General features: G+C 36.8%; 1 protein-coding gene across 3 annotated transcripts; it reads right to left on the bottom strand.

The window, feature by feature from the left end:
• Positions 1-36,286: 36,286 nt before the first annotated feature.
• Positions 36,287-57,246, bottom strand: LOC121992416 (probable ethylene response sensor 1). Of its 3 annotated transcripts, none has more exons than XM_042546770.1 (6): positions 57,136-57,246; positions 55,502-56,450; positions 37,690-38,058; positions 37,279-37,545; positions 36,846-36,973; positions 36,287-36,724 (listed from the first exon to the last, which is right to left on the bottom strand). In XM_042546770.1, exons 2-6 carry the CDS (start codon positions 56,408-56,410, stop codon positions 36,490-36,492), a joined length of 1,908 nt encoding a protein of 635 aa, XP_042402704.1. In that variant the 5' UTR covers positions 56,411-56,450; positions 57,136-57,246; the 3' UTR covers positions 36,287-36,489. The 3 variants fall into 3 exon arrangements, with proteins under 3 accessions (XP_042402704.1, XP_042402703.1, XP_042402702.1); XM_042546769.1 differs by having other exon boundaries at positions 57,081-57,232; XM_042546768.1 differs by having other exon boundaries at positions 56,993-57,205.
• Between the last annotated feature and the right edge of the window lie 14,843 nt (positions 57,247-72,089).

Consider the following 72,089-nt stretch of genomic DNA (forward strand, 5'->3'; position numbering starts at 1 on the left):
ATTAGAATGTTTGTGCTGAATTTGTGGGGCTGATCACTGTGGTATCGTTATTATTTTGTCCAGCAGTTGTTTACCTTGAATTTCAGTAGCCGGCAGTCCTATTCCAGCAGCAACAAACTGTGTGGGGATCAACAATCAAGGCTGTGGATTGAGGTAAGGTTTAGGGTTTTGAGCTTTGTGTAGATTGATTAGGTTTATGTTGGGAATTGGTAGATTGGATTAATTTTAGAGTTTTAATCTAATGTTATGATTAGGGTTAAAGAAAAATTAATCCTAGTTAATTGTTGGATTTAATTTAGGAAGGTCGAGATTATGGTTTAGGGTTTTTCCCTAAATTATTCTTAAGGATTTTTATTTAGCTATTCGTTTAATTTGTAGCTAAATAAAAATGTATGTTTGATATCACAGGACGTTGACGCGAGACGAGTATCTCGGAGTCAGGATTTGGACCATTTTATCGGAGGCGGGTACTTTTGACTTATGTCATTTGATATGCTTAGTAATTTAATTAACATGCTGCATTAATTGTGTTTCTTATCTGTTTCCGGTTAATCACTACCCAAATCTTACATGCTTGATTGATTGATTGGTTTTGCATCTCAGGTATATTTTTACCTGTTTATACATGCTTCTAGGGGTAGTGATATGCCATGCTTGACCATGTTCAGGACCTAGGTTTTTATACCTTCTGTGTACCTTGATTTGATATGATTCTTTGACCTAGGGTGCACATTTCTATATATATGGATTAGGTCAGGATGTTTATATGGTTATTGCCATGCATCATTTGCATGATTGCATGCTGTGCGATAGTCCGCTCCATTATTGCTGAGCACATCGCCAGTTACATGGATCTGCACACACCACCACTCATGGGTTAGTGGTCGATTCAGGCTGAGTGTGTTGCAGCAGGGACTCTGTTAGGCACCGTTGGTCCGCTCATGGGTAGTGTGACACAACGTGTTATCCGAAGGGATTCCTCCCGTCTTTGAGTACCGGGAGTTGAGAGCATTGCGCTCCCCATCTATGACTTGGGGTAGGAGGATAGGTACTCCGACAGCATCCCGTCCACTCGGTCACTCATCAGGAGTAGTGACGACAGAGTGCACGGTTGTCACAGCCCTACCCACTCGGCCTCACTTTTGTATGAGATGATCGACTGGCGTCAGGGGTGACCAGGACGCATCATTGACATCATATGCATGATGCATTTATTGCTTGTGTTTGTGGTTGCTGCATTTATATGCTGCATATTGTTTGGATGCCTATGTTTGACATGCATACAGGATTCCTATACCACTCGGACTGTTTGACCTTATACTCAGGACCTGGTTAGTACAGCATTCTCCTGTTTACTTCAGATGCATATTTATATCTTCCTTATATCAGGAGACTGTACGCATGATTAGTGTTAGGTGTTATTTCTTTACTTTGCATATCAATTGTACCTGCTGAGTGTTGGACTCACCCCGCCTCCATTGTTGATATTTTCAGGTTGATGCTGTCAGGAGAGAGTTCCAGTTGCTGGTCCCTGCAGACCTCGAGGATAGGATTTGGTTTTCGTTTTGGTTTCTTTTCTGTTATAGACTATTTAAAACTTGTTATGTTTTAGATTTATTCCACCTATGGACGTTGTATGGATTTTATGATGTCGATGAAATTGGATTTGGTTTTTATTCTACTACATGCCTGCCTGGACGACAGAAGAGGTAAGAAAAATCGGTTTTGAGCTTTACGAGTGTAGCTGAGTAGGGTGGTTTTTGAGTCAGAGTATTATTACTGCGTGGTTGTGTCAGCCAGAGGCTGAATATATATATAAACTGCGTGGTGATTTATTTTTATTATTGTTATGATTCCAGCCGCATGTGGCTGAGTATTTAGTGCTTGTAGAAATTTTTGATTGTCCGCCGTACAGGGGAGATGCTGCCGAAATTTTCTCGGACAGGGACTCCTCTGGGGCGTGACATACAGAGGCGAGGGAGCATATGGATCGGTCTGCCGACCGATCCAGAGAGTTGTTCCGTGCCAGTAACAAGCTGGATCGATCACGGGATCGATCCGACAGCCCAATCGATCTATGGATCGATTGAAGTGCCTGATTACAGTTAGCAGGCCATCCGAGGGGCATAGATTATCTTCCCTAACATGTGTACAACTCCTAGGTACATCCAGAACACTAAGTTACACTTTACAGCATTTAGTTCAGTAAAATTTTAAACTAGCCAGTTTTCATTCCGCATTAATAGACCAGCACAGCATAACTGTAGCGACCGGCCTCGCAGCCTAGCTAGTAGGAGGCGGGTCGTTACAATATTACAGAAGTTTATTAAATATTTATTTCAAGGATCGACTTCTAGGTCATAGGCGAGGCACTAGGGCTTCTTGGTTCTGAGATCATCCACCACTTCCTAGACAAAGCCTTTCAAAGAAATTGAACATTTAAACTTCTCGCAGTAATCTTAGGTTTAACTACAGAGACCTCAATCAAAGCACAAGATCGAAACACAAAATCGAAGCAAAAAAACGAAAACATGAAATCGTTAACCTCTTGTGTTGGTATTTCAAGATCTATACAAAGAAAACAAAACTAGTTACTCTCCGACCACCAAGAGAAGATGGGGCACCAGCCCTAGAGGGAAGAAAAAGGAAGAAGAAAAGAAGTGGGGCACCGGCCCTAGAAGAAAGAAAAGAAAGAATGGGGCACCAACCTTAAGGGAAAAGAGAGGGTTTTTAGTTATGGAGAAAAACTTATCAATTCTTAATTGAATTGTTGATTGTTATGGTACAACCTCCTCTCCTTTTATAACCCTTTACCCCAGATAAAAAAGGAGAAAAAGTAATGGATTTTTGTTTAGAAAAAATCTCTAGAAATGAATTAACATAATTCTTTTTAGAAAAATTTCTTAAGAAAGAATTAATATAATTCTTTTTAGAAAATTCCTAAGAAAGAATCAACATAATTCTTTTTATAAAAATCTCTAGGAAAGAATTAACATAATTTTTTTTAGAAAAATTTCTTTAAAAAGAATTAATATAATTCTTTTTAGAAAATTTCTAAGAAAGAATTAATGTAATTCTTTTTAGAAAAATCTCTAATTCTGTTGAGAAAAAATCTCCCCTTTTTTTTTCTTTTTCTTTTCTTTTCTTTTGGTTTGGCCGGCCCCTTGCTTGGGCACTAAGCAAGGCTTGGCCGGCCCCTTTCTTGGGTAGGAAGCAAGGCTTGGTTGGCCCCTTGCTTGGGCACCAAGCAAGGATGTGGCCGACCCCTTTCTTGGGTAGGAAGTAAAACCAAAACAGGTGAATGCAAGGCCTTATAGAAGCTACAACAGGGACCGAGAGAAAGAATTAGTTTTGGCCTCCTGTTGGACTTGAGTTTCCTATGTTTGACCTGAACACCCAACTCAAGTTCATCAATAATAACTCATACCACTAAAGAGTTATTATTGAACTACGCACCAATCCCATATTACAATATGGGCTCCCTCTTATCATGAGTGTGTTAGTCTCCCTGTGTTTAAGATACATTATGTCCGTTAATTAAATGAGTTACTGACAACTCACTTAATTAACATCTAGCTCTAAGAGTAGTACCACTCAATCTTATTATCATGTCGGACTAAGTCCACCTGCAGGATTTACATGATAATCCTTATAAGCTCCTCAAGGGGACATCATCAACCTATATTACTAGGACACAGTTTTCTTTTATAATCAACAACACACCATATAAATAATATTATTTTCCAACTTATTGGGTATATTGATTTAACTGAATAAATCTCACCCTTTGATAATTTAAAAAAATAAATACTAAGTGTATGTGTTTGTTATTATATCGGGATTAAGAGTACGCACATCTATAATAACAGGCATTTTATTCTTTTATGCAGTCAGTATAAAAAGAAACAACCTCAAATGGTCCTACTCAATACACACCTAGTGTACTAGTATAACTTTATAGTCAAGATAAACTAATACCAAATTACACTACAACCATTACAATAGTTTGTCCCAATCCATCTTGGTTATGAGCTACTATTTATAATTTATAAGGAACTAATAACATTATCTTCTATGTGACACCACACACCATGTTATCTACAATATAAATTAAATGGACAACTACATTTAACTAAATGCAGACATTTGACCAATGTGATTCTCATTTCAAAATAAATGTTCATACAAAAAGTTAGGCTTTTAGTATACATCCTAATAGTTAGAATCCCATATCTGGACATCAACCCATCGAGAATCGAACATCCTGACTAGGGTTAGTAAACCTTGCACACTCGGTAGCAAGGTTAGATAGCAACACGTCTAACTTTAACCTATTTGCCATTCATCAAAACTTTGGTTAAACCATTGATGCTGACTACACCAACATCCCCTACCCATAAAATGACATTTATGAGGGAAAAGATAGTCGAATCATGGTACCGAAGCGGTATCGCCTGTTGGTTAATCCAAGGAAAATGTACCAGTTCCACTGTACAAAAAATTTTGTACAAGTGTCGAACCTTTCCTTAAATAACCTATTGTGTTCTTTAGAAGTTAAATTAGGAATCGCAGACCGAACTTAACATCATTGATTCCAAATTTAACTTATATGTTCTTAATGGTTTAGATTTGAATCGCAAACAGAACTTAACACTATTGATTCAAATCTACCTAAGTTATTAATTTCATAAATATTAATTTCCAAAATTGGCTTCCAGGACTGCATGGCGAGGCACATGACCTTCTTGGATATGGGAGCAGCCACCACCGCCTAGGCAAAGCCTTTTAAGGAAAGCTAATATTTATTTTCTTAAATAACTCTAGGTTAACCAAAAAGAACAATCGAATCACAAATTCGAAAAAGAAGAAAACACAAAATTGAAACATAAATTCGATAAACTAGATCTAATTTCCTCTTGTATTTAGAATTCTTACAAAGAAAATAACTAGTATGATGCGGAAGAAAATTACTAGTTATACCTTCTCTTTGTAAGCTAATGACCTCGAGATCTTCTGCCGTATTCCTCGCCTCGCCTTGGACGTCTTGTGGGCGACGATCCTCCAAGATAAACACCACCCAAAAGAGTCCTTCCTCTTCCTCTAAAATTCGGCCACCACCACCACCAAGGAGAAGAGAGCAAAGGGAAAGGGAGAAGGGAGAGGGTCGGCCACCAAAAGACCTCCAAGCAATAGAATAAGAGTTGTGTCTCATGAAGCACCCTCACCCCTTCTTTTATATTACTTGCCCAAGGCAAATAAGGAAAAACTTTTTACAAAAAATAAAATCATCCAAGAGTTTTTCCTTTTCCCTTTTAATTTTTCCTTTTCTTTCCTCTTGATTGAATCAATCACCAATCTTAATTTGTGATGATTTTAATTAATTTTATGATGGTCGGCCACTTGCTTGGGCACCAAGCAAGGTGGCCGACCACCTCATCAAGAGAATAAAGGAAATATATTTTTAAAATTTTACAAGAAAAACTCTTATAAAATTTTACAAGCTCTCTTTCCTAAAGTAGGAGTTAAAAAAGGAAAGTTTCTAAAAATTAAAACTATGTTTTAAAATTTAAAAACTCTCTTATAAAATTTACTTTTTTAACGTGATGATAGAAAATTTTAATTTTAAAACTTATCTCCTTTTTTTCTTAAACCATGAGGATGGTTAAAAAAGGAATGTTTTAAAACCCTCTATTAAAACATGTGGCCAAATTCAAATAAGGAAAGTTTTTAAAATTAAAATCTCTCTTTTAAAACTTATAGTTTTCTACAAAGAGAATATTTTAAAAATTCAAAAAACAACCCTCCTTATTTGAATATTATGGTTGACCCCTTCATGCTTGGTCACCAAGCAAAGGGTCATCCCCTATAGGAGAGGATGTGGCTGGCCCTTGCTTGGTCACCAAGCATTGGACCGGCCCACTTCTTGGACACCAAGAAGAGCCTTACATTTGGATGGACTTGAGGCTATAATGAGGCTACGACAAGGACCTAGAGGAGAAATTGGTTTTGGCCTTCCGATGAGCTTGAGTATCCCGTGTTCGCCCCGAACACACAACTCATTCCACTAGAGAGTTATTACCGCACTACCGCACCAATCCCAAATTACATTATGGGCTCCTTCTTATCATGAGTGTGTTAGTCTCCCTGTGTTTAAGATTATGAATGTCCACTAATTAAGTAAGTTACTGACAACTCACTTAATTAATATCTAGCTCCAAGAGTAGTACCACTCAACTTTATCGTCATGTCGAACTAGGTCCACCTGCAGGGTTTAACATGGCAATCCTTGTGAGCTCCTCTTGGGGACATTCTCAACCTAGATAAATAGGACACAGATTCCTTCTATAATCAACAACACACACTATAAGTAATATCATTTCCCAACTTATCTGGCATATTGATTTATCGAGCTAAACCTCACCCTTTGATAAGTCAAAGAAATAAATATTAAATATATGTGCTTGTTATTATATTAGGATTAAGAGCACACGGTTCCATAATAACTAAGGTCTAGTTCTTTTACTAAGTCAATACAAAAAGAACTTACCTAAATGATCCTACTCAATACGCTTAAAGTGTATCAGTGTAATTTATTAGTCAAGATAAACTAATACTTAATTACACTACGACTATTCTGATGGTTTGTTCTTTTTCATCTTAGTCGCGAGCAACTGTTTATAATTTATAGAGAACCGACAACATGATCTTCTGAGTGTGACACCACACTCCATGTTGTCTACTATATAAATTAATTGAACAATTATATTTAATAAATAAATGCAGATATTGACCAATGTGATTTTTTTATTTCAACAAATAAATGTTTACAAAAGCTAGGCTTTTAGTTTACACTCTAACAATCTCCCACTTATACTAAAAGACTAAGCTTCCATATCTATTGTCTTACATCTGATTCTCATCCCCTCCACATGTCGATCAAAAGCTTTCGCCGGAAGGGCCTTTGTGAAAGGATCTGCTAGGTTATCTTCTGATGCAATCTTAGCGACGACAACTTCTCCTCGCTTGACGATGTCTCGTATCAGGTGGTACTTGCGCCCTATATGTTTACTTGCCTTATGAGCTCATGGTTCCTTCGAGTTTGCAACTGCACTGCTATTATCACAATAAATTGTGATGATCTTGGGTAAACCAGGAATCACATCTAAGTCCATTAGAAAGTTCCTGAGCCATACAGCTTCTTTGGCTGCCTCAGAGGTTGCCACATACTCATCTTCCATGGTTGAGTCCGAGACGCATTTCTGCTTAACACTCCTCCATGCAATGGCTCCACCTCCTAGAGTAAACACATACCCTAACGTAGACTTACTATTGTCCCTATCTGATTGGAAATCTGAATCTGTGTAACCCACAGGGAGCAAATCGTCTGCTTGGTAGACTTGCATATAATATCTAGTCCTTCTCAGGTACTTTAAAATATGCTTCACAGCAGTCCAATGTCCTTGTCCAGGGTTACTTTGATATCTGCTAACCATGCCCATGGCAAAACAGATATCAGGTCTCGTATACAACATTGCATACATAAGGTTTCCTACAGCCAAAGCATAAGGAACTGCCTTCATGTCCTCAATCTCCTTTGATGTCTTCGGGGACATCTCTTTAGATAAGGCTACTCCATGCCTAAAAGGTAAGAAACCTTTCTTGGAGTTTTGCATGCTAAAACAAGCAAGGATTGTATCTATATATAAGTCTTGGGATAGGCACAACATTCTTTTCTTGCGATCCCTTATAATTTTGATCCCAAGAATATATGCACATTCTCCTAAGTCCTTCATATCAAATTGTTTAGACAACCATACCCTTACGTCCGATAATACCTTGACATTGTTGCTAATTAACAAAATATCATCTACGTATAGTACAAGAAATACCACCACGTTTCTGTTACACTTCTTGTATACACAAGACTCATCCGGACACTGAATAAATCCATATGACTGGATTACTTCATTAAATCGGATGTTCCAAGATCTTGAAGCTTGCTTCAGTCCAAAAATGGACCGATTGAGCTTACACACTAGATGCTCTTTGCCCTTTTCAATGAACCCTTCTGGTTGCTTCATATGGATGTTTTCTTCAAGACTTCCATTAAGGAAAGTTGTCTTAACATTCATTTGCCAAATCTCATAATCCATATGAGTGGCAATGAATAAGAGTATTCAGATAGACTTAAGCATAGCTACCGGCGAAAAAGTCTCCTCATAATCGATTCCCTCTTTCTGAGTGTACCCTTTCGCAACAAGCCTTGCTTTGAAGGTTTCTACCTTCCCATCTATCCCTCTTTTCCTTTTATAGATCCACTTGCATCCAATGGCTTTTACACCATCAGGTGGTTCTACAAGCTCCCAGACCTTATTAAAATACATAGATTCTATTTCGGAATTCATTGCCTTTTGCCAAGATACTGCATCTATAACTTGGAGTGCTTCGTCATATGTCCGGGGATCAGGTTCATGTTTACCCGGGATCAAGTCCGAAGACTCTCCCAAAAGCATGAATCTCTCAGGCTGCCTTACAACCCTCCCACTACGATGAGGCACCGTCTGTGGTTGTGTATCATATATGACACGTGTTGCAGTCTCTTGTGGTACTTCATCTTGTACTGTTGGTACTGAAGTAGACGTGTCCTCTCTAAGTTCTTCTAGAACAATTTTGCTACTGGGCTTGTGGTCCATTATATAGTTTTCTTCTAAAAACTGGGCATTGGTGCTAACAATGACCTTCTGGTCTTTAGGATTATAAAATAAACCATCCTTCGTTCCTTTGGGATAACCTACAAACACACGAACTTCTGTACGAGATTCTAACTTATCAGCATCTGGTTTCAGCACATGTGCTGGACTACCCCAAATCCGAATATGTCTTGGACTAGGCTTTCGCTCATTCCACAATTCTGTGGGAGTAGAAGATACTGATTTAGAAGGTACTAAGTTCAGAATGTGCGCTGCTGTTTCCAGAGCGTATCCCCAAAACGAATTTGGTAATTCTGAATAACTCATCATCGATCTAACCATCTCTATAAGAGTCCTATTCCTTCGTTCTGCCACACCATTCTGTTGGGGTGTACCAGGTGCGGACAATTGGAATTGAATCCCGGCCTCTGATAAGTAATTCCTAAACTCTCCTAAGAGGTATTCGCCACCATGATCAGACCGTAGTGTCTTGATACTTTTACCTAGACGTTTCTCCACATCAGCCTTGTACTCTTTGAACTTATCAAAGCACTCAGACTTGCGGCGCATCAGGTAAATGTATCCATATCTTGAATAATCATCTATAAAAGAGAAAAAAATATTCAAAACCACCTCTAGCCTGGATAGACATAGGACCACACAAATCAGAATGAACAAATTCTAACGCTTCTTTGGCTCTATACCCCTTGGCCTTAAAAGGCCTCTTGGTCATTTTACCTTCCAAGCAGGATTCACATGTTGGAAAGTTTTCCAACTCTAATGGACCTAAGAGTCCATCTGCTACAAGCCTTTGAATCCTACTTAAGTTAATATGACCAAGCCTTAGATGCCAAAGATGCGTTTGGTTCATTTCCGAAGGTTCTTTTCTCTTATTAGAGTTAGAAGATATGTTATTAATTTCCATATTTTACTTTATGGGAGAAATTGGATTTAAATTATATAAATTGTCAACCAATGCACCAGAACAGATAATCACCTTATTTCTCTTTATAACCACATTATTACTAAAAGAAACTGAATATTCATCCAAATACAGTTTAGAAACTGAAATTAAATTCTTTCTAAAACTGGGTACATAAAGACAATTTCTTAAAACCAAATTTATATTCCTATTAAAAGATAAGTAGACGTCACCTACTACAACAGCCGCCACCTTAGTAGCATTGCCCATGTAGACGGTAATCTCTCCTTCAGTTAGTCATCGGGTTTCCTAGAACCCCTGCAAGGAATTGCAGACATGATCAGTGGCTCCCGTATCTACACACCAAGTGCTGGTAGATAACACCGCTAAACATGTTTCAACAACTAGAGTATGAGATATACCTTTATTGTTCTGATTCCTACGAGGACAGTCCGCCTTCCAATGCCCTGTCTGCTTGCAAATGAAACACTTGTCTTTCGGCTTCTTCATTCTAGCTTTTTATCTCTGAGGTTTATTCACTCTCTTCGCTGAAAAGACCTGTTTCTTCTTCTTCTTGCCTTTCGACTTAGAAGTAGAACCATTTTCAGCATAGTGAATCTGAGAACTTTGATGAAATATACCTTCTGCTGCCTGTAGTTCTGTCAGAAGTTTCGCCAACGTATACTCTCTTTTATTCATGTTATAGTTCAGGCGGAACTGCTCAAAACTTTTGGGTAGCGTTTGGAGAATTCTATCGACCTGGGTTTCCCCATCGATTTCTCCTCCAAGGACTTGTATTTCATTCAGATAAGCCATCATTTTGAGGATATGATCCCTTACGGGTGTCCCCTCAGACATGGTGGCTGTCATTAGCTTTCTCATTGCCTCTTGCCTAGTAGTCCGACTCTGGTGCCCAAAGAGTTCTTTGAGATTGTTCATTATATCATAAGCTGTTGGTAAATCTTGATGCTGATGTTGCAATACATTTGACATAGATGCCAAAATGTAACACCGAGTCATCTCATCAGTTTTTACCCATTTCATATGATACACAATCTCCTCTGGGGTAGAGTCACCGTCAGGTGCATCAGGGCAAGCCTCAGTGAGTACAAACTTATAGCTTTCTGCAGTAAGTACAATGTCTAGGTTTCTTTTCCAATCAATATAGTTGGGTCCAGTAAGTTTGTTCTCTTTCAGTATAATGGCCAGTGGGTTGAAAGTCATCCTAAGAATCACAAAATAACTTTGGTCAGGACTCTAAATTTAGAATAATATTGATTTCTCAAACAATACTATTTTAAATTAACCAACACCTCAAAACACCGTGAATTTTGTATGCCATGATAGTGTAGACGTATCCAAATTCATCATTTGTAAAAGGAGGGTGTAACCCATTAATTTTATTATCTTGTCAACCTAACTTTTTGATAAATAAAATTAATAGTTGGTTTCCTTCGGTCACACAAATAATAGCAGTGACTCCGATGGGGAGGATACTATTAGACGTGCCTAAGTGTATACCATTACTTGACACTAAGTCCATTAATAAGATTGTGCCCCTTCCGATGGGGAAGATCACACGCTCTTAATTAATTTCCTATAGTCATCCTAAATGGAAGTTTGATCTAGTGATCCGCAAACAAACTCATCCGATATGGAGGAAGGCACTCAGAGCCAACACGCAAGTTTGCTTGCATCACTTACAAACCAGTAATGGAGACCGTGGAATTTATTAAAATAAATCCCTCTCCCACTTAGTTATTTAAAATGAGGAATTTTAAACTATCCTAGCATACATCACATGCATATAAACATCACAGTAAATAAAAGCAATAAATTTGGAAATTAATTTTCCAACTATTATGGCATTTTCCATCATTGTCTTTAGTATGCTCCAACCCTAGCTGCTGCCATCTTTAGCCACCGCCATCGGGTCGAGTTATCGCATCCATCTTGCTTCTTATTCCGCTGCGCCTCTGGTGCTCCAAAAGTACCACGCCTCGCAAGAATCCGATCCGCAATAAAAATAGAATTTTACATATATCGATCCTATATTCCACGAGGGAATGTACATGTATTCTAGATCGAAAAAATAAAATTCTAAAAATAATATAGCTCCTGCTGTATTTTATACATACAATCATGCACACAAATAATGCCCTTGACATGTCCAAGGATCCAATCACACACAATATCAATAAGCCATAATAGTTGGAGCCTGCAACCAAAGAGTTAGCACAATCTACTATTTTCCTACCTAAATTATGTATGACATGTGCATAACCTATTTGAATTCTAAACACACAGAGGCAAACCCTAGCTCTGATACCAATTGTTGGTTAATCCTATGAAAACGTATCGGTTCTACTGTACAAAAAATTTTATACAAGTGTCGAACCTTTCCTTAAATAACCTATTGTGTTCTTTAGAAGTTAAATTAGGAATCGCAGACCGAACTTAACATCATTGATTCCAAATTTAACTTATCTGTTCTTAATGGTTTAGATTTGAATCGCAAGCAGAACTTAACACTATTGATTCAAATCTACCTAAGTTATTAATTCAATAAATATTAATTTCCAAAATTGGCTTCCAGGACTGCATGGCGAGGCACATGGCCTTCTTGGATATGGGAGCAACGACCACCGCCTAGGCAAAGCCTTTTAAGGAAAGCTAATATTTATTCCTTAAATAACTCTAGGTTAACCAAAAAGAACAATCGAATCACAAATTTGAAAAAGAAGAAAACACAAAGTTGAAAAATAAATTCGATAAACTAGATCTAATTACCTCTTGTATTTAGAATTCTTACAAAGAAAATAACTAGTATGATGCGGAAGAAAATTACTAGTTATACCTTCTCTTTGTAAGTTAATGACCTGGAGATCTTCTGCCGTATTCCTCGCCTCGCCTTGGACGTCGTGTGGGCGACGATCCTCCAAGATGAACACCACCCAAAAGAGTCCTTCCTCTTCCTCTAAGATTCGGCCACCACCACCACCAAGGAGAAGAGAGCAAAGGGAAAGGGAGAAGGGAGAGGGTCGGCCACCAAAAGACCTCCAAGCAATAGAATAAGAGTTGTGTCTCATGAAGCCCCCTCACCCCTTCTTTTATATTACTTGCCCAAGGCAAATATGGAAAAACTTTTTACAAAAAATAAAATCATCCAAGAGTTTTTCCTTTTCCCTTTTAATTTTTCCTTTTCTTTCCTCTTGATTGAATCAATCACCAATTTTAATTTGTGATGATTTTAATTAATTTTATGATGGTCGGCCACTTGCTTGGGCACCAAGCAAGGTGGCCGACCACCTCATCAAGAGAATAAAGGAAATATATTTTTAAAATTTTACAAGAAAAACTCTTATAAAATTTTACAAGCTCTCTTTCCTAAAGTAGGAGTTAAAAAAGGAAAGTTTCTAAAAATTAAAACCATGTTTTAAAATTTAAAAACTCTCTTATAAAATTTACTTTTTTAACGTGATGATAGAAAATTTTAATTTTAAAACTTATCTCCCTTTTTTCTTAAACCATGAGGATGGTTAAAAAAGGAAAGTTTTAAAACCCTCTATTAAAACATGTGGCCAAATTCAAATAAGGAAAGTTTTTAAAATTAAAATCTCTCTTTTAAAACTTATAGTTTTCTACAAAGAAAATATTTTAAAAATTCAAAAAACAACCCTCCTTATTTGAATATTGTAGCCGACCCCTTCATGCTTGGTCACCAAGAAAAGGGTCGTCCCCTATAGGAGAGGATGTGGCCGGCCCTTGCTTGGTCACCAAGCATTGGACCGGCCCACTTCTTGGACGCCAAGAAGAGCCTTACATTTGGATGGACTTGAGGCTATAATGAGGCTACGACAAGGACCTAGAGGAGAAATTGGTTTTGGCCTTCCGATGAGCTTGAGTATCCCGTGTTCGCCCCGAACACACAACTCAAGTTCATCGATAATAACTCATTCCACTAGAGAGTTATTACCGTACTACCGCACCAATCCCAAATTACATTATGGGCTCCTTCTTATCATGAGTGTGTTAGTCTCCCTGTGTTTAAGATTACGAATGTCCACTAATTAAGTAAGTTACTGACCACTCACTTAATTAATATCTAGCTCCAAGAGTAGTACCACTCAACTTTATTGTCATGTCGGACTAGGTCCACCTGCAGGGTTTAACATGGCAATCCTTATGAGCTCCTCTTTGGGACATTCTCAACCTAGATAACTAGGACACAGATTCCTTCTATAATCAACAACACACACTATAAGTAATATCATTTCCCAACTTATCGGGCATATTGATTTATCGAGCTAAACCTCAACCTTTGATAAGTCAAAGAAATAAATATTAAATATATGTGCTTGTTATTATATTAGGATTAAGAGCACACACTTCCATAATAACTAAGGTCTAGTTCTTTTACTAAGTTAGTACAAAAAGAACTTACCTAAATGATCCTACTCAATACACTTAAAGTATATCAGTGTAATTTATTAGTCAAGATAAACTAATACTTAATTACACTACGACTATTCTGATGGTTTGTTCCTTTCCATCTTAGTCGCGAGCAACTGTTTATAATTTATAGAGAATCGACAACATGATCTTCTGAGTGTGACACCACACTCCATGTTGTCTACTATATAAATTAATTGAACAATTATATTTAATAAATAAATGCAGATATTGACCAATGTGATTCTTTTATTTCAACAAATAAATGTTTACAAAAGCTAGGCTTTTAGTATACACTCTAACATCGCCCACACCTTACCTCAAGGACAGGCAAGTCAGTCAAGGAGAGGGTGAATAACTAGGGGGAAGCCACCAAAATTATCGCCCACATCTCCAAGCAAACAGTAATTGAACTCAAGTCTAGTCAGCATTTGACCAGCAGCCATTTCTTTGCCTGCACGCTTACCTGCCCAGCTTTTGCCCAACCCCAGAGGTCAGCGCTTCAACTCGACAATTAGAGGGGGTTTCCAAACTCTCGACATAGTGTGAGTTATAAGCGAGCAGAGTTCTCACGACCAGCGACCTCTCGGTTGAATTTCCAAACTCTCACCCTAGTGCAAGTTATAATCGAGCATGGTTCTCGCGACCAACAACCTCTCGATCGAGTTTCTAGACTCTCACCCTAGTGTGATTTATAAGCAAGCAGGGCTCTTACGACCAACAACCCCTCGGCCGGGTTTCCAAACTCTCACCCTGGTGTGAGTTATAAGTGAGCAAAGCTCTCGCAACCAACTGTTTGACAGTTGCAGCCGGCTTGAAGGGGGGGTTGGATAGCTTGCAAACACAAAAAACAAAAATCAACCCTTCTCAAACTCTCAATAGAATACTTGTATAAATAAATTAAACAAATAAACTAAAAGTAAGAGACAAAAGAGATCTACTTGGTTACAACCGGGGAGCTTGTTAATCCAATGAAGATGAAGCGCACTAGAATATCTCCTTCAGGCGGAGAAGCCTCTTATAGCGTTTAAGCACAGAAACAAAAGCTCAACTCTAAACTTAAAGCACACAAGCGTTGGAATTACAATTCTTGAGTTCGTTGAAAAGCTTCTGGACCAAGGCTATATTTATAGCCTTGGTCGGGGCGCCCTGAGGGTTCCGGGCACCTTGGGGGGGGATAAACTTTATCCCCCATGTTCAGATCGAGTCAAAACTCGATCCTGTGAAAAGTCAACTCCAAGTGCCCCGAAGGGAAAAGTCAACCTCATTGACTTTTTCCCGCCCGGGTCTTCTGCTCCGGCTCCGTTCACCTCAGACCGAGTCTTCCGCTTGCTTGGGTGATCTCTGCCATCCGGAATAGGGCTCACCCGAACCCAACTTCAGGTCTTCTCGAGCAGGCTTCCGCTCCGGCTTCTCGTCCCTCGGAATCGTCGCGTGCTTCCTCCTCGTCCGCTAGCGTACTCATTCGCAGTCTTCATCCCTCGGTTGCACCCCGTGCTAACCTTCTCACTAGTCGTGTCTCTTGCTCCTCGTGCATTCTTCCGCTTCGACTTCTCGTCCCTCGGAACCACCACACGCTTCCTTTTCGTTCGCCGGTGTACTCTTCGGCAGCGTCTCGTCCCTCGGACACACCACATGTCGTCCTTCTCGCTAGCTGCCTCTTCCGCTCGACTACTTGTGCTCCTAAGTTCCTGCACACTTAGACACAAGGTTAAAAACACACAAGACCTAACTTAACTTGTTGATCACACCAAAACAACCTTGAGGTTCCAACAATATCCCCCTTTTTGATGTGAGCAACCCAAGTTAAGGTAGGGTAAAAATAGACACAAAAATTAAACTAACTAATTTTTCAATTAATTGCAAATAGATAGAATTTTTTTTAAATTTTGGTCTACCTCCCCCTAGACTTATACTTTTTCTTCTCACCCTTTGATCACATAAAAAATTGGGGTTCCGAAAAAAAATCTAAGGGTTTTAAAACTTAGAAACTTCTGAAAATTATTTCAATGAACTTTTAGAAAAACATTTCTAAGTGAAAGGAAAATTTTTGAGTTAAACAAAATTCTAAGTTAGATATTTTGCAACAGAAAAATAAATTTAACTTAAGCAAAAATATCTTCTGAGAATTTTTTTTAAAAAAATTACAAAAGAGAATTTTTCTAAAAAATTTCCAACACATGTTTAAAAATAAAAAAACCCTCTTTTTTTATTTTTATTTAAACAAAATTAGTTCTCAAGTTATTGCCATTTCTTTAATATCATTATGATATCTAAATTTCCATTTTAGTCTATCACAATATCTCAAATCATAATTTTCCATATTTAAAACAAACAATATTAAGAATGCAGAAAATTCTTTCGACAACATAATTGGTAAAAAATCTTTCGACAGTGTTTCTAATTTGCAAGATTTGTTCGACAAAGTATTTTGTAACTCACAAGAATCTTTTGACAATGCTTCTAATTTGCTAAATTCTTTCAACAAAAGATTTTCTAATCCGAAAACTCTTTCGACGATTCAATTTCGAATTTGCAAAAATCTTTAGGCAACTTTTCAATTGATTTAACCAATTGTTCAAAAGGTAGAGACCATATATACCTGACTTACCTTGTCAGCTGTTGATTCTCCCCCTATTGTGTTGCTTTTTTCCGAAATCTCTCCCCTTTCATCGATGCTCATCTAGGATGAGCTTTCTGTGTCCTCGGGATGGAGTTCGGCTATCTTGGTAGTTTCCTGTAACGACCACCCTTCTTACTACTACTCTCTAAGGGCGATCGTTACTTATCTATTACTCTACTTACTAGTGTCACTTATGCTATTATTAGCAACACTTAGATTTATCACGACCCCAGAGGAATTCCTACCGAAAAATTTCGGCAGAGTCTCCCCTATACCGGTGACAAAATCAACAATACATGCAAAATAATACCATCAGCCACATGCGGCTGGTATATATGTATCTCACAACCACACAGTAATAAGACACAACAACTAAAAATAAAACTATTCTAGCAATAGCAACGAATAAAGCTCCAAGAATAGAAAACAACCAAACTAACAATGCGGAATACTCTCAACTAGCAACATAAGAAAAGGAAATGACTCTTTAACAATCTCAACTTCTCTAATAATAGTAAAGGACTCTAAACAACTTCTTAGACAGGTCCCGAGGCTTCCATAGTTCAACATTACACACCATTCATCATGCTTCCTCCTTGTCATCTTCCTCTTTATACTTTAGCTTTTCTTTTATCTACAGTAGGAGGAAAAATAAATCTATAAGCGAAACGCTTAGTAAGTACTAATCTATCTCACAAAAACTCGATAAGCATGTATATAACAAAAAGAAACATGCTAAAACTGAATGCTTAAGAAGAAAACTACTCATGCTCACCTATTAGCAATAAATCAAATTAACTGAAATGCTAACATGTAAAGCTACTCCTGCTATACAAGAATAAAGATGGAATCATCTAGAAATAAGACTAATCATGCTCAATAAACTCACAAGATAAGTAAATGAAAACTAATACTGTATGCTGCATTATAAGAGCTAAACTTTACTGGTTCTAAACATAAGTGATACTTGTTTCATTTACTTATAGCCTTATACTTGAAATTAATACTTAACTTTCTTCTTCTTTTTCTTACTTGGGTCCAGGCTTAGTACCATCTTATGCGCGCTCTCTAATAGTGACTGAAGTAGCGAGCCTCCAGTCCTATGAGGATAAAGACCTCGGTCTTACCAGGGCCAAAACCTCGGAATTGGTCACTTGGATTTGTTTAACGACAACCTCGGAAGTCGGGTACTAGCCTCTTACTTTTAATTTACTTGTTATCTTTTCTAACTAGACCTTGGTCTTTTTCTTACTTGTAGTTACCCATAATCCTCAAAAGGTTTAATAGGGCACATAATCATTCCACTAAAATACATGGCTATTCATCTTATTAAAATAGCAAAAACAACTAACTATATGTTTTAGATTAAAGAGCTATTAGAAGCTAACTAACACATATATGCATATGTATCAAAACAAGAAACTAGCAACTGAATTATAATTCAATACTGCTCATGTTATTCCAATAGCAAATGGGAAACTAGAAAGTCTGCCCAGGTATAACTAATAGCAAATGAAACCTAGTAATAAAGGGATCAATGCTGCACATACCCAATAGAATATCATGCTTACAAAATAATGAAGGGCTGAATTTAAAATGCTATTAAATAGGGCTGATCATATTTATTAAATAGCAAAGAAACTAACACTTTGTATCTAGGTTAAGGGCTGTTCGTGCCACTATACAGCACCAAAAACTAAAATTTTCACTTAGATAACCTATTGATCATGCCTACCAATCATCCAGGACTGCCTACACTTGAAATGCTAATGATCGAGGGTTGTTTGCGCCCATCTGCACGGCCCAAATGAAGGACAAGCTTGCTGGAATTTATGGGCAGCAGGTAGACATATAAGAATACACCATTCAAGTGCTAAAGGCATGCTTAAAGCATAACTACGTGCTAGAATTTGAGGCTGTTCAGATTATCACAATTGAAGCATATAAATCACAAAATTAAAAATTCTCATGCTAATCGAATAACAAGGAAACTAACACTGCATACTTGACTAAGGAGTTGTTCATGCTCATTAACTACACGGCTAAATCCCTAGCAACCACTCTGCACAGTGAAATCCAAAAAAAAGGAGCATGCTGTGGATGGTAAGAAAAACCCTAGCATGGCAATTCGGCACAGCAACTCAACCTTAGAAATTTGGCCAAATAAACAAAGCAAAGAAAGGAAAAGCTCTAGCATACAATACTACTCGGCACAGCAAAATCCGAAACAAAGGGAAACGGAAACCCTAAATTCGGAGCAACTCCTACCACAGGTGAGTAGTACTTACATCGTTCTTGGACTTACAAGCGAAGGAAGGGCTGCTAGGGTTCGGAGGGATGAAGATCTCGGCCCCTTCTTGTGCCCGTGCGCTCACCTTGCCGAGAGGAGCTCGGATATGTGAAGAACCTGCGGAGGAGGGAGCTCGCCGGCCGCCGGAGTGAAGCCCTAAACCTGCTTCTTCGTTTCCGCCGCGAGAGAAATCGCCGACACCGCGCACGCGTGAGGGAGAAGAGAGGAATTAGGGTTCTCGGGCCAAAAGGGAAAACCTAAGTTCCTTTCTTATAACTAGGGTATTTTGTTATTGCTTAAGAATATTTCTCTTCCCTTTTATTACAAAACATTCGTTGGAACACCCGGTCAGCCGCGTTTTGATCAAGTCAAAGGTCGCGAGTTCGATTTCTCAGCCGCGCCCTTTTTCTCTTTTTATTTTCTGTTTAAAATCATTGCTTAAATAAATCTCACTTCCTATTTTACCAGCATTGACCGCCAGCACACTTGGTTAGCTGGGTTTTGACCGAGTCAAAGGTTGCTGGTTCGAACCTCAGCTTGGACATTTTTTTGTCAAAACTTCCTTCGTTTAGTAAAAATAACAAACGACCTCCAAAAATTGCATAAAAATACTCTAAAAATTTTTAAAAATCTCTGGAATATTTCTAAAGTATTTCTAAATATTTTTAAGAACTTTAGAACTCCTAATGAGGAAAATTGGGTCGTTACATTTCCTCATTCTCGAACTGTTCTGATGGTGACTTGGTGTCCATCGAAGAGTTGGATTCGACTTCAGCTGGTTCTTCATAGATCTTTAAGAACTTTTCCCAAAGTTCTTTTGTGCTTTTGTATTATCCGACTCTGCCGATATCTTCATCTGGTATTACGCTTAGAAGATGAAATTCAGCTCGGGCGTTTGCCATCGATTCATCACGTTGCTTCTCGTTCCAGAGATATTTCTTGATTTCTTCTCCAGTCGTTGTCTTTGGTGCTTCATAACCAAATTTCATAATTAATGAAATACCAAAATCTGTGTTTAGATATACCTTCATGCGTTACTTCCATAAAGCAAACTCCCCCTCGAATGTTGGTGGGTAGATGCTAGCTTCGGTCATCATTTTGTTGCTTCAGTCGGTGGTTAGTCCTTCTGAGGTGCCTCGGCTCTTATACCACTTGTTTGACCATTGCAGCCGGCCTGAAGGGGGTTGGATACCCTGCAGACACAAAAAAAAAAAAAAAAAACAACCCTTCTCGAACTCTCAACAGAACACTTGCATAAATAAATTAAACAAATAAACTAAAAGTAACAGACAAAAGATATTTACTTGGTTACAACCGGGGAAGTTGCTAACCCAAGGAAGATGAAGCGCACTAAAATATCTCCTTCAGGCGGAGAAGTCTCTTACAATGTTTAAGCACAGAAACAGAAGCTCAACTCTAAACTTAAAGCACACAAGCGTTTGAATTACCAAGGCTATATTTATAACCTTGGTCGGGGCGCCCTGAGGGTTCCGGGCGCCCTGAGGGTTCCGGTCACCCTGGGAAAACTCGATCCTGTGAAAAAGTCAACTCCGATGCCCCGGAGTGGTTCGAGCGCCCCCGGAGTGGTCCAAGCGCCCCGGAAAACTCTAGGCGCCCCGGAGGGAAAAGTCAACCTCGTTGACTTTTTCCGTCTGGGTCTTCTGCTCCGGCTCCGTTCACCTCAGACCAAGTCTTCCGCTTGCTTGGGTGATCTCTGCCATCCGGAATAGGGCTCACCCGAACCCAACTTCCGGTCTTCTCGAACAGGCTTCTGCTCAAGCTTCTCGTCCCTCGGAATTGCCGCGTGCTTCCTTCTCGTCCGCCAGCGTACTCATCCACAGTCTTCATCCCTCGGTCGCACCCTGTGCCGACCTTCTCGCTAGCTGCATCTCTTGCTCCTCGAGCATTCTTCCGCTCAAGCTTCTCGTCCCTCGGAACCACTGCACACTTCCTTCTCGTCCACCGATGTACTCTTCCGCAGCGCCTCGTCCCTCGGACGCACCGCGTGCCGTCCTTCTCGCTAGTTGCGTCTTCCGCTCGACTACCTGTGCTCTTAAGTTCCTGCACATTATTCACAAGGTTAAAAATACACAGGACCTAACTTAACTTGTTGATCACACCAAAATAACCTTGGGGTTCCAACACCAATGACCTCTCGGTCAGGTTTCTAGACTATCGCCCCAATGTGAGTTATAAGTGAGTAGGGCTCTCGTGACCAACGACCTCTTGGTCGAGTTTCCAGACTCTCTCCCTAGTGCATGTTATAAGTGAGCAGGGCTCTTGCGACCAACGACCTCTCTATCAGGTTTCCAAACTTTTGTCTCAGTGTGAGTTATAAGAGAGCAGGGCTCTCATGACCTGTGACCTCTCGGTCGGATTTTCAGACTCTCACCCTAGTACGAGTTATAAGCGAGCAGGGTTCTCGCGACCAACGACCTCTTGATTTGATTTCCAAACTCTTGTCCCAGTGCGAGTTATAAGTGAGCAGGACTCTCGGAACTAGCGACCTCTCAATCAGGCTTCCAGACTCTCGCTCTAGTGTGAGTTATAAGCGAGCATGACTCTCACGACCAATGACCTCTCGGTCGAGTTTCCAAACTCTTATCTCAGTGCGAGTTATAATCGAGCAAGGCTCTCGCGACCAATGACCTCTCGATCAAATTTCCAAACTCTTGCCTAATGCGAGTTATAAACGAGCAGGGCTCTCACAACCAACAATCTCTCAGTCGGGTTTCTAGACTCTTTCGCTAATGCGAGTTATAAGTAAGTAGGGCTCTCACGACCAATGATCTCTCAGTTGGATTTTCAGACTCTTGTCCCAGTGTGAGTTATAAGTAAGCAGGGCTCTCATGACCAATGACCTCTTGGTTAGGTTTCTAGACTCTTGCCCCAATGTGAGTTATAAGCGAGCAAGGATTTTATGACCAACGACCTCTCGGTCAAGTTTCCAAACTCTCACCCTAGTATGAGTTATAAGCGAACAAGGTTCTCAGGACCAACGACCTCTTGGTCGGGCTTCCAGACGCCTCAGTACGAGTCCTGGGGGAGAGATTCCTGGGAAACTTAAGTCACACAGAATTGTGAAGGCATTAGGAAGGAGCAACATTCATGGTAATAGGGGAAGGTCACAAGAAGACTAGGGTCTAGTCAGCCGGACCTGAGTCTTCTTCGACTAGATTTGGAGGAGAAGCTTGTGATACGATGCATAATGGAGGGCCCCAGTAATGCTTGCAAGTTAATAGTCAAGGGGATGTGGACGTCAATGATCTAGGGGAGGTGGCAGTCGGGCCCTTTCACTTCCTAGCCAGGTTCAGAAAGGGGTACTCCTAGCTAACCATACGCCGGTCAAGTTATCAAGGCCCAGTCCCCTCATCTCTCCTGGGCACAACTCCTGGCTAACTTTAGGCCGACTCCGTGTCAGTTAGGTCAACAAAGGTCAGTCCCTTTCCATTTTTCCTGGACATCAATCTCAGTCTACTCCCGGTCGGCTAATACTAAGAGACAACACTGTCAGAGAATTGTAATCGCCTATCAGAGAATAATGGCTATTGGTCATGGAATATTCTGATGCTCTACCACGTGCCTAAAGTGAATCCTTCCTCTACTCAAGGGGAGTCCTCCGTACACTCTCCATCACCAAACATATACCCTAACACCCGACATTCTTTCATACGACATAGTTTCAGAGGTTATACAAAACAGTATAAAAAGGGAGGTCCTCTCCGGTGGCTAGGTACGTGCATATATGCATGCATCTAATATTGCCCATCTTCTTTCATGCATTGTTTTAGTGACGACTAACGTGTGCATCGAAGGGCCTACACCAAGGACTTTTTCCTTAGTTTTTGGGGCCCTAACACTCTAGGGGTGCTTGGTCTATGGGTGTGCAGGTTCGTGGTACCTTCAGCGACTACCCTCCTTTCTTATAGAGGCAGTTACCGCATGAACCTATGGTATTTTACAGTCCTTCCTCAATGAACATTCCATCCATTGTCATCAGCCTCCGTCTAACTCAGCTTCCAGACAAGATCAACGCATATTGATTTTAGAAAGGATATATTAATAGTGAAAATGAAATATAAAAGATATTTTTAAAAGTTGTTAAATCTTAAGGATTCTTTTGTTAATTTCTCTATTTAGATCTAGGGTAATAATAATAATAATAATAATAATAATAATAATAATCACTAGTTTTATGTAAAAACAATCTGTAAGATTTCTATGTAAATTATCTAGTTCTGTCTATGCAAGATTTCTAGTCTTTCCATTTATTTGCATCTTTTCTTACTTACCTCTAAGGTCTTCTTCAGTCCTTTTCCAAGTAACATGATGGTGAACGATAACTGTAAAAGATAAGTAGGCTGAGGTAAGACCTATGATGGCTTAGAAAGGATGACAACGAATAGCCACATTCCTACCTAGCCGAGGCATTGGCCTTCTTATAGATCTTTTACAAGTGAGGCTCACTAGAGGACATTAGAAAGAAGTAAGGAAGCAACAAGCCTTAGATAAAAAAAAAGTATAAATAGTACCTACTGTGGTCAGTACCCACCCACTACTATTTACTATTTCTGCTACTATTTCTACAACTTTATTTACTGTGTACTGTTACTTTTTACTACTGGTATTTACTGTGTACTGTTACTTTTTACTGTTGGTATTTACCATTGATAGTAGCGTCAAAAAAATACTTTTTATTGCTGGTATTTACTATTGATAGTACCGTCAAAAAACTTCTAAGAAGTATAACCACATAAATATTGGCATCAGAGCCTCAAGACCTTTTGAGGACCCAATTCGAATGAACAAAATACAATTCACAAATACGCATTATGAAGAAGCCCTAGATTTTTCTCAACAATTTTATAAAAACAAAGACATTAGCTATAGTAATTCTGCCTTAGTAAGCCAAGGAGATTAAATTTTGGTACAACAAAATAACACCATATTGGCTCTACTGACATCTTTACATTATAGACTTACTGTATTAGAAACTCAATTTCTCACTCTTGAAAACCACATCTATAAAATAACCAAACAAAAGATCTAGAAGAAACTCTAGAAAATCTAAACAAAGATCTAGCTAACCTCTCTTTAGGAAAAACCATTATTAGATAACCACCCACTACCTACAAATTTCTAAAGATCCAAGACATCCCTTCTGATGGCTCTATGAACAAAAACACAAACTGAAAGTTTTTCTGGATTATCACACACTTTAAGACAATCCAATAGAAACCTAGTTATGATACCTAGAAGGTCTACATCCAATATTACCACGTATCAATTAGAAGAACTCATAGATATTGAACAAAATTTAGACACATTTTCAAATAAATAATTTAATACACTACACCCAAAAAGAATATATAACTAAGGTTTATTATCCTTTTCTTACAGTACTTTATAGACATCATAGAACACAATCACTCCACCTACCGGACAAAGGAGAGGAAAGATTTGCACTTATGAATGAAGAATCCACAAATACATTATTACAACGTAAACATAATTACATCCACTTAGGATTAATTGTGTTCGAATTAAGAGGACTTACTAGAAAAAATATAGGAGCTAAAGTATTTTTAGTACTTTATGACTCCAGATTTTCTGATAATGATAAAGCAGTTATTGGACTCATTGAAGTTAATATGAATAGCAACTTAGGAATTACCTATTTCTACCCAAATTTTAACATGACTATTCCAAACTATATTAAACATATTAAAATCTTGGTTCAAGTCAGGGGATATGGTGATTTCAAAAACATAATATTCAGATAGATATTATTTTTCTAGACAAAACTATGACTAATATCAACAATAGTTTCAAAGTCCAAATCAATAATATTATTGAAACTCTTACCACAAAGGGAATTTATTTTATGAAACCTAAAGATTTCTCCTATAATCTACTTGCTGGACTAGATTGGAATCTTAATATAGACTTAAGCATAAAACCACAAACTTTACAATCAACTGAATCTATTATATATAAAGACAAACATGGTAAATCCTTAGTAAGATTCCATAATTGCAAACCTTCAACATCACAAAAAGAAGATCAAGAGGAAGCCCAACCTAGTATGAACTTAATGAATAAAGAATGTAGCAATCATTCCACAAACTTATATTTAGAACCTAACTATTTATTTTATGATGACTTAAATGAGTACGTGTACCTACCATTTGAAATAGCTACCTATTTTACTAACGAAGATCTTAAAGAATTAGAAACCTTTGATCTTTTACACCATAAGTTAGAAGCAGATTGATTATTATACTTTGATGAAGACCATAATATAATTGCTAAAAAGAACAAGTATTTCTCCAATGTCAATTTAATGAACCTTGCCGAATCTAATGGCACTAGTACATCCAGACCACAACCCTTATAGGTAAGGTACCCAGAAATTTCTATGCGAACTATGGACTATGGAGAAGAACATCCTCCAAGAACACAAATACATCCTTACACTAATAATAATCCCTTATTAAGAACCATAGGGAAAAGAAGACCGCCAGAAATAATATATTTTGAAAAAAAAAAACTCTGTTTTACTTAATATTGGGGATGTGATGATCCCCAAATGTATGATACCTATTTAGAACAATAATAGTCTATGTAAAAAGGGATTATCAAGCTAAGCATGAACTAGATATAGAATCAGGAGATGTCAAGATAAGAGTAGGAGGAAATTACTTAGGAGATGTTGCTAGAGCAGCACGGGAATCCTATAAAACTACCCATCCTGAAGAAGTAGCCAGAATTGCTTCCCAAGGAAATAACATACTTAATTTTTATTACACTATTCATAGACTATTTACAGCCCGGGATGCAAATACTGGTTTAGATATTAGGCAAAAAGATGTCATGAGAGATTTAGAACAATTACAACTCTTTAATTGGAACTGAATTAAACTCTTTTGTAATGATTTTTTAGCCCTAACAGCTATTTCAAGAAATTATTGTAATCCTAAATTAGGAGAACAATTATTTAGTAAACTTCTAGAAGACTTAGGAAAAGAGTGTTGGTTGATACTCGGAATATCATACCGGTTCTCCTGTACAAAAATTTTATACAAATCCTGAACCATTTCTAACAACCTATTGTGTTCTTTAGAAATTAAATTAGGAATCACAAGCGGAACTTAACATTATTGATTCCAAATTTAACTTATCTGTTCTTAGAGGTTTAGACTTAAATCGCAAACGATACTTAACATTATTGATCCAAATCCACCCATGTTACAAAATTAATTAAATATTAATTTTGGAAATTAGTTCCCGGGTCAAACATAGCGAGTCACTTGGCCTTCTTGGGTATGAGAACATCCACCACTGCCTTGACAAAACCTCTTAACGAAATTCAATATTTAATTTCCTTATAGTAACCCTAGGTTTAACCAAAAAGAACAATCAAATCACAAGATTGAAAAACAAAGAAACACAAATTCGAAACAAATCCGAAACCTAGAATCACTAGCCTCTTATGTTTGGTATTTCAAAATTCTTACAAAGGAAAAACTAGTATGATGCGGAAGAGAATTACTAGTTATACCTTTCTTTGTAAGCAACAACCTCTTGATCTTCTATCATATTCCTCTTCTTATCTCGGACGTTGTGTGGGCAACGATCTACCAAGATGAGAACCACCAAGACTCCTTCCTTCTTGCAAGTTTCAGCCACCAACCTTCAAGCTCCAAGGAATGCAAGAGCAAAGCCACCTTTCTCTCCTTCTTCTCCTAGCAAGAACCGGCCACCAACAAGAACTCCAAGAGAGGGATGCACCGACCACTAAAGAAGAAGAGAAGAGGAGAAGAATAGGGCCGGCCACACCAAGGAAGAGAGGAGGGGAATACTAGACGATATATTGTAAGGTGAGGCACCTCTACCCCCTCTTTTATATTTCTTGGTCTTTGCATATAAGGAAATTTAATTATAATTAAAATTCTCTTATTCTTCTTGCCATTGGTTAATAAGGAAAATTTAATTAAAAATTCCTTTTAACCCTTTACATGGCTGGCCACCTCAAGTGCTCCAAATAAGGCAAGTTTTAAACACAAAATTAAAACTTTCTTATTTATTTTCGAAAATTTTTAAAATAAAAATTTCTCTAATAATTTTTTCCTTCATGGTTAGTTATAAAAGGAAATTTTATAAATTAAAATCTCTCTATTAAAATATGTGGACAAAAAGGAAAGTTTTCTTTAAAATTAAAATCTTCCTTTCAATCTACAAATAAGGAAATACATCAAATCTTTTCTTAATCTTTTGTAGAAACTATAAAAGGAAAGATTTAATTTTAAAACTCTCTTTTAAATCATGAGGATGGTTACAAAAAAGAAAAGTTTTATCAAAAATTAAAATCTTCTTTTTAACTACAAATAAAGAAAGATATCAAACCTTTCACTTAATCTCTTGTAGAAAGCTATAAAAGGAAATATTTAAATTTTAAACTCTCTTTTAAAACCATGGCTTCCACATATGGAAAGATTTTAAATAAAATCCCTTTTATTCTTTACATGGCCGGCCATACCAAGTTTGGGCTCCAAGCTAGGGCCGGCCACCTTTACTTGGCTTAACCTATGCCTTGGCCAGCCCAAGCTTGGACTCCAAGCTTGCTTGGCTGACCACCTAAGGTTGGGTTGGAAGGTGGGTATAATACTTTATAAATAAGAGGCTACGATAGGGACCGAAAGAAGGGATTGGTTTTGGTCTCCTGATGAAATTAAGCTTCCCGTGTTCGCCCCGAACACCCAACTTAATTTTATCAATAATAATTCATACCACTAAAGAATTAGTATTGAACTACCGCACCAATCCCAAATTACATTTTGGGCTCCTTCTTATCATGAGTGTGTTAATCTCCCTGTGTTTAAGATGTCGAATGTCCACTAATTAAATGAGTTACTGACAACTCTCTTTAATTAATATCTTAGTCCAAGAGTAGTACCACTCAACCTTATCATCATGCCGGATTAAGTCCACCTGCAGGGTTTACATGACAATCCTTATGAGCTCCTCTTGGGGACATTATCAATCTAGATTACTAGGATATAGTTTCCTTCTATAATCAACAACACACACTATAAATAATATCATTTTCCAACTTATCGGACCTCTTGATTTATCGAGCTAAATCTCACCCAATGATAAGTTAAAGAAATAAATACTAAGTACACGTGTTTGTTATTATATCGGGATTAAGAGCATACACTTCCATAATAACAAAGGTCTTGTTCTTTTATTAAGTCAGTATAAAAAGAACTTACCTTAAATGGTCCTGCTCAATACATTCAGAGTGTACTAGTGTAATTTATCAGTCAAGATAAAATAATACCTAATTACACTATGACTATTCCAATGGTTTGTTCCTTTCCATCTTAGTCATGAGCAACTGTTTATAATTTATAAAGAACTGATAACATTATCTTCTGTGTGTGACACCACACACCATGTTATCTACAATATAAATTAATTGAACAACTACACTTAGCATAAATATAGACATTTGACCAATGTGATTCTTTTATTTCAAAATTAAATGTTTATAAAAAGTTAGGCTTTTAGTATACACTCTAACAAAGAGATACATAAGATCTGGATAGACATGAAGGTCGCACCACAGTATGATACACTTAGCGGTGCTCACTTGGCTACCATGATTCATAAACTCTACTACTTAGCCTGGAGGTCTAGAGTTCGAATCCTGGGGAAGGCAAAAATTCACTGCCAGGGGTAGAAAGTCCTAGTGAGTAACGGCATGACCAAAAGGGTCGTCGGTCGACGACATTAGAGATCGCCAAATGGGCCGACGACATAAGGGCCGCCAGTGGGCCGTCGCAAGGGCCGCCCAAGAGGCCAAAGGGCGGGGTCGTTACAATAAAAAGGCGCCTTTTTATTGTAACAACCCGGCCCTTTGGCCTTTTGGGCGACTCTTGTGGCGGCCCAATTGGCGGCCCTTATGTCATCGGCCCATTTGGCGACCTCTCATGTCGTCGACCGACGACCCTTTGGCCGTGTCCCAGGATTCGAACTCTAAACCTCCAGGCTTAAGTATTAGAGTTTATGAATCCTGGCGCTCACTTGGCTACCAAGATTCATAAACTCTAGTACTTAAGCCTGGAGGTCTAGAGTTCGAATCCTGGGGGAGGCAAAAATCCACTGGCCAGGGGTGGAAAGTCCTAGTGAGTAACGACACGGCCGACGGTCGACGGTCGACGACCCAAGGGTCGCCAAATAGGCCGCCAAATGGGTCGATTTGGCCTCTTGGGCGGCCCTTGTGGCGGCCCTTATGTCGTCGGCCCATTTGGCGACCTCTCATGTCGTCGACCGACGACTCTTGGCCATGCCATTACTCACTAGGACTTCCCACCCCTGGCCAGTGAATTTTTGCCTTCCCCAGGATTCGAACTCTAAACCTCCAGGCTTAAGTATTAGAGTTTATGAATCCTGGTAGCAAGTGAGTGGCGCTCACTTGGCTACCAGGATTCATAAACTCTAATACTTAAGCCTGGAGGTTTAGAGTTCGAATCCTAGGGAAGGAAAAAATCCACTGGCAAGGGGTGGGAAGTCCTAGTGAGTAACGGCACGGCCAAGAGTCGTCGGTCGACGACATGAGAGGTCGTCAAATGGGCCGACGACATAAGGGCCGCCAGTTGGGCCGCCACAAGGGCCGCACAAGAGGCCAAAGGGTCGGGTCGTTACATATGCTAACACTATTACATGTTTTGCTTACAATGAACCAAGACATTTATCTTCAGCTTACCCAAATAAGAAAATTTTATACACCAAATAGGCCAAATTAGTCACATGTACCAACCTAGATTTAGTAGAAATACAATCGAATGTTTCTGATACATCTTCTATTTACTCAATTATATCAATTGATGATGTGGAAGAAGTAGTATCATCCTCTTCCTACTATAGCCTAGTAAATTCTTTTCTACAGCCTATACAATATTATCATCTCGAGTATGATTTTTCTGAATATGTACATGATCAAGCATTCTGGGACGATAGTTCAGTCGACAAGAATCTAATGTTTTCACAATTTAATACTAAACTAAAAGAGTCCACCTATACACATGACTGGCTTTTAAAAACAGGAGCAGACAACATCCTTTGCTATCTTGTAGTTATTACCCATCCATTGATAAAAGGGGCACATGTACTTTATGTAGAAAACAAGCTTGTAATCTTTGTCTCCAAAAATATTTTACGATTACAATACCTATAACTCAGCCCACTAAAAACAATACTAGAAATATTCTCTTAGAAACCAGAGTATCTACATTAGAAACCAGATTAAATCAAATGGAAGCTCATTTCTACATGATTGATGCCTAAATCGAGAAACTATTACCATAGCCTCCTCCACAACCACCCAGTAAAGGTAAAGGTTTATAAATTACCATGAGTTCACTAGAAACAGACATGATTTTTATTAAGGCCTCCAGTATATTTAATACAGGAAAACCCTTTGATATTAGGGTTAAATGTCCAATTAATATACATGGCAATGAGTTCACTCTACATGTCTTTTTAGATAGCGAGACTACTAACTCCACCATTGATGAAGCTACACTTTTCTCAATATTACCAAAAGCTTTTATTAAGATAGCTTCTCAACTGTTAATTAGTACCCAATTTGACGGTCAGTAATTAGCTTGTACACAATTTGTGACAAACATACATTTAAAATTTTACAATAATTTTGGTACTTATAGTAATCCCCTAATGCTCTCCAAATTATGGGTTAAACCATTATTACATCCTAACATCCATCTTATTTTAGGACTTAATTTTCTTCTAGCACCAGATCGAGCTTTTCTCCTTACCAAAGATTATGCTCTTTTCTTTTCTACACCAATAATCTCACCTATTGTCTCATATTATCCCTCCATTGTTCATCCAATCACCATTCCACACACACCAAAAATTTGACTAGCAAATTTGCTGAAACTACTTGTCAGTGCTCCACAACAGGAGCCTATACCTTATTTCTCTTCAAACTTGCGTTCTAGCTTTTTCTGAATATTAGGAAAACTAGAAATACTTGGCTGGTCTAGCCCTACAAGTGATTATGTTTCTACATGGGATATTCCTCCTGACCTAATAATCCCAAAACAATTACTATAGATGATTAATACTTATCAACCTGATTTAGATTCTTTAATTTCTAGATTAGAAAAATTAGAAATTATTGGTGATAATCCAACCAAATATTGTGATAGGAATAAGGTATATTGTAAACTGGCAATCATTAACTAGACCTAGCAATTAAAGCCCAAAATTTAAAATATACAAATTGGGAAACTGAGGAATGCAAAATGCACATCCATCAATTATTACATTTAGATGACATACAAAGATCTACCTCCAGACATATAAGCCTAACTTTTATAGTCAACAAAGGAGCAGAACAAAAATATGGACAGTCACGAATGGTATTTAATTATAAAAGACTAAATAGTAACTACTAAGAAGATGGTTACAAAATCCTAGAAAAATATCAACTTTTGAATAAGATACAACATTCTAAATGGTACTCAAAATTCGATATGAAATTAGGTTTTTGACAGGTAAAAATGCATCTTGACTCTATTGAATGGATAGTCTTTTCCTGCCCAGACGACCATTTTGAATGGCTTGTTTTGCCTTTTGGCCTTAAAATAGCCTCCCAAATTTTCCAGGGAAAAATGGATGATATCTTTAGCGATGTTTCTATGTTTACCTGTGTTTATATTGATGATATTCTCGTCTTCTCAAAAACCAAACTGGAATATTATGTTTTAATTTATTTGAACAACATGGTCTTATCATTTCTAGGAAGAAAATAAAATTAGCAGAAACACATATAGAATTCCTAGGAGTCGAAATAGGGCAAGGACAAATAACATTACAACCTTATATCTCTATAAAAATCCTTGTTTTCCCTGATAAAATGGAAGATATTAAAACTTTACAAGCATTTTTAGGCCTCCTAAACTATGCAAGACCTTACCTTAAGGATATAGAAAAATTAGCAGACTATACAATAAAACATCTTGGATAGGATGACAAAGACATTTTAATCAGCAGGATATAACCTTAGTACAACAGATTAAATATTTGGTTAAAACAATTCCAAAACTAAACTTACCTCTTGATTCTGACTATTTAGTCATTGAAACAAATGGTTGTGAAACTAGTTGGGGAGGCATTCTCTATCGCAAAACATCTAAATATGAACCTAAAATAGTTGAAAAATTATGTCGATATGCCTCTAGAAAATACCAAGAAAAAGGACATTTAACATCACTCGATTATGAAATCCTGGCAGTAATCTATTGCTTAGAGGCTTTTAGGTTATTTATCTGTAACAAATAAAAAATAACTATCAGAACAGATTGTGAAGCTATTGTAAAATATAGTCAGCAGATAAAAAAATTAGGAAAAGCCTCGGTAATAAGCATTGGCTAAAATTACAGATACTATAATTAACAAAGGCTTAAGAATACAATGGGAGCATATAAAAGGAGTGAATAACTCTTTAACTGATACATTATTTAGACTACTGCATTAACTATTTGTGATTAACTTTGGTGAATTCTTATATGATTATGGATAGACCAAGAAAGGTTCATACTTTCTCTACCAAAACCATGCAGTTTTGTAACCAAGACTTACAACTATTTACACAACATGAAGATTAGTTTCGTTTCTCTACAAGATATAAACTATACCACATTCAAAATTATCTCCTTGACAACATTTGGCATATTCCCACTTTATCTGGAAGCTCCGAATACAAAATTGTTGTCATTAATGCTCTTTCCAACTATTTCCTTACTACTATATAAAAACCAGCCAGAAAGAAGTTCTCTTGTTACGTGGTTTTCTCAGGGCCCCATGCAAGGGGTCTACTCTACTTGGGAAGAAACCAACTTAGCTAAACAAGACTTGGAACATCCCTACTTTAAGGGTTTTTACTCTTTGGAAGAAGCTTTTACAGTTGCCAAGGCTCAACTTGGTCCACACTTCTTTATCAGTTCCTTACTTAAAACAATTCCATTACAAGTTACAGGCTCAGATAGTCATACTCTACCAACTTATGGTCAAATATTAGGCAGTGAGCTTGAAGATAGTCATGCTCACACGTCAGAAGGAGCTACAAAAATCCACAGGCCTGACTATTTGACTTTAGCCCAACTCAAAGAACAAAATAAGGTTACAACCTTACAAAGGGCCTTTAAAACACGTTTAACAGGTTTTCCAAATACTATTCTTGAAGACATTACCACATACGTACATAGTTTAGCTGAAAAATCAACTTTACAAACTTTTATGGAACTATGTGAAGCCCTGAAAACTTTTCACCAAACTCCTTCTAAAGGTATGATAATAGTCTATGAGGCTGAGTTCAGCCCCAAATTTAAATGTCAAAAGAAAGATCCACCTTGTATTGACTTTGACAAATATGGTTGTCAATGCCAACTTATTTACTCCTTGTGCAGAGCAAATATGGATTATGAAACTTATACTACGACTACTGCCTACAAAGGAAGGACTATTACTCCTTTCACTTTACTAGACTATAGTCTCCTACATAAATTATGAATCCATGATCCTGATTCCGTTAAAGACTTTCCCAACAAAATTGGGCACTGTTATTTCTATAGGATTAGAAGAAGAAGAAACATTTGTGGTCTATACATTTGATAGTACTCCACCTGAATGGTTGGAACTCAAAATCGAACCTGCTTGACATTTAGTCAAGATTGATCTTAATGAGGTTGGTGCTTATCAAGCAGAACTGGAAGACTATCTGTCTGACCCTGACTTTGATTGAGAAGCTCCTCCCTCTTTTGCTAATCAACTGAAACATTGGCGTGCCTCTGTCCAAGGAACACATTGGGGCAGGGACAAAATTGAAGATCCAGACACTTTTACTGAGAAAATTTACTGGCCAAAGGAAATGGGTACTAGATTCTTTCCTTTCAACTTCACTACCTAGCATACGACTCTATTTCATCATTATCAAAAGAAAACAAAAAGAATGAGTAACAAACGGCTAGCAAGTTCAGCACTTTCATCCAGAGCCTACCGGGCTGCCCTTGCCAGGCATAGAGCACCAACCCAAGCATCAAGCTCAAAGTACCATCTCTGGATTCCACAGGAGAACAAAATATAGATAACATGATCGACTCCTAAGACCGTCTACTCTACAATAGCTCCACTTACCTAAATAGTACATCCTATCCCATCCACCTTTCCTACCACCCATCTTCCATTTCTAAAAGCGTCCCTTATCACTAGCCCTTCTTTACGTCCTCCTTTTCTGCCACATGTCTTCCACCATCCCAAAATGCAGGCCCTCCTCCTGTCTGCCATTCCAGCATGCCATCTCTTTCAAGATATTTTCCTTCTCTTGTAAGAAAACCTTCCTTCTATCTAAAGTAACCTCTCATTTCTTTGGCTATAAAAAGCCCCTTTCTTTTGCTTCCCGAAGAAAGAGCCTTCACTTCCCTCCTTTGCTCAAGCTTTCTCCCAGAGATAGTTCTGTAAGTTTTTCATAACTACGTAAAATGTCACATATAAGATTTCTGTAAATTATTCTGTCTGTAAAACTTATCCTGTATATTACCTGTTATCCACCACTAGTTCTATTTAAAAATAGTCTGTAAGATCACTAGTTCAATGTAAAACTAGTCTGTAAGATTTCTGTGTAAATTATCTAGTTCTATCTATGTAAGATTTCCAATCTTTCCAGTTATTTGCATCTTTTCTTACTTATCTCTAACATCTTCTTCAATCCTTTTCCAAATAACATGTAATCACCCTTTTCATCACTCAAATATTAGAATCACTTGAACCTACAACACAAATATTGACGTGTGGCTGGCTAAATGATCTTTGGCCATTAACACTCTTTGTGATTTTAGATGGGATAAATATTGGACAATTTACCTTCAACCCTTTAAAATATAAATTTATGAAAAATGCACTTTATTTATTTATTACTTTTATGTTATTAAAATGCACTATATTTATTTATTTATTTATTTATTACTTTTACATAATATTTCTCTATTTTAAAATTATCTCCAACCAAATTGTTCACAATTGTTGATTTTGAAATTTACCTATTTGGATGATTGAAGTTACAATTTTTTTTACTTTTGCATTATATTCTCTTCAAAGAATTTTTTAAAGAATTTCAAACTAAATATGGACTTATTTCAAAAAATTTACTCTTAGTAGGAGTGTTACATAGTTAATTTATTTTTTATCTACCATTAGTTTTTTTACAATAATCATTATTATTGATCTTTGTATTATAAGAATAGATTCTACTTTTCATTAAAGCTAAACTTAAGATAAATAAACTCCTTGAATCGTTGCTTAATCTTGGCTCGACTTTTTTATAAAAAAATATATATTTTTTGTTTAAAAATATTTAAGCTTGACTTGATTATAATTCATTTAAATATTATCAAAATTTTAATTCCAACTTATCAATTATTCAAAACTTTCATATTTTTAAATTTATTTGATTAATTATTGAACTTAATATTACATGTTTTTTATTTATTTTTTATTTTTTAAATTTATTATTTAATGTTAATTTTTTTAAATTTATTTACAAATTCAATAAGAACTTTATTGAACAATATATTCATAAATTTTATTCATGGACATTATTCACAAATAATTCATAATCTTTATTTATGAACTTTAACAAATATATATATATTCAAAGTTGTTTATTTTTTTTTTTAATGATTTATTTAAACTTGTCCATCTAATTGGCCTTATGCACATTAAATAAAAATAAATAAATTCTTATTTTCAAACGTTTACTTCATTTATAACACTGACTTCATTTAGGTTAATAGAACATTTTTCCCAGTTGCTGCTTTGTTTGTTCTCCTTCAAGAAAGATGGGAAGCCTGGGGCTATTATTTGCATGCTGTTCCACCTATTTGTAACCTTTTTCTGTACTCATGATCTTCCAAGGCTACTGCATTTTGCTTCATGATCAGTAGTTATTCAAAATTTTGACCGAATTCTTGATTAGATCATCTTGCAATTTGCCTATTAAAGTTCGCGCAGAAAGGCAAAAGTAGTGGTGAAGACGAAGAAATTAAGACATTGATGTAGCGTGTAACCAACTTGATGCATATGATCACTGCAACAGTTTATAGCAGTTACTTTTCATAATGCTGACATTAAGTAGATGGCAGTTAGATTGAGTAGTTCAGTGTGCTATAAGTTCATTTATAGTTTCACAAGATTAAGGAATATGAAAGGTTCAGCTCAAATGAAGTACAAGCAACAATTTATTAGAATAATACTCATTAAGTTGTTGAACAATGAAGTCGGTGTGTCAGCAAAGATCGCTACTGGATGATATAATTTTTTCTCACAATGGTTTGATAAACAAAGAGGTGGATGGAAATACATTACATGAAGTATCAGATAGTTGCTGGGATCACTAAAATCTTGAGGACTTTAATCACAGAAATCATGCGCTTCTTTGATATCGCACCTTTACAGGAAATTGTTCCTTCCCGTCGCTGAAGGGAGGTCTTGAGCCAAAGAGATTTGGATCCTCATGAATTTGCCGTGCAGCCGGCACAATTTGTTTTAGGTTACTAGTTTGATCACAAAGCCCGAGTTTGATGATAAATATAGCAGTGCAACCTTTGCCTGTACCTTCACTTTCCAGCCAGATCTGTCCTTCCATAAGGCTGACAAACCTGATCATGAAATTATAAAATGTATCAAAAGCTACACAAAATAAGTATCAATCAGCAGAATAAATGAAACGATAAACTGTTTCTGTGCTAATTCAACAGCATTTCATGGGAGTAATACCACCTCTTGCAAATTGCAAGGCCAAGGCCACTGCCGCTATAGGGTTTATTTCCACCATTCTGATAGCGAGCAAATTTGGTGAAGAGCTGTGGCAAGTCTTGAGTATTAATTCCACAACCAGTATCCTTGACCTGCATCATGTAAGACCTAGAAGGTAATTGCAATGATCTACTATAAACAGGAAGCAACATGGTCATGACCAACTACTATTTGCTATGCAAATCAGCTACTGCATTTAAATTTTAAGGCAAATATGATACAAGCAACACTTCATCTAGTTGTGTATCGAGACAAAACAATAGCTAAATGAAAATATTGACTTCAAAGAAAAAATCTGTCTATCACTAATAGCTGCACTTGAATTATGAAATACCCTCCTTTGTACTCTAGCCATTACCCATTATGAAATGACTTCAAAGAAAAAATGTCAATGTACCTGCACTTGCAGATAGAAATGTCTATCACTAATAGCTGGAGAAAATTCAGGGGCCTGAGGGTCTCTGAATGAATCTGGTTTGGCAACAGATGCAATGATTGATATATGACCCTCCTTTGTAAACTTAACTGCATTGCCAGCAACATTCAGTATTGTTTGCAGGAGCCGTTTTTCATCGCCAACAACACACAAGGGCAAGTCTGATGCCAATGTCACGGAAACAGAGAGCTTCTTCACAGCGGCTATTGGTTTTATCAGATTAGTGACCTGCAATTTAATTGGCAAATCAATCAACTCAACATGAATGTTAGGTATTGGTTTTTATCAAATTAGTGACCTGTTATAATGTGGTAATTCAACTAAATATTGATAGCTAATAAACAGAGCTTAGACAAAATCACATGAATTGACCTCTTTGAAAACTGCATGAAGGTTGAAAACTGTAATCTCTAACTCGAAGCTCCCATCCTCAAGCTTAGAAAGATCCAAAACATCATTTATAAGTGTAGCTAGAAGATTGCTACTTTTTAGCACAGTTTCTACCATTAGCCGTTGTTCTGGAGTCAGCTCAGTTTCTAGAAGAAGAGATGAAAGAGCAATAATTGCATGCATCGGAGTCCGCATTTCATGGTTCATGACAGCTAGAAAATCATTGCGAGCACGAATTGCCATTTCTGCCTCCCTACGAGCTGAATCTAGAGCAACATTCTGTTCCATGAGCAGATCACGAGCCCGCATTGACTCTTCTAAGATGGCAGCATGTGAAAGTGCAACAGCCACCTGGAAGAAATCAAACCAAAAGAGAAAATTCAGGACACTGAAAACAATGATCATTCAACATAACAGAACTGAGAAAGCTCACAGAAAAAAATTCCTATTACTCAAGGAAATACCTACTAATTGATGGCAACTCACTAAGAATCATTTAAATGAGTGGAATGTGCCAATCCAGATAGGCCAAGCCAATCAAGTGGATTGAACTGATTGGATCAGATAGACGAGTGAATTGAATGCATTAGATGTATTGAATGGGACTAACAAAGTCAAACATGTGTAAGATTGATCAAACTGAGTGTGTCAAACAATTGAGGTTGGTTAAAAAAATTAGATGAACAAAAGGGCTGCATAGATTAAAGTATTCTAGTAGTTATATCATTCTATTATTACAACAAAACAAAAGCATAGAATGGATCATCTCCTTTTCATTTCATTCCAATCCCAATTTGAATCTCATTCATTTCCATTCCATTCATGTGTATCAACAGAAACCTAAAAGTCAAGGACAAATATTTGAATATGCAGAAGAGTGAGAATGGGAGAAAAGTAAATACAACTACTTGGAGATTGTAAAACCAGCTTAGTCTAAGTTTAACTCATAAAAATGGATAAAATGGAATCTATATGAAAAATGATAGTGATGTAGGTCTTAAAAGACTGAATAGAAAATGTTTGAAATGAAGTAATTAATAATATTAATAGACTGTGGACTTGGAGAACAAGACTAGAACAGTGATAAAGTCGATGCATGAGAAGTTTAGAAGGAAAGGTTTTACTTCAAGAGAGCTATATCATGAAGTACAAGAAACTATTAGTTAAAAGAACATGCTTTAAAATTGACAAAATCGTTATCTGAGATTTAAAAATCTCAGATAATGAAGAGCAGCTAAATGATAAAAGAGATTCTAATCAAAAAGAAAAAATATATATAGTGATAGGTCTAACTTAGGCACTAAAAAATTGGAAAACCATGTGTTATATTGCTGAAAAGATAAAGGGAAAGAATGAAGATGTTGGATCGAATTTAAGCTAGAGGGGAGTGAATAGCGATTTAAAAATTAATTTCAAAGAGATGCAGCGGAAAAAGAAAAGACACAGAGAATCAAGAACACCAAGATTTTACTTGGTTCGGAGCCTAGGTCGACTCCTACTCCAAGGCCCGCGGTCGCTAACCGCTTTCGGTGGGCAATCACTATCAATCCGTAAAATGGTTACAATTTGAAAGTACAAATATTAAATGAAGAACAAGTATACCGACAATACAAAGGGTGAAGAAAATTAGAAGTCGGATGTCGGAGTAGCAGAGCGCAGTTGAAGACTTTGAAACAGCGTATAGGAGCACACGATGTTCTGTTCGAATTGATTGAAGAGGCTGCACCCCGAGGCTCCCTTTTATAGCAACTGTGAGACTGATCCAGATCCTCGCTATCAGCTTTGACCCGAAGCGGATCGGTCGACCGATCAGATGATCTCCACCTCATCTGATCCGCTCGCTCCGCTCCGCTCTGGTCAAATCCTATCCAAGGTTCGGTCGACCGATAAACAAGTTCGGTCGACCGATCAGTCTTCTCTGACCCGATCATCTCGGTCCACTCCAGTCGATGATCATCCATGGTCCGGTCGACTGATCCCCTGGTTGAACCCGGTCCATCCACTGGAGCTTTGACCTGCCGCTGCTTGGGGGTTCGGTCGACCGATCCAGAGGTTCGGTCGACCGATCCCGGTCAGTTCTAACCCTGCATAAAAATGTTAGTTTCCTGCAAAACAAAGTTAGAATAGAAAAAAGAATAGTAATTAGATTCCGTCTCACCGAGACCGGAATCTAGTCAAGATCTCGACTTAGAGTTCCGAAATGGCTCTAAGTCGGATCGGCGCCTAAGTTCCCTTCCCGAGAACGTCAACTCCAGTGACTTACCTTCACCCACTTGCCAGACGTCCGGTCAGCCCTTCGACCCGTCTGGATTTCGCGCCAGCTATCCGGTCAACCCGTCAACCTAACTGGATTTCGTGCCAAACGTCCGGTCGGCCCGTCGACCCGTTTAGACTTCGTGCTAGCTATTCGGTCGGCCCGTTGACCTAGCTGGGCTTCGTACCAAACATCCGATTAGCCCGTCGACTTGTCTAGACTTCTCCTACACATTCAATCGAAGTGTTAGATAACACCAAAACTAACTTAACCTAATTTGTCATTCATCAAAATCTGAGTTAGACCGTTAGTGCTAACCGCACTAACAATCTCCCCTTTTTTGATGGAATGACAACCTGGTTAAGTTAGTGAAAAAATATGCAAGTAAAATAAACAATTATAGGGTTTTTAAGTTAGTTTGTATTTTCAATTTTGGTTTAGCTAACTTAACCACCTAACCCTCCCCCTTTGGCATTCATCAGATAGAAGCATGGATCAAGTAATCATAAATACAAAGGAAAATTAAAAGATACAGGAATAAGTCAGATTCACTTGGGAGAATTTGAATGATTAAAGATTGTTGCTTAAAGAAAACCTTTTCAAAATAGCGAAGTTTGAAACAGACTTGTTAAACATAAGTAAGATTTTCGAAACCATGTTGATAGTAATTTGAACAATTCAGATTTTCAAAACTAAGTAAAGTCTCATTTTCAACATCATAAGTGAGGTCAACTTTTAAGCTAGATTAAATTTTCAAAATTAAGGACAACGACTTTGAAAAACTTAGATTGTGAACTTAAGTTCTAATTTTTGTAAAATTTAACATTCAAGTTAAACTTAAGTAAAATCAAATTTTCAGAACTAGATTTTCAAATTTGATTTTCAAAACTAAGTTAAAATTAATTTTCAAAATCATTTTTCAAAGTAAAGCCTAGTTCTTGACTTAATTTTATAAGAGTTAGTTTCCAAAAATAGGTTTAAGAAATAAAGGAAAAATAAGTAAATTGATTTCTCTCCCTGAACCTGACATTAAAAATAAACAACTGTCTAACCAATTAGTTACCTACCAACTATCAGAAGATAGCAGCTTTCACTTGGTTAGTCAAGTTAAGTTCATTGTAATCGGTTAGTGTTTGACTAAGCTGAATAACTTAACTTGATTAATATCTGTTTAGTATTTAACGCCCAGACTTATAACGATGCACTGAAATAAGCATCTTAAGTCCAGGCAATTGGCCTATGCATCTCACCCCTTTCTAACTTTGTCAATCACAAACAAGGTAAGCCTAGGTGTTGGTGAGATGCTCAAGTACTAGTCCTATGGGTACATGCTTTCTATGGAATTTGAGCTAATCTAAGGCTAAAATTATTTTTGAAATTCTAAAAATAGGAAGGTTTTGAAAGCATTTTTATTCTAGAATTTAAAATAACCATTTTTTAAAACAATTTTAAAATTTTGAAAATCCTAGTCTATAAGCACATCCCTAATTTTCTACGTAGATTACTAAACTCACTTTCAGAAAGGGGTTTGGTGAATATGTCAGCTAAATTTGACTTGGATTCAATGTACTTGAGTTCAATGTCACCTTTAGTAACATGATCCCTAATAAAGTGATGCATAATTTCAATGTGTTTGGTTCTTGAATGATGCACAGGATTTTTTGTTAAGTTAATTGAACTAATATTATCAATTAAAACTTTTACATTTGTAAGATTTAAGTTAAAATCTTTTAGGATGTGCATCATCCATAATAGTTGTGCAACGCACTCTCCTATAGCTATATATTCTGACTCAGTTGTAGATAAAGCAACACAATGTTGCTTTCTACTAAACCAGCTGACAAGTGATGGACCAAGTAATTGACATCCTCCACTTGTGCTTTTGCGGTCTAATTTACAACCAGCGTAATCTGAGTTAGAATATCCTATTAAGTCGAAGTTGTTAGTTCTAGGATACCAAATTCCTACATTTGTTGTTCCTTTAAGGTATCTAAAGATTCTTTTGACTCGAGTCAAATGAGATTCTTTAGCACAGGTTTGGTATCTAGCACACATACTAACTGCAAATAGAATATCAGGTCGACTTGCAGTTAAGTACAGTAGGCTACCTATCGCCCTCCTATAGTATTTTAAATCAACTGGTTTACTATTGGGGTCATCATCTAGGATTGTGTTTACTGCCATGGGTGTTTTTATTTCTTTAGTATTTTCCATTCCGAATTTTCTAAGTAACTCTTGACTGTATTTTTGTTAATAAATATAGTTTCCTTCATTTGTTTGTCTAATTTGTAATCCTAAAAAGTAAGTCAATTTGCCTACTAAACTCATTTCAAACTCGTGTTCCATTAAACTTGTAAACTCATTTAAGAATTCTGAATTGGTTGACCCAAAGATTATATCATCTACATAGATTTGAGCTATAAAAATATCGTTTTTTATTAATTTAACGAATAAGGTTGGGTCAATTTGACCTTAGTTGAACCCTTTAGAGATTAGGTAAGAAGTTAGTCTTTCATACCATGCCCTAGGTGCTTGCTTAAGTCCATATAAAGTTTTCTTTAATTTAAATACATAGTCAGGGTGTTCTAGACTTTCAAACCCGGGTGGTTGTCCTACGTATACTTCTTCTTTTATTAGTCCATTTAAGAAGGCAGACTTAACGTCCATATGATACAATCTGAACCCTTTGTGAGTTGCATAACTAAGTAGCATCCTAATGGACTCTAATCTGACTACTGGGGCATAGGTTTCATCATAGTCAAGTCCTTCTACTTGACTAAATTCCTTAGCAACTAGCCTAGCTTTATTTCTAGTAATTTCCCCAGTTTCACTTAATTGGTTTCTGAATACCCATTTTGTTTCTATTATTTTCTTATTTTTGGGTGGTGGTACTAAGTCACAAACTTCATTACGCTCAAATTGAGCTAGTTCTTCTTGCATAGCTATGACCTAGTCTGGGTCAAGCAGGGATTCAGCTACGATTTTGGGTTCAATTTTAGAGATTAATGAAATTTGACTTAGGTTTCTAAAGAATGACCCAATCTAAACCCTTAGGTCTGGGTCACCAATTATTTGGCTAGTTTGATGATTTGGGTTGACTCTAATAGTTCTAGGAGATTGACTCTCTTGAGGTTCTTCTTCCTCTTCGTGATTTAGAGATTGATTGGTTCCTTCAAGATTGGTATTTTCTTGAACAAATTTAATTGGTTGAAGTTGGGTTTGGTCTTGGTTTTGTTTGGATTCTTCAAATTTGACATTAGTAGTTTCTTCAATTCTTAAGGTAACCTTATTATAAACTCTGTAGCCTCTACTGTTTAGGGAGTATTCTACAAAAATTCCATTTTCTACTTTAGATGTGAATTTTCCTAGGTGTTCTCTTGTATTTAAAATGAAGGTTGGGCACCCAAATACTTTAAAGTATTTTATATTAGGTTGTTTATTATAGTAGATTTCAAAGCAAGTTTTATTATGTGTTTTGTTTAGTGTTGTTCTATTTTGTACGTAGCAGGGTGTACTAACAGCTTCTGTCCAAAAGTACTTAGGTAGGTTGTATTCGTTCAGCATTGTTCTAGATGCTTCAAGTAGAGTTCTATTTTTCTTTTCTACAATTCCATTTTGTTGGGGAGTTTTAGGGCATAAGAATTCGTGATGATAGCCGTTTTCGAGACAAAATTTATTAAAGTTATGAGTTTTAAATTCTCCCCCATTATCACTTCTAATTCTTTTGATTTTAAGGTCTTTTTCATTTTCAACTTGTTTACAAAAGTTTGTAAATATTTCAAAAGTTTCATCTTTATTTTTTAAGAATTTGACCCAAGTGAACCTAGAGTAATCATCTATTATGACTAGACAATATAGACTTCTATTTATTGATTTGACTCCATAGGAGTCAAATAGATCTAGGTGTAGAAGTTCTAATATTGAGTTGGTTTGTGATTGATTAATTGGTTTGTGAGTAGATTTTGTCTGTTTGTTGACAAGCATTACATATGGTTGAGTCTAAGTTAGGTAACTTTGGTAAGTCTCTAACTAATCCATTAAATTTGCTTATATTTCTAAAATTTGTGTGTGACATTCTTCTATGCCATAACCAAGTTTCTTCTTTTTGTGTTAAATAACACTTAACTGAAGAAGTGGTTAAGTTAATTGCATAGATGTTGTCTTTTCTAAAGCCTTTTAGACTTATAGTAGGATTATCTAGATGTTTGATTAAGCATTCTGTAGATAAGAATTTAACCTTATACCTAGTGTCACATAATTGACTTATACTTAGGAGATTATATTTAAAATTTTCAACAAGTAAAATATTTGTAATAATAAAATCTATTTTTAATTCAATATTACCTAAACCAATTACCTTGAGTTTGTCATTTGTTTCCAAAGGCAACTGTTCCTAGACTCTTGTAAGTAAGTTGGGTGCCCACAGGGCGTAGCGCAGACGGTGTACCTGCATGAACCTCCCTCCATATCCGTGGGGTCGGCACTAGGGGGGCCGCTAAGGTAGCGGATCTATCTTTTTTGTAAGTAAGTTGGGTGAACTTGGTGTGATCTCCAGTCATATGCTTAGAGCAACCACTATCCAAAATCCACCTGATTTCCTACAATAGGTAGGAGTTAAAGTTAGTCTAATTTTATTCTTTTAAGATTATTTTCAAGGTTGGTCACTTTATGTGAAAATTTGAGTTAATTTTCAAACGAACATAATTAAAGTTTAATTTTAAAATAAATTTTTTTTTAAATTCAAAAGAATTAAGTTTAATTTTAAAATGAATTTTTTAGTTAAAAAAAATTAAGTTTAATTTTAAAATGAATTTTTAAGTTAAAAAGAAATTAAGTTTACATTTAAAATAAATTTTTAAGTTAAAGAAAATTAAGTTTAATTTTAAAATAAATTTTTAAGTTAAAAAAATTAAGTTTAAAAATAAATTTTTAAAAAAATTAAGTTTATTTTTAAAATAAATTTTTAAGTTAAAAAAATTAAGTTTAATTATAAAATAAATTTTTAAGTAAAATAAAATTAAGTTTAATTTTAAAATTAATTTTTTAGTTAAAAAAAATTAAGTTTAATTTTAAAATAAATTTTTAAGTTAAATAAAATTAAGTTTAATTTTAAAATTAATTTTTAAAATAATAAAATTAATTTACTGTAATTTAATTTTCTTTGACTCAATTTAATTTAATTTAATTTCGATTTAATTTAATTTAAATTTTAATTCTATTTAATTTAATTTGAATTTTAATTTGATTTAATTTAATTTAATTTAATTTGAATTTTAATTTGGTCCTTAGTCATCTCACCTGTTCTACGTTTTCAATCAGAGAATCCTATAATTTTGTTAGATGAATTAAGTTCAATTTTAGGGTTTTGTTTTTAATTTGTGTTAGATTCAGATTTAGTTTTTGGTTCAACAGATAGTCATTCTCTGGATAAACTTCTGGGCTATGGTGAGTCACTTGGACATCATTAGAATAACCATGCCTTCGAAGTTTTCCAAATAGACCTTGGTCTAACTGGTTAAGATCCATAAAGGGTAGCTTCGGTCAGTTCCACTTAGCCAAATGCATCAGGTCGAAGTCATATCTTCCTAGACATGCATAGACTAAGCGCATCAGGTCGAAGTCATATCTTCCTAGACATGCATAGACTAAGCTTTCCTAACGTACTATCATCCAAAACTTCATGAGTACCATTTTTCAAGTTAAACTTGAGTTCCCTTTCTAATTGGTCCTAAGTACCCTGCTGGGTAGATTAGTTTGAGTTACCCTTCCAGGTAGGTTAGTTTTGGAGGTGTCATATTCTGGAGCCTCCCCTGAATTATTGGTCTTTTAAATTAATTTTTAGTTTTAGGTTTATGTCTATTTCTTTTATAGTTATACTTTACTTGATGATAGTCTAAGTTTTAGTGAGTTTTAAAATATTTAGATTTTGAGTTTTTTTTGTTTAGGTTTGTATTTTGATTTTTGATTTGGTTTATTCGAATTTATATAATATATTTTTTCTTTAGGTATATAGTATTGGTTAAGTCTTACTTGCGTGATTAAACACACTTTCGGAACTCAGGCTTTACTCGTTGGTTTGTGTTGGGTTATTAATGATTTAAAAGTTTTATTTGAATTTGACTTATATCCAAGTCCGGTTTTGTTATAACATGCTTTTTGATTATTTAAAATTAGATCTAAGTTTTTTGATCTTGTTGTAAATTTTTCTAACATTTCTTTTAAATTATTAATTTCTGTTTTTAGTGATAGATTCTCCTTCTCAAGTGTTAGATCTTGAGTTGGATTATTATTTACAATTTGTTCCTTGAGGTTTTGATGCTCCTCAAGGAGTAACTTGTTTTCACTTTCTAATTTAACTAATTTACTATTTAAGCAAGAAATAATTTTAAAAAACTTTCGATTTAAAGTTAGGTATACCTCTTCAGAACCTTCGGAAACGAGTACGGACTCGTGGCTCGATTCGGGTTCGGACCCGTCTTCCGATTCGTCTTCCGACTCTGCTTCGCGGACCATCAGCGCGAGGTGACTCTGGTGCTTCTAATCTTCGGCCTCCGATTCGTCCGAGGAGGAGGAGTTCCACGTCACTATGAGGGCCTTTTTGGTCGACTTTATTTTGTCGATCTTCAATCTCGGACACTCGTTCTTGTAGTGTCCCTTCATGTTGCATCCGAAGCATGTCACGTACTTTAATTCTCCTTCTTGCTGAAGCTTCTCTTCCTCCTGGTGAACATCTTCCTTACCAGATTCACCAGGTGCTCTTCATCTTCAGAGTTCTGGTCAGAGTCTTCTTCAGGTTTAGGCTTGTTCTTCTTTTCCTTGGAGGAACCTGCAAACAAAGCTATACCTTTCTCGGATCTAGCATTGGTTTGTTCATGTAACTCTAATTCACAAAATAATTCATCTAATTTAAGTTTAGATAAATTCTTAGAAATTTTGTAGGCATCCACGATAGATGCCCACAAATTGTTGCGTGGAAACGCGTTTAATGCATACTTGATTAGATCTCTGTTTTCCATCTGGTGGCCTATCACGTGAAGCCCGTTGAGGATATCCTTGATCCTCGCGTGCAGCTGACTCGCCGTTTCTCCTTCCTTAGCGTCGCTAGTTCCTTCGTGCAGCTCGATCAATTTATCCCATAGCTCTTTCGCGTTTTGATGTGGTCCGATCCGATTCAGCTCTTCCCTTGTCAATCCGCATTGTAACGTGTTGATCGCCTTGTTTTCCATCGACACTTTCTTCTACAAGTCCGAAGTCCACTGTTCCGGGTCTAGTGGAATTCCGGAGTTGTCAACGGGTGTTTTGTAGGCTTTTGTGACGCTGAGCCACTGGTCGAAATCCGTCTTGAGATACACCTCCATCCGCTTCTTCCAGTACGGGAAATCATCCCCGTTGGACAGGGGAGGTTGCACCGTGCTGAAGCCCTCAAGTTGCGACATTTTAATCTGCACACAGGAAAACAAACAAGAGAGGTTCGCAAGTCTTGGATTAGTAGTGCGGGAAGAAATAAAAAAAAATAACTTAAATTGGTGTTGCACCAATTTAAATTTAATTACAACGGAAAGAAATTTCCAAAAAGATAATAATACCAGTTTGGAATTATACGAAAAACTGAAAGCCGAAAGAAGAAAAAAAAAAATTTAAAACATATCACCCCCTTGTCTGATTGGTGGTTGCACTAAATCAGAGCAGTACCTGCTTTGATACCACTTGTTGGATCGAATTTAAGTTAGAGGGGGGTGAATAGCGATTTAAAAATTAATTTCAAAGAGATGCGGCGGAAAAAGAAAAGACACGGAGAATCAAGAACACCAAGATTTTACTTCGTTCGGAGCCTAGGTCGACTCCCACTCCAAGCCCCGCAGTCGCTGACCGCTTTCGGTGGGCAATCACTATCAATCCATAAAATGGTTACAATTTGAAAGTACAAATATTAAATGAAGAACAAGTATACCGACAATACAAAGGGTGAAGAAAATTAGAAGTCGAATGTCGGAGTAGTAGAGCGCAGTTGAAGACTTTGAAGCAGCGTATAGGAGCACACGATGTTCTATTCGAATTGATTGAAGAGGCTGCACCCCGAAGCTCCCTTTTATATCAACTATGAGACTGATCCAGATCCTCGATCCTCGCGATCAGCTTTGACCCGAAGCGGATCGGTCGACCGATCCCCGGTTCAGTCGACCGATCAGATGATCTCCACCTCATCTGATCCGCTCGCTCCACTCCGCTCTGGTCAAATCCTATCTAAGGTTCGGTCGACCGATAAACAGGTTCGGTCGACCGATCAGTCTTCTCTGATCCGATCATCTCGGTCCACTCCAGTCGATGATCATCCTTGGTTCGGTCGACCGATACCAAGGTCCGGTCGACCGATCCCCTGGTCGAACCCGGTCCATCCGCTGGAGCTTTGACCTGCCGCTGCTTGGGGGTTCGGTCGACCAATCCAGAGGTTCGGTCGACCGATCCCGGTCAGTTCTAACCCTGCATAAAAATGTTAGTTTCCTGCAAAACAGAGTTAGAACAGAAAAAAGAATAGTAATTAGATTCCATCTCACCGAGACCGGAATCTAATCAAGATCTCGACTTAGAGTTCCGAAATGGCTCTAAGTCGGATCGGCGCCTAAATTCCCTTCCCGGGAACGCGTCCTCACAGTCACTCAACTCCAGTGACTTACCTCCACCCACCTGCCAGACGTCCGGTCAGCCCTTCGACCAGTCTGGACTTCGCGCCAGCTATCCGGTCAGCTCGTCAACCTAGCTGGACTTCGTGTCAAACGTTCGGTCGGCCCATCGACTCGTTTGGACTTCGTGCCAGCTATCCGGTCAGCCCGTTGACCTAGCTGGGCTTCGTACCAGACATCCGGTCAGCCCATCGACCTGTCTGAACTTCTCCTGCACACTCAATCAAAGTGTTAGACAACACCAAAACTAACTTAACCTAATTTGTCATTTATCAAAATCTGAGTTAGACCGTTAGTGCTAACTGCACTAACAGAAGAGACTTTGGTTATTGGACCACTAGGCTCTTGTTAACGATTGTGCAGAGATTAAAGAAAAGACCAACACCGTATTTCTACGAATTATTAGAAGAATACTCCAAGGGAATAAAAAGAAAAATATAAAAAATTTAGCTTAGGGATTCCCATAATAGTAAAATAGGGGAATCGGTGTAACATTAACATTTTGAGTAATAGATTTTAACTTTCATTTTGTAAAAGTTGAGAGGGAAAATATCACTATATTAAAAATAAAACTATTATACCATATATACGAAACTCAAACATAAAATGCTAATGTCAATCTCAAGCTTGGATGACAAAGGTTGATGGTAGCATTTGGTCTAGATATCCAATGCTAAAATTGTCTAAACTCCAAACCTATAAACATGAATCCTATTTTTCATATTTTCATAAAGCTAGACCATCATTCCTTGTAGTGCCTAAAATCCGGTTCACGTAAATTTGATTAAATCGAGTTTTTTTATGCTATTTAATTGATTTTAATGTATCATAAATATATTTATACTAAAGAGTCTGAGTAATTAATATGCTAAGGGACCCGGCCCCAGCAAAGGAAATTGAGAAAGAACTTTGGCGGATCATTTAATATCGTTTCCCCTACGTCTCGCTAGGTATCTTTTAACACGCAAAACACTAAGGCAAGATTTCAAACCTTATTTTCTGCACTATATGGATTGTAGTACATATGTTTGATATTTGATGTTTGATGCATGTTATATTGTTAATGATTTCGTTGTTGTTTTGTTGTTTGCAGTTGTTCGTTTTACTGCGTAAATCTTCGTCGATCTTCTCGTTCTCATGTTTTGTTCGTTTTATCTCTGGAGCATGGTAGCTATGAATCGAATGTGTAGCCTTTGGGGTAGACCTGACGACGGTTCGGAACCGACGGTTCGACGGTTCGGAACCGCCGGTTCGACGGTTCCAGGCAGGTCGACCCTTAACCTTAACCGCCCAAGACGGTTACGGTTCACGGTTCAGAACCGCCGGTTCACGGTTCGGTTCACGGTTCGTCACGGTTCGCTACGGTTCAAGATTAATATGTTAAAAAAAATTAAAAATTAAAAATTAAAAATTAAAAATTAAACATTAAACATTAAAAATTAGAAATTAAAATTTATTGAAAAAAGGGCTTGCACTTATTTAAGTTGTCTACGTATCCCTTTAGGGAAATCAAAGCCCACGTAGTTCTTTTACATTTTTATCCTTTTACATTATGAAGTGACGTTGTCATTCACTTTCATTTCCCGTTCCCATAGTATTTGTTCATTCGGTATTAAAATCTTCGGCATTAAATTCTTCGGCTTCGTCATTTAAAAGTTACATTCCTTGGATTTTTTTCCCGTCTCTGGTCTCATCGTCAAGTAATGTTTAGGCTTCCAATGAGTCGAGAGACAAAGTCAATTGCCGTTCATCCAATATGTCACACACTTAAACAAGCTAAAATTTCTTTGGCGATCTTGGATAGGACGGGAAAACTCCGTGACCATCACTCTAGGACATCGAAATCTACTTCGCTATTTACTTCATTAAATTAAAAGAAGCCATAAAATAATTCTCAAATTCTATTAAACTTGAGGATCCTTGTGAACGTTTCGTCCATTCTTTTAATAAAAGTTGTGCTTTTGTAAATTTTAAATTACTAGTAGTAGTTTGTTGTATTTCAGAAATATTAATTTGTGTTCCATATTTTGGATAGTATTGATTATAAATATCTTATAAATAAATTCTAACATTATATATAATATTAACTGGATCAAGAGAAGAATGAATCTTTAATTGGAATTAAAGCGTCATAATATAAAGTTAATATTTTTTATAAAACTTCTAATTTAAATCTAGGATATAAAGCAAATGCAATTAAATAAATTTCAGGAATAAAATAAAAATATTTTTCCCATTTAGTTTTCATAGCTAAGATGCAAGGAGATAAAGATTCATTATTAATATGTTCATTTAAAACTAATAATATATTAGAAAAATTTTCTAAAACTAATTGAGCAGTGGAATAATAAACACCGGAAAGTTGTTCGGTTGCATCATTAAATACTTTTAAAATTTCACAAATACTACTACAAATATTCCATTGTTGTGAAAATAAATATATATTAGTATTAGTGTTTTGTGCAAAAAATAAACATAATAATTCTTTATATTGAAATAAATCTTATAATAATTAGTATGTTGAATTCCAACGTGTTGGTACATCACGTGGAAATTTTTTAGGTCTCATTCCATTAATTTTACAAAACCTACCACATTGTTTCATTATAGATGGATGATACCATAAATAAGAAATTACAATTCTAATTGGTTTAATATAACTTTCTAAAATTTTTAAACCATCTTGAACACATAAATTTAAAACATGGCATACACAACGAATATGAAAAAATAAACCTCCAATAATAGGTTGACAAACAAATTTTAGATCATCTATACAAGCGGTATTGGAACTAGCATTATCTAATGATATTAAAAAAATATTTTATGAGTTAAACCATATTGTTCTAAAATTAAACATAATAATTGTGTGATATTATGAGCATTATGTGATTCATCAAAAAATCTATAAGCTAATAATCTTTTTTTGAAGGTTCCAAGAGTTATCGATCCAATGGCAAGTCACACACATATACGAATGTGTTTGCCAATTATCACTTCAAATATCGGAATATAAAGAAACTTTATTATCTAATTTACTAAATTCATCAATTAAATTCTTTTTTCCTTGTTTTACTAATTTTTTAATTGTACGAGTAAGTGTAGTCCTAGGAACACGTTTAGCACATGGATTAAGAGATTCTTTACAAAAATCTTCAAATGTGCATTTAGATCCAAAACTAAAAGAAAGATGTTCTACGGAAACAAATTTAGCTAATGATTCTCTTAATTTATTATCCGAATATAAAAATAAACCGAAATCGGTACTACCGCTAGTTGAAGAAAATCTTAATAATTGTGTTTGAGAACGGTCGAGTCCATATTCCGTCGGATGCTTCGTTTTTACATGTCGTTTCAACGACCCAAAGCCGCCGCCGGCTTGGAATTTGTAGGAAGCATTGCAGTGCTTATATTTTGTACGCATTTCTCCCGACGGAAGAGTGACCTTCTCAAAATGTTTAGTGAAAATAGAAGACTTTAGAGGAGAAAGTTCCCGAACCTTAGAAGTAATTGCATCGGTATTTCCTTGTGTTTCGGGTGTCGGATTCGGAAGATGCTCGATCTCATCATCGGTGAATTGAATGTTGGGGTCCTCCTCCCGCGGATTTATTATTTGCTTTCCCTTCCGAGCTCGAGATGCCATTGTAATTGAAAATTGGAAACGAAAGCGTGTAGAGATTAGAGAATACGAAAATGAGATTAAGAGTAGAGAAGATGTGTGTGAAAAATGATGAAATGAGCTCTCTATTTATAGAGTTTTGATAGTAACGGACACTAAATCATAGTCATTGATCAAGCCGTTTAAAAAAAAAAAAAAAAAAATTTGCGGCTGAACCGCCGATTCAACCCACCGGTTAACCGGCGGTTCGCCGGTTTTACAGCCAATGAACCGGAACCGACCCAGCAACTTGCCGGGCCGATTCCGATTCGACTTGGCGAACCGGGTCAACGGGCAACCGGCCCATTGACCCGGTTACGGACCCGGGCCCGGGCCGGGTCCGGGCCAGACCCGGCCCGGGGTCGGGTCTACTTTGGGGCTGACGTCCATTAGACTATAACACTACTGTATTGGATTTAGCAAGCTGCTATGCAATCCCTTACTTGGTTTTGGTTCTTTCTTATTTTATATTGCCTTTTCTGTTTTAGCTTTCCAGTTGCACGTTTGTATGACTTGTTGCTAAAGTCATGAAGTATTGAAAATTGATTCAAATAAATATAAGCTCACACTTGTTGTACCGTTAGTTGTTAGCAAATTCTTATTTCCTTGCTTAATATTTCCTATGCTAACATTACTAAGTTTTTCAATCTGCCTTGTATTTCTTTGATGATACCATGCAATCTAATGAAGGATGGTGTGATTTGTTTGTGGCAATTCATGAATGGGCAAGGAGTACGGCTTAGAGGATACCGGAATTCTTACCAAAATAGAGGAAAAAGGGGTTGTGCAATTCGGCTTAAAGGATACCGGTGAACACTACCCAACCTAATACTAGGGTAAACGTTTGGCCAAACGAATAGAGGTGAAGGAAAAAGGAGCCACATTCAATGCTATGAACTCGCTAAAATGTTTTGATGATGAAAGACAATGTTTGATGTTATCTTATTAAAGTTTGATGGTCCATGAGACTAAATGTGCAAGGTTTAAATAAATTTTAATGTTCAAGGTATTTTCTTTTATATATATATATATATATATATATATATAAAAGCATGTGAATGTATATTTATTTTGTTATAAAAAGTTTTGAACTTGCCGAGTCTTTAGACTCACTAAATCCATATGGTGCAGGTAATGAGAAGACGGAGGGTCTTGATGGATGAGCTACCTCGTACCAGGCATTGCACACCCGACAATTGTGTCCTTTTCTTTTCAATTTAAGTTATTCTCTGCATTGGGATATTGAGTTTTTTTTTTCTTTCCTAAGTCGATGATGTAATGGTTGGTCAGATGTCTTAGATTTTCTTTGGTTTGGGTTGGTTGCACTTTCGAGTCTTTAGGTATTAATTCATACGGTTGATTCTTTTCATATTTATTTATTTATTCGGTTGTGTTCGGAAGAAGGATTTGTACGACTTGTTTTAAAAGCTATAAGGGGATAAAGTTTTAGGTCGTTTCATTCCTAGTGATATACAACTTGCATAGAGCTTAATAAAAAGAAAGAAAATTCATGAAACCAACTCCAAATAATTCAGACAAACATAATTAGATGTAACCAACTGCAAATAATTTGGACAAGCAACTCCATGGTCATAAGAACAGAAATAGCACCTAATTACTAAATACCTAATTTAGGACTAAACCTACAACAATAATTATAAAAAGTGATAACTCGTACCACTCCCCTTTAAATTGGAATCTATATTATCTATGTTTGGCTTATCACAAAAGTAGAGCACCCTATAAATACAAAAAGAAAATATAAAAAACACTGGACAAACCATTACTAGGACACACTGGACAAAAATACCATTACTGGAACAATTGAGACACTACTATGAAATGCTTGACGTTTGCAATTGGCAAAGACACAAGTTGATAAAATCTTCAAATAGATAACATATCTTCTTCCTTAACTCTTCTCAAATTGAAAACATCATGGATTTCTTAAATTCAGAAAATAAATTGACAACTTGTGATGGATTATCAGGAAAAAAGATTAGAGTTTGAATACTTATTTGAAAAATCAATATTGGGAGAGAGACCGAGTAAATTATGAAATTTCTTTGAGAGATGAGAAGATGTTAAACAGGAACTGAGTAATATTCTAGCATCTACTCTAAAGAAATTGGAGAAGATATCAAGAGAGGGGAAAATGTTGGAAGAGATAGACAATTACAAATCTCATCTCAAATCCTAGACACTATTGAAATATGGATGAAAGATTATGAGATAAGGAATCTATCATTACACAACTAGAGGAAAAGAACAGGAAAGAAGATGATGAAAATAAATGTTTCAATCTATTTGCTTTGGCATTACACTTAGGAAAGAAGAGAGAATAATAATTGAGATGAAGATGACCAAAATAAATGTCTTAGCTCTATCACCTTTTTGAAGATCTATAGTAAAGTTTATTTTTTCAAATCTAGCCCTTTTCTTAGAGAGGATCCCCATAAGAGAGTTATAAAGCCTCTCCTGTAATTTATCTGATGCCTAAAACTAACTCAACACTCAAATTGGGTTATTTCTTTTGACCTAAGAACCAGAATAACCTGATTTTTCAGGTTGAGTCAAATTGGTTCAGGTATCAACAAAATCAAGATTCCTTCCCCCCACCCAACCACACACCATCCCTTAGAATAATTCTCTTATAATATAACATAATAATTTTTCTCTCAGATTGATATTAGAGCAAGATCTTTTCTACAATTAGGAATTCTTTTCTCAACCATGTTAGAAGGTCATGAATATGATTGGATGGTGCAATCTTCCTTTTACCACATGCTTGCACTTTATCATAAACCATATATCCTACAATGAAACCCACATTATCTCCTAAACATTGCCTCCATGTAAGGAACTTCCATGTGATCAATCCTTATTAAATAACACAATAGTGGCACAGTATCTAGAAAATGGCAAAGATTTTCATGGACAGAATTCTAAGAAAGTTATGATTTTAGGCTTTTTAGCATCCAATGAAGTGTTGTAGAAATCATGCGTTCATTGATTGAAGCAGGATGTTTATGTTCTAATATATTTAAATCAGCATTCATTTCATGTAAAATGTAAAGTTCTTGAGAAATAAAACCTACTAAATATTACGTTGTTTCATTTAAGAAAAATATTTAAAGAAATAGCCTTGTACTCAATGATGAAAGATAAAACTGATAATTGATGCAAGAAACATGGGATTACCTGATCAGCAACCACCTCAACAAGCTCTAATTCATGTACATGCCATTTTCTTACACTGTCTGAAGGGAGCATTAGAACCATAATAGCATAACTTTTTGCAGAAAGCTCAGGCCAATCATTGATTTGGAAATTTGAGAGATGTAAGAGTGGTACTCGGATGGCAACAACTTCTGGTGGCACATATCTCCCAGTCAATGGCCTTATCCTTGTTAGTGGGCATGTATGTGGAATTCTCATTGCTCGGTTACTACTAAAGACTTGATTGACAATGGGGAGGTTAATGGAAACAACAGACCCAAGTGGTATTTGGTGATGCAAAGTGTGTGAAAGCTGGAGATTAAGGCCACTTCTTGATGGCATCCAAAGTGCACATTCTGCCAGATCCAAAGTCCTACCTAGTTCCACAAATGTCGTCTTCAATATTGTATGTCTGTCAAGTGTGCTTCTTATTTCATGAGTAAGCATCCTAACATGTCTCCCTGTTTCCTCTTGTGTCCGTATGATGCCCATCTCTCTATCAAGTTCCTCAGCCTTGTTCTTTAGAAACAACTCCCTTGTCTTCACACTTAACAAGTCCGGAATTATGTGAACAAGCATCAAAGCTGTTGCACATGATACAACAGCCGTCGAGATTTTTGCAACAGTCATTACTATTGCCACAGTTCGTGTGTGCATGTTGAAAGTCCACAGATTTATCAAATGTGTTGCTCCACAAAGAACAATGAAGGCACCAAACTGTATCAACACCCATCTGTACGGGAAGAAGGAGGACTTCTTCACAAAATAAATGAGTTCGAGCGGAATGGAGAAATAGGCAAGGGCTATAAAGAAATCCGATATATACTGGTACTTCACTAGAAGCTCATCAGCCGGCCACTGTGGCTCAATGCAGTCACAACCCTCCATCATCTCGGGGTAACTGCAGGGGCCAGATAACTACTACTACATTCTGCAACAGCAAAAAATGGCATACATTAAAAAGGTGGATAATGCGAAGGTAGATTCTAATTTCAAAGTGAAAGGTAGCAAATTTCTTCATAACTATTGTGTTCGAATAGTAAGACATGCTAAACAGAAAGAGATAAAAAAAAAAATCCGATTGGAAGTGATCGAATTGTGTAAGAATAAGAGTTTTCCAGAACTCTGAAACCGTGTTAAAAGCAAGCTTCCCTCTAAACTTAGATATCAAAATAGGCTCTCTTTTTTTACAACAAAGAACTCCTAAAACCCTAAGATCCAAACAACTTCTCCCTAGCAAAAAGTCCAACCTCAAATATACATTCCAAAGTCAAATTAAAGAATGAAATCATCAAATACAACAATTAAGCAGATCCAACCCTAGAGCTGAGGCAACCAAAAAAAAAAAACCCTGCCCCATGACTTAAATTAAAACGCCAGAGTCGAACAAAACCAAACGCATAATACAGCAAAACGGCAGCTGAAAAGGGGATGTAAAGCGCAAATAAACAACACAGGCGATTGACCCGAAACCTTTCAGTAGGAAATGAGTCGAGCAGCTGCTATACTTCGATCAGAATCGATTTGGGGAGGCAACGAGGCAACAAAATTAGAAATTTACGTAAGATTCTAGGCTCTGGAGAAGGCGAGAGGGATCGAAAGAAGAGAGCTTTAACTAATTTTGTATTCCTCTTCGCTCTTCAGATGCAGCTGTTCGGCTGTTCCTTTGCCTCTTCTACGAGGTCAGACGCCGAGTCTTCCACTGTCAATTGATTGGAGCTGGCACCGGATAGTTTAGGTAGCGCCGCAGATGTATTATACTATCGCCGTCGGATTTGTAGAACACGAATCTTGAAACACAGACACTCTTCCAACAATAACATATCGCGGCAACTTATAACTAATCGTGATTTAAAACAAAAAAAAAAAACAATTGGTTGAATGTTTTTATTGCTAACATGTTTTGGTCATCATGCTTGATAATATATTTTGTAACATAGTTGTATAAACATACGCATATCAAGGTGATAAATGTTTAAGTTTTAACTGAGTAAACCTTCCACAATAAGAAAACAAATGGTTACCTCAAAGGTAACTCCAATCTTAGTAATTAAAGACCCAACATTCAGATTGGAGAAGTCTAGTCAACGAGAGACTTTTTCCAATCCACCGGAGACAATCAACTTATGAACATTAGAGACTATATTTAAGTTCTTGGAGAACTTGTAGACACTTACACTACATGAAAATCTTTCTTAGTCTTTTGTGCTAAAGTTTTTACAGAACTTTTGGACATTTAGAATGCATGAAAATCTTTCTTATAGACTGATGCATAAGTTCTTGACGAACTTTTGGACACTCAGAATATACGAAAATCTTTCTCAGTCTCCTTTACTAAGTGATAAATACAAGTGTTTGGAATCCAAGAGCTTAAACTAAAGTGAAAGCATCAACATCTCAAACTTTTGTTAATTTACTCTTCTTCCTTTTGCTTTTTATTTACATCTAGGGAGAGGTGAGTTTATTTTTATTGAGTGATCTTGATTAGGGTAAAGCTTGTGGAGAGCTTGTGAAATTCCAACAATTTGTGGCCTAGACGACTACACCACTTGGTAACATGCCAATTGGAGAAGTATTAGGTAGAATGATAAAGAAAACATATCAGAGGAGTCAAAATCTAGAGAAGATATTCCCATAGGGGATCTTCTCATGGCCTGGATGACAGGCTAAGGATGTTCCCTGACAGAGATGTAAATACCCCGTGTTGATTTTAATGTGATCAACCACATCATGTTAGGCTCTGTGTTATTTGATGTCTTACGTCTGAGTAGCAATGCAAGAAGTCGAGCGGAAGAAGCGGCGGACGAGAAGGATAGCACAGGAATCGAGTTGACGGACTCGGCGCATCCGAGGAACGAGAAGCTGCAGAAGAGTACGTCGATGAAGCGAAAAAGACGCGCACGGTGCTTCCGAGGGACTAGAAGTTGGAGCAGAATCCTACTCGAAGAGAATGCCAGAGTTAGGTTCGAGTGAGCTCAACTTTGGAAGGCCAGAACATTACCCAAGCGATCAGAGCAAAAGGCCGGACAAAGAGTCAACTCTGAAGTTGACACTTGTTCGAGCGCTTGGACCATGTCCATGCGCCTGGAGTCCGAGCACCCAAAGTTGGTCCGGGCGCCTGGACCAGTTTGGTGCCGAAAGGGTGCCTTGACGTAGTGGATCAACTTTGGGTTTGTGTCAGTAGAGGTCCAGGCGCCCGGAGCAGGTCTGAATGCCCGAGGAAAGAATAAATTCTTATCACTTTGTCATTGCGTGGAGATAGAATTTGTCACGCTGGGAGCGCCCGAAAAGGGTCCGGGAGCCCAGACCGCACCACGTCAACAAACGGTCACTTCGACCAGTGAGCCTATAAAAGGAGCTTTGGTTCTCTTCATTTCAACAATACTTTCTATATTCGAGTTATTTCACTCTGTTCTTCATAGTCTGTACGTTTAACGTTTTGTACGAGACTTCTCCACCTCCGACTTGTGTCGAAGAAGGAGTTGATTAGTTGAGCTTCATTTGTCTTGGATTAGTAACCTCCTCGTTGCAAACCAAGTAAATTGTTTGTGTCTTATACTTATTTTTATGCATTTCACTTTCGTTTATTAAAGTATTTTTTTAATCTAAAGTCGAAAGTTTCAGAAAGGGTATACTTGTCTTTTCAGGGTAATTCACCCTCCTCTTGTCGGTCGCACCGAACCAAGCATCTACTCGCCTAAATTAGAGGAGGAGTTCGCGACTTGGAAAAAGAAGATGGAGGTATTCTTGAAAACTTATTTCGAATTAATTTTAATTATGAAATATGTCTTTGTAGCACCTAAGGGTCAACAAGGAGTGGAAAAAGAAGAATATCAGTTTACAAAGAAGGAGCAAACCGACTTCGTGGCAAACAACAAGGCAGAATTCCATCTATTGAGCGTTTTACCACCACAAGAAGTCAACCAGATCGGAGCCTACAAGTCAACCAAAGAGCTCTAGAAAAAATTCCTGAACTACACGAAGGGACCTCGGAGACAAAACTCACAAGACAAGATCTGCTTCGGAACCATATCAGCAATCTCTAAATAGAAGAAGGTGAAACAGTTACACATCTACACTCAAGGATCAAAGAACTAATCGTTAGACTCACAAATCTCAAAGAAAAGGTAACAAACTGAGATTCATTAAGGTATGCTTTAAATGCATTTTTGAGAACACCCGAGTGGACATCGATAGTCAACTTGTTCTACATCTCTAAGGATCTTGAGGTGAATACCTTATAAAATTTGTTTTTCTACGTTTGAACTTCATAAATTGAGATGTGCAGGTTCAAAGAATAAAGTAGAAAAGACGGCTCATAACCTAGCACTGAAGGCTAACCAGAAGTTGAACCAGATTCAGACACGTCACTTGATGAAGACAAAATTGCATTTATGGTAAGAAAATTCAGCAAATTTTTTAAATCTAACAAGTTTAATAAGTCACAAGCCAAGAAAATTTCATGAAGCAAACGAAAGTTATGATGCTATAACTTCCAAGAAGAAGGGGACATCAAGGACAACTGCCCAAAACTGAAGGACAAAGACAAGGATAAAAGATCGACTCAGAAAAAGCACAAGATCCTAAAAGCGACATAGGATGAAACGTCGTCATCAGAATCGGAGATTGAAGCTTACGCCAGACTTGCGTTGATGTCAAGTCACCAAGAAGACGTTGAAGCAAGCTTATTCGAAATGAGCATCGAGAGTATTGATGAAAGAGAAGCAATGTCATAGGGCAGTAGCAATATAGGGGGGTATCACATAATGAGATCGATAAGGTAAATCAGGTATGATCTCTACCTCCTGACAAATTATACAAATTCATTAAAATATTATCTAATAACTCCTGTCAATTAGAAACTAAAAATGAAAAAATATTAAAATAAAATGTAAAATTAAAAATAACTTTAGCAAAATTTTGTCGATTAGAAGATTCCGACAAAATAAAAATAAAAAATAAAAAATTAAGGAATGAAATAGAAAAACTTGAAAATAGTCAATTTTAAAACTCTAGAAACTATCAAGGGCTAAATTGGTATTTCAAATATCACAAGGGCCAAATTAAAAAAGCATAAGAAAATTTATTCATAAAAATTATATGATTAATCCAATAGATAGAAACCTATGTTAGGTTCCAAAATCATGCTTATGTTAAATTTTCATGTATGTGTTAATTTTAAAATGCCTTAATAGTTTATTTGCATGCTTAAAATTGTCTAACTCTTTTAAATAAATTTTTTCGATTTCTTTCTCTTTGAAATTAATTAAATCTTAATTTTTTGTGAAAAATAATTTTATTACTTATATGTAGAAAATAATTTAAAATTTTTTGACCACTATATTATTTTTTATGAATTTTTCAACAAATATTATATCTTTAAATTTAAAACTATTTTAAAGAGTAATTTTTGAAAATTTTATTTATTTTTAATAAAATATCATGTTCTATATCAAAATAAATATTTTCATATTTGTTTGACCATTATTAAATTTTCTACAAATGTTTTATGAAAATATTAATTTTTAAAATTAAAAATTATCAAATATTCAAATTTTGAAAATTTATTTTTTCTATATGTATACTTCTTATTTTACATTCTTAGAAAATTTTTTAAAATTTGTTGAGCTCAAAATATATTTTTAAACATTTATTTAAAAAATATATCTCTTTGTATAAATAACTAATTACTACTTATTTTAATTTTATTTATTCATAAAAATTCTATCACTATTTTGGATGATTATGTTTAACCGTTTCAAATATTTTCATAATTTTAAAATAAATAAAAATAATTTTAAAATTATTTCTTCTAAAATTATTTTTTAAATCATAAAAATTTAATTTTTAAAAAAATAATTCTCAGTGTTAGTCACTATTTGTGTAAGTCTTAAAATTATTTTACTCCTATTTTTAATGTGATCAAAAGGGAAGAATATTAGATTAAGTTTAGAAGGAGGCACATTCATTTTTGGCATATTAATTGTTTTAATATTGTATATTGATTAATTGCATTACATGTTTATTACAATTATTTTACTATTCTTTTTACCCCTAACTTAACTTGGGTTGATCACATCAAAAAGGGAGAAATTATAAGTACCCCATATTGGTTTTGATATGATCAACCAAATCAAGTTAGACTTTGCGTTATTTGATGTTTTACGTCTGAGTGTGCAGGAACCTGGGAATGTAAGAACTCAAGCGAAAGATGCGGCGAACGAGGAGGATGACACAGGAATCGAGTCGACGGGCTCAGTGCATTCGATGGATGAGAAGCTATGGAAGAGTACGTCGATAGAGTGAGAAGATATTACATTCCTTGACACCAAAGTTTGATTATGTTGTGTGTTCTATTGAAGAATCCAAAGACATAGATGCATTTTCTTTTGATGAACTATAAAGCTCCTTACTGGTCCATGAACAGAAGATGAACCGAAGTTCAACTTCAGAGGAGCAAGATTTAAAGATTTCTATCTCTACTCATTTCTCAAACTCTAGAGGAAGGGGTAGAGGTAGAGGTAGAGGAAGGGGAGATCGAGGTAACAGCAAGTATTTCGAAGCCAATGATGGTCATTTTCGACGAGATCAACATTTTGACAAATCAAAGGTAGAGTGTTTTAGATGTCATAAATTTAGATATTATCGTTCTGAATGTTATACTAAGCTAACCTGAAGACAACAAAAAAGAAGCGCAATTGAATTTTGCCGAAAAGCAAGAAGTGGAAACTTTATTAATGGTTGTTCAAGCTAATCAGGAACCTAAGTCTCATGTTTAGTATGCGGATACGGGTTGTTGTAACTGTTGGACCATTGGCAACCGACTAGAAGGGGAATTGGTTGGATAGCCTGTAAAATCAAAACTGAACGCAATCTTTCTCGAACTCTTAAACTAACACTTGCATAATAAATAAGCAGATATATAAAACAGAAAGAAAGAGGCACAAGATATTTACTTGGTTACAACCGGAGAGGTTGTTAATCTAAGGAAGTTGAAGCACTAAAAACTCCTTCAGGCAGAGATGCCTCTTACAATGTTGAAGCGCAGAGACAGAAGCTCAACTCTAAACTAAAGCACACAAGCATTGGAATTACAATTCTTGAGTTCGTTCTAATTGTTGAAAAGCTTCTGGACCAAGGCTATATTTATAGCCTTGGTCGGGGCGCCCTGAAGGGTTCCGGGCCCCTGGGGGGATAAAGTTTATCTTCCAACATTCAAATCGAGTCAAAACTCGATCCTGTGAAAAAGTCAACTCCGGGCGCCCGGAAGGGTTCCCGGTGCCCCGGAGGGGTCCGGGCGCCCCGGTTGGGAAAGTCAACCCCGTTGACTTTTTCCAGCCCCGGTCTTCTGCTCCGGCTCCGTTCGCCTCAGACCGAGTCTTCCGCTCGCTTGGGTGATCTCTGCCATCCAGAATAGGGCTCATCCGAACCCAACTTCCGGTCTTCTCGAGCAAGCTTCCGCTCCGACTTCTCGTCCCTCGGAATCACCGCATGATTCCTTCTCGTCCGCCAGCATACTCATCCTCAGTCTTCGTCCCTCGGTCGCACCCCGTGCCGACCTTCTCGCTAGCTACGTCTCTTGCTCCTCGAGCAATCTTCCGCTCCGGCTTCTCGTCCCTCGGAACCACCATACGCTTCCTTCTCGTCCGCCGTTATACTCTTCCGTAGCGCCTCGTCCCTCGGACGCACCGCGTGTCGTCCTTGTCGCTAGCTACGTCTTCTGCTCGACTACTTGTGCTCCTAAGCTCCTGCACACTTAGACACAAGGTTAAAAATACACAGGACCTAACTTAACTTGTTGATCACACCAAAATAACCTTGGGGTTCCAACAATCTCCCCCTTTTTGATGTGAGCAACCCAAGTTAAGTTAGGGTAAAAATAGACATAAAAATTAAACTAGCTAATTTTGCAATTAAGTGCAAATAGATAGAATTTTTTAATTTTGGTCCACCTTCCCCTAGACTTATACTTTTCCTTCTCCCCCTTTGATCACATAAAAAAATGGGGTTCTGAAAAAAATTCTAAGGGTTAAAACTTATAAACTTTTGAAAATGATTTCAATGAACTTTTAGAACAACATTTCTAAGTGAAAGGAAAGTTTCTAAGTTAAACAAAATTCTAAGTTAGATATTTTGCAATAGTAAAATAAATTTTAACTTAGGCAAAAATATCTTCTGAGAATTTAAAAATATCTTCTAAGAATTTTTTAAAAAAAAAATTATGAAAGAGAATTTTTCTGAAAAATTTCCAAAACATGTTTTAAATTATTTTTTTTAAAAAAAAATTTAGATCAAATTCTCTAATTTAAATTTTCATTTTAATCTATCACAATTTTTCAAATCACAATTTTTCAGATTTGAAGCAAACAATATTAAGCATGCAGAAAATTATATCATGTTATTATCTATTATTAGTTTGTCGAGATTCTTTAATTGACAAGCTATTGATTGAGTTTCGTTTAACTTACTATTAGTTAATAATTTTTCTAATCCACAAGAATATCTTGACAACTTAAATTCTGATTTGCAACAATCTTTTGACAATAAATTTTTTAATTCGAGAAAATCTTTTGATAATATAACTTCTATTTCAAAAAACTCTTTCGATAATGTCTTGATTGGATTAATCAACTAGTCAAGAGATGGAGGTCATACCTGACTTAACTTTTTGGCTGTTGATTCTCCTCCTGTTGATTTGTTTTCTTCTGAAGGCACTCCCCCTTTATCGATGCTCATCTTGGATGAGGTTTCTTCGTCTTCAGGTGAGTCTTCAGCTATGATTGCTGTTTCGGCAATTTCCTCGATCACGGACTCTTCTGTCAGCGGCTCGGTGTCCATCGAGGAGTTGGATTCGACTTCAAGTGGTTCTTCGTAAAGCCTTAAGAACTTTTCCCAAAGTTCTTTTGCACTTTTGTACGTTCCGACTCTGTCGAGATCCTTAGCAGGTAACACGCTCAAAAGAGTGGACTCAGCCTTACCATTTGCCTTGAATTTGTCGCGCTGCTCGTCAGTCCAAAGATGTTTTTTGATTTCTTCTCCGTTCATGTTCTTCGGTACCTCATAACCATATTTCATAATTAATAAAATACTAAAATCAGTTTTAAAATAAACCTACATTCGTCGCTTCCAAAATGCAAACTCCCCCTCGAAAGTTGGTGGGTAGATGTTAGCTCTGGCCATCTCGTTGCTTCGTTCGGCGGTTAGTCCTCCTGAAGTGCCTCGGCTCTGATAGCACTTGTTGGCCCATTGGTGGCCGGCTAGAAGGGGGGTTGGTTGGATAGTCTGCAAAATCAAAACTGAACGCAACCCTTCTCGAACTCTTAAAATAACACTTGCATAATAAATAAGCAGATAAATAAAACAGAAAGAAAGAGGCACAAGATATTTACTTGGTTACAACCGGGGAGGTTATTAATCCAAGGAAGTTGAAGCACTAAAAACTCCTTCAGGCGGAGAAGCCTCTTACAACGTTGAAGCGCAGAGACAGAAGCTCAACTCTAAAGTAAAGCACACAAGTGTTGGAATTACAATTCTTGAGTTCGTTCTAATTGTTGAAAAGCTTCTGGACCAAGGCTATATTTATAGCCTTGGTCGGGGCGCCCCGAAGGGTTCCGGGTACCCTGAGGGGGATAAACTTTATTCCCCAACGTTCAGATCGATTCAAAACTCGATCCTGTAAAAAATTCAACTCCGGGCGCCCGGAAGGGTTACGGGCGCCCCGAACAACTCCGGGCGCCCCGATTGGGAAAGTCAACCCCGTTGACTTTTTCCAGCCTGGGTCTTCTGCTCCGGCTCCGTTTGCCTCAAACCGAGTCTTTCGCTCGCTTGGGTGATCTCTGCCATCCGGAATAGGGCTCACCCGAACCCAACTTCTGGTCTTCTCGAACATGCTTCCGCTCCGACTTCTCGTCCCTCGGAATCACCGTGTGCTTCCTTCTCATTCACCAGCGTACTCATCCGCAGTCTTCGTCCCTCGGTCGCACCCCGTGCTGCCCTTCTCGCTAGCTGCATCTCTTGCTCCTCGAGCAATATTCCACTCCGGCTTCTCGTCCCTCGGAACGACCGCACGCTTCCTTCTCATCCGCTAGTGTACTCTTCCGCAGCTCCTCGTCCCTCGGGTGCACCGCGTGCCATCCTTCTCGCTAACTGAGTCTTCCGCTCGACTACCTATGCTCCTAAGCTCCTACACACTTAGACACAAGGTTAAAAATATACATGACCTAACTTAACTTGTTGATCACACCAAAACGATCTTGGGGTTCCAATAGTAACCACATGTGTGGAAGTAAGTTTTCTTTTTCTGATTTAAATGAAGGCTTTCATTCTACAGTAAGTTTTGGTGACTCATCCACTGTGAAAGTGATGAGAAAGGGTAATATAAAGATAAGAACCAAGAATGGTTCTGTAGAAATAATTTCTAATGTCCTTTACGTTCCTGACTTGAAAAGTAATATGTTAAGTACTGGTCAATTACAAGAAAAGGGTTATATAATCACTATTCAAAAGGGTGTTTGTGAGATTTATGATCCCACTAGAGGAACCATTGTTGTTGTATTAATGAACTCAAACAGGTTATTTCCATTGAAGATTACAAGTGTGCAATCTTGTTTGGTGGCTGAAGTAAAAGACCCTTCTTGGTTGTGGCATTTTCGTTATGGTCACTTGAGTTTTGGCATATTGAAGATCCTCCAGTAGAAAAATATAGTGACAGATCTTCCTCAAATTAGTATTCCTTCCCAAGTTTATGAAGAATGTGTTGTTGGCAAATAACATTGTTCTCAATTTCCTCAAGGGAAGTCATAGCGAGCAAAAGATGTTTTGGAGTTAATTCATTCTGATATATGTGGCCCGATAACACCATGTTCTAATGGAGGTAAAAGATATTTAATTACCTTCATTGATGATTATACTCAAACAACTTGGATTTATTTTTTACAAGAAAAATTAGAAGCATTTTGTACATTTCAAAGCTTCAAGGCTCGTGTAGAAAATAAAATAGGAAACACTATTAAGACCCTCCGAACATATCATGGTGGAGAATATTGCTCAAATAAATTTGAAGTTTTTTGTAAAGTTCATAGCATTCAAAGAGAGCTGACAGCTGCTTTTACACCCCAATAAAATGGTATATCAAAGAGGAAAAACAGAACCATCCTCAATATGGTGAGAAGCTTGTTGACAAAAGGGAGAATTTCAAAAACTTTTTGGCCTGAAGCAATAAATTGGAGTATTCACATCTTGAACAGAAGTCCTACACTTGGTATTCCAAATATGACACCAGAGGAAGTTTGGAGTGGAAGGAAACCAGTCGTAGATCATTTTAAAATTTTTGGCTGCATTGCTTATGCACATATCCCGGATGAGAAAAGGAAGAAACTTTATTATAAGGAGGAAAAGTATGTCTTTCTTGGTGTTAGTGAAGTATCCAAAGCATATAAATTATTTAATCCACAAACCAAGAAGATTGTGACCAGTCGAGATGTTGTATTTGATGAGAAAACCTATTGAGATTGGAATATGTGACAACCTACTCAAGCTCTTTTTGACAATATTTTTTGAAAGCAAGCCAACATCAACAGTCTCTACGCTTGAAAATTCATCAGAAGATAGTTCAATAGCTATTGAAATTTTGCCAACAGCTACTGAAATTTTGTCAACAGCAGTAGAAGCTACTGATACAGCAGTTCAATCTCTTCGTCGGATTCGAAGAAGGCCAGCATGGATGGAAGACTATGAGGTAACAAAAATTGAAGATCTAATCACTCATTTTGCCTTATTTTCATATTGTGATCCTACAACTTTTGAAAATGCCGTCAAAGATGAAAAATGGCGTAAGGCGATGGATGATGAAATTTTAGTAATTGAAAGAAATGATACTTGGGAGTTGATTGATCTTCCGAAAGGTCACAAAACCATTGGTGTAAAGTGGGTCTCCAAACCAAAGCTAAAAGAAAATGGTGAAGTTGACAAGTATAAAGCGCGTTTAGTAGCTAAGGGATATAAGAAAGAATATGGAGTCGATTATATAGAAGTTTTTGCTCCCGTCGTAAAACATGACACAATCAGATTGGTGATCGCATTAGCGGCATAGAACTCATGATCTATTTACCAACTAGATGTCAAATCGACGTTCTTGCATGGAAACTTGGAGGAACAAGTATTTATTGAACAATCCCTTGGTCATATTAAGATCGGAAATGAGCATAAAGTATATAGATTAAAGAAAGCCCTTTATGCATTAAAACAAGCTCCACGAGCTTGGTGTATGGTTTCATCAATTATCTAATTAGTTATAAGCTCAAGGATTTTTTGGATCAAAGACTGACTCATCTCTATTCCATAAATATAATGATGGATTTATGATATTTTTTCTTATTTATGTATATGACATCCTAATAACTGACAATGATCATAATGATATCATAACTTTATTAAGTCTTCTCAATTAAGAATTTCCTACTCAAGATTTGGGTATTGCTCATTTTTTCTTGGTATTGGACTTATTCCACATGAGGAAAGCTAGCTTGTTTTACCAAGAAAGGTTTTCTACCTTTTAGGCATGAAGTATCTTTATCTAAAGAGATGTCTCCGAAGACATCAAAAGAGATAGAAGAAATGAAGGCAGCTCCTTATGCCGCAGCTGTAGGAAACCTAATGTATGCTATGTACGAAATAGGATATCTGTTTTACCGTGGGCATGGTTAGCAGATATCAAAGTAATCCAGGACAGGGACATTGGACTACCGTAAAGCATATATTAAAGTACCTGAGAAAGACTAGAGATTATATGATGGTTTACCAAGCAGATGATTTGCTCCCTGTGGGTTACACAGATTTAGAATTCCAATCTGATAGGGACAATAGTAAGTCAACCTCAAGGTTTTGTGTTTACTTTAGGAGGTGAAGCAATAACTATGGAGGAGTGTTAAGCATAGATGTTTTTTCGGACTCCACTATAGAAGCTGAGTATATGGCAGCCTCTGAGGCAGCCATAGAAGCTATATGGCTTAGAAACTTTATGATGGATTTAGATATGATTCCTGGTTTGCCCAAAATTATTACAGAGTGGTGTAGTAGCAAACTCGAAGGAACCACGAGCCCATAAGGCAAGTAAACACATAGAGTGCAAGTACCACCTAATACGAGACATCGTATAACGAGGAAAAGTTGTTGTCGCCTAGATTGCATTAGATGATAACCTGGAAGATCCTTTCACTAAGGCCTTTAAGGCAAGAGCTTTTGATGGGCATGTTGAGGAGTTGGGAATCAGATGTATGGCAGGGTATATGGCAGCATAGTCTTTTAGTATAAGTGGGAGATTGTTGGAATGTATACTAAAAGCCTAGCTTTTTGTATAAATATTTATTTTGAAATAAGAACACATTGGTCAAATGTCTACATTTATATGCTAAGTGTAGTTGTTCAATTAATTTATATTGTAGATAACATGGTGTGTGGTGTCACATACAGAAGTTCATGTTATCAGTTTCTTATAAATTATAAACAGTTGCTCACGACCAAGATGGAATGGGACAAACCATTGGAGTGGTTATAGTGTAATTAGGTATTAGTTTATCTTGACTAATAAATTACACTAGTACACTATGAGTGTATTGGGCAGGACCATTTGAGGTAGTTTCTTTTTATACTGACTATAATACCTCTGTTATTATGGAAGTGTGTACTCTTAATCAAGATATAATAACAAACACATATACTTAATATTTATTTCTTTAAATTATCAAAGGGTGTGATTTAGCTCGTTAAATCAATAGGCCCGATAAGTTGAGAAATAATATTATTTATATGGTGTGTTGTTGATTATAGAATGAAACTGTATTCTAGTAATCTAGGTTGATAATGTCCCCTTGAGGAGCTCATAAGGATTGTCGTGTAAACCCTGCAGGTGGACTTAGTCCAACATGACAATATAATTGAGTGGTACAACTCTTAGAGCTAGATATTAATTAAGTGAGTTGTCAGCAACTTATTTAATTAATGGGCATTCAATATCTTAAACACAGGGAGACTAACACACTCATGATAAGAAGGAGTCTATATAGTAATATGGGATTGGTACGGTAGTGCAATAATAACTCTTTAGTGGAATGAGATATTATTGATGAACTTGAGTTGGGTGTTCGGGGCGAACACGGGAAGCTCAAGCTCATCGGGAGACCAAAACCAATTCCTCCTCTCGTTCCCTATTGTAGCATCTTAATTATAAAGTCTTATATCCACCTAAATCCCACCTTCTTACCCATCCTTAGGTGGCCGGCCAAGCCAAGCTTGGAGCCCAAGCAAGGGCCGGCCAAACCAAGCCTTGGATGGGATTAAGATGTGGCCGGCCTAGCTTATAGCCCAAGCTTAGGTGGTCGGCCACATAAAAAAAATAAAAAATAAAAGAGAGTTTAAAATTATAAATCTTTCCTTTTATAGCTTTCTACAAAGGATTAAGAGAAAGGTTTGATATCTTTCTTTATTTGTAGTTAAAAGGAAGATTTTAATTTTTTGAATAAATTTTAAATCTTTCCTTATGTGGAAGCCATGATTTTAAAAGAGAGTTTTAAAATTATAAATCTTTCCTTTTATAGCTTTCTACAAAGGATTAAGAGAAAGGTTTGATATCTTTCCTTATTTGTAGTTTAAAGGAAGATTTTAATTTTTGATAAAACTTTCCTTTTTGTAACCATCCACATGTTTTAAAAGAGAGATTTAATTTATAAAATTTTCCTTTTATAACCAACCATGAAGGGATTTAAAGAAATAAATTTTTTAATTAAAATTTCTTACTGGAAACAATTAAGGAAGTTTTAATTTTTTGTTTAAAACTTTCCTTGTTTGGAGAACAAGGTAGGGGCCAGCCATTAAGGGTTTATAAGGAAGTTTTAATTAAATTTTCCTTCTTAGACATTGGCAAGGAATATAAGGAAGTTTTAATTATGTTTAAAACTTTCCTTATTTGCCAAGACCAAGGAATATAAAAGAGAGGGTAGAGGTGCCTCACCTCACGAAAAAATCTTCTATTCCTCTCCTCTCTTCCTTGGTGGTGGTCGGCCCTCTTCATCCCCTATTCTTCTTCCTTGGTGGCCGGCGGCATCTCATCTCTAGGAGTTGTTGGTGGCTGGATCTTGTTAAAGGAAGAAGGAGAGATAGGAGGCATTGTTTCTTAGCATCCCTTGGAGCTTGGTTGGTGGCCGAAGTTCTTCATCTCTAGGAGATTGTTGGTGGCCGAAACTTGGAAGGAAGAAGAAGGTTTTGGTGGAGTCTCATCTTGGTAAATCGTCGCCCACACGACGTCCGAGATAAGAAGAGGAATACAATAGAAGATCGTGAGGTCTATAAGTTACAAAAGGTATAACTAGTTATTTAATTCCGCATCATAACTAGTTCATCTTTTGTATAGATCTTAAAAAACCAAACAAAAGTGGTTATCGATTTTAATTATCGTTTTTGTTATATATTTTTGTTTCAATTTCATGTTTCGATAATGTGTTTCTATTGAGGTCTCTATTGTTAAACGTTGTTTACTGTGAGAAGTTTAAATATTCAATTTCTTTGAAAGGCTTTGTCTAGGCAGTGGTGGATAATCCCTTACCCAAGAAGGTCTAGTGCCTCACCACGTTTGACCTGAAAGTCGATCCTTGAAATAGATATTTGATCAACTTCTGTAATATGGTTTAACTTAGGAAGATCACATCGGTTGAACTTGAAGTAAGAATGTTAAGTTTCGTTCTTAATTCAAGTTTAACTTCTAAAGGAAAAAATTTGGATTAATAATGTTAAACATCGTTTGCAATCCAAATTTAACTTTAGTAGAATACATGGGTAGCTAAGATAGTTCTATGCTTGTACAAATTTTTATATAGGGGAACTAGGATGGTATTCCGAGTAGCAACCAACAATTGGTATCAGAGCTAGGTATTAACCTCTGTGTGTTTGGTTTTAGTTTAATTATGCACATGTCATACATATTTTAGGTAGGATAATAGTAGGATGTGCAAATATATTAACTCTGTGGTTACAGGCTCCAACTATTATGATCTATTGTAATTGTGTGTGATTGGACCCTCGGACATGTCGAGGGCATTTTATGTGTGTGTGCATGATTGTATTTATTAAATACAGCAGGAGCTGTATTAGTTTTAGGATTTTACTTTTTGTTCGATTTAGATTACATGTACATTCCTTCGTGAAATATAAGATCGATAAATGTAAAATTCTATTTTTGTCGCGGATCGTATCCTTGTGAGGCGTGGTGCTTTTTGAGGACCAGAGGCGCAGTGAACAAAGAAGCAAGGTAGATGCAGCAACTAGACCTGATTGCGATGACTAAATATGGCAGCAGCTAGGGTTGGCAACACACGGAGGACAGTGATGGAAGAGGTCATAATAGTTGGAAAATTACTTTTCCATATTTATTGCTTTTATTTGCTGTGTGTGCTTGTGTTTGTGTGCTTGTATGCATGTTAAAATTTCTCATTTTAAATAACTAAGTGGGAGAGGGATTAGTAAATAAATTCCACGGTCTCCATTACTGGTTTGTAAGTGATGCAAACAAACTTGCGTG

The sequence above is a fragment of the Zingiber officinale genome, chromosome 6B (genome assembly GCF_018446385.1).
Source record: "Zingiber officinale cultivar Zhangliang chromosome 6B, Zo_v1.1, whole genome shotgun sequence".
NCBI lineage: Eukaryota > Viridiplantae > Streptophyta > Magnoliopsida > Zingiberales > Zingiberaceae > Zingiber > Zingiber officinale.

What these genes read in the sequence shown, in the direction of transcription:
- LOC121992416 (XM_042546770.1), bottom strand. Translation starts at nt 56,410, where the DNA reads ATGATGGAGGGTTGTGACTGCATTGAGCCACAGTGGCCGGCTGATGAG. An exon ending in TTCATGCAGTTTTCAAAGAG is followed by an intron (nt 37,546 to 37,689) that starts GTCAATTCATGT and finishes ATTAAATTGCAG; the next exon opens with GTCACTAATCTGATAAAACC. An exon ending in ATTTCTATCTGCAAGTGCAG is followed by an intron (nt 36,974 to 37,278) that starts GTACATTGACAT and finishes TACATGATGCAG; the next exon opens with GTCAAGGATACTGGTTGTGG.